Source organism: Symphodus melops (genome assembly GCF_947650265.1).
Source record: "Symphodus melops genome assembly, chromosome: 10".
Classification (NCBI taxonomy): Eukaryota; Metazoa; Chordata; class Actinopteri; order Labriformes; family Labridae; genus Symphodus; species Symphodus melops.
The window spans coordinates 10,607,745-10,668,692 of NC_136700.1; the positions used below are offsets into that span (position 1 = coordinate 10,607,745).

General features: G+C 38.1%; 1 protein-coding gene across 1 annotated transcript; it reads left to right on the forward strand.

Annotated features, from left to right (window-relative positions):
• Positions 1-20,509: 20,509 nt before the first annotated feature.
• On the forward strand, positions 20,510-58,244 carry drd2a (dopamine receptor D2a). The gene is made up of 8 exons (XM_079354342.1): positions 20,510-20,892; positions 41,597-41,901; positions 49,699-49,808; positions 52,454-52,590; positions 54,105-54,313; positions 55,697-55,783; positions 56,031-56,418; positions 56,781-58,244. Exons 2-8 carry the CDS (start codon positions 41,629-41,631, stop codon positions 56,975-56,977), a joined length of 1,401 nt encoding a protein of 466 aa, XP_079210468.1. The 5' UTR covers positions 20,510-20,892; positions 41,597-41,628; the 3' UTR covers positions 56,978-58,244.
• The last annotated feature ends 2,704 nt before the right edge of the window (positions 58,245-60,948 follow it).

Genomic DNA, 60,948 nt, shown 5'->3' on the forward strand with positions numbered 1-60,948 from the left:
TGCTGAAAGCTGAGTTCTATCTGTTTTATCATTTAAGAGTTATGATAGATGGAAGCATATTGATGAAATACAAAGTGAGAGATTATTATGCTGTTGTTTTTCCTCGTGTCTAACCTGTTAACCATGAAGCTTGATTTCTTCTTTTCATTGTTACCGCCTTATATCTGTTCCTGCAGAGGGGGTCTATCCTCTGTGTGGTAACAGTCTCTAAGGAGATTTTCCAAGCATTGAGTCAGACCAAGCTGCCCATTTCCCTTTCTTTAAGCGCCTGACAGCGGATGCACATAATATTGAATGAAGAAATTTAATCACTTCATCCACGGATAATTTTTTGTGATTTCCTTGGGCAACCTGCTAATAATTTTCAATCTCCACGCATCACCTGCTGCACACTTGGGGCTCGGTTGTGACTTTGTCAAAACACACACACACACACACACACACACACACACACACACACACACACACACACACACACACAGGCCTTTAGCTTATTAAATCATTTCTGGAATGTTCTCGCCTGAATAAGGACTTACAGGGGATGGATAAGAAATATTTTTAGATTTGCAAACAATCTGTCTTTGAGGAGTTGGATATCAAACTAGGATTTAGAGACTCGCACCAAAGATAGAGTCCAATCAAGTTTTTTCTATTAATGATGATAAATCACACAAGACTATATTACCTTATAAGACCCCCTTTTTTCCAACACAATATTGTTATGGGGCTTATTTATCAGCTAAGCCCATTTGGCAATGTAACACATGCTGTAACACAATGTTGTGTTGTTTAGGCTTTGGATGACACTCTCACAGGCACCATCTGTTTGCAAGCTGAAATTGTGCTTATCTTTGGGTTAGTCTATTAAAAGAAAATGTAAAGATTTCTGAAGTATGAAACTATTAGGTGCAAACATAACCTAATAAACCAAAAACATTTAATTGCACGCACAAAATTAACTACTCCTACAAGGTCATGCTAATGATATATGAATAATCGACATAACCAGAACTCAATTTAATCTAACTGACTCACACATTCTCCAAAGTCAAAGCTTATTATGGAAACAGAAACCTGAAGGCACAAACACATGCTTTTCGCATATCCAGGTGTTTAATTGCACGTGCACAACTTAGCATATCCTCCTGACAACCTTTCCACTCGTATAAAACATAATCATGCCTTAAACAATGCAAAGACAGTCTCATCAAATTATATCAACCTTGCCTTTACGGCGTTGTTATCGTACCCCTGTGGTGTCATTGGCACTAAGGACAGCAAAGAGGTGGAGGTGTTTGACAAACAGAGAGCTGCACCTGAATACAGAATGAGACACCGTACCCTTCATTGGCTGTTGTGTAATCCATCAAACTTCATTTGTAACAGAAGGGGTCCATCCGCTATTTCACCTCCTGTCATGTGCAGAAAATATTTACTGAGCACATGCAGTATCTTACTATAGCCCTCTTTTCGTTTCATAAAGATGTGCGATATCTATGGCGCTGTTTTCGTCATACCTCTAATGCCTTTTCTTATCTCTTCTATATGTCTCTGTTTTGATTGTTGTCTAAATCCAGTGCAGCAAAATATATAGCTGCAGGAGGTCTCAAAGGAGATGTAGAATCAACAATATATGGAGGACTGCTAATGTCAGTTATAATGTCAGTATTGTCATTTCAGACACGTGTTTCAACAATACCTCTGTTCAACTACTGTGTGCATTCAGAAGCACATGGGTTTGTTTTTCTCAATAGCTTTAGCCAAATGTTACATCTGATAGGAGAAGTTGGTTTTATCTGAAATGATTTTTCCCAGGAAGAGGATTTTTCCTCAACAGCCTTTGTGTTGTCTTCGTTGTTGTGTTCAATTGCACAGTAGCATTTGTACAATACAAACAAGATATAGTAAATCCAAAGTCCCTTTTCAACTCCTAATCAAAACTGAATTCATGAATTAAACAGAACCCTTCACCGTATACCTAAACCTTTCCTCCCTCCCACCCATCTCTTCCATCCATCATCCACATCCTCTGTTTCATTCATCCGCATTTCAAACAAGAGCCATCTTTGATTAGCAAGACAAAGGAGGGAGCCTTAAATAAAAAGACCATTTACAAGTCAGACTGGGGAGCGAGGCAGTGACTGTGGCAGTGGCCCTGCTTTCCAGTCTGTGATGAGAGGATGGAGCTGGCCTGTAGCACAATGACGTTGCAGCTCTATTGTTAGTGAAATGAACACCTGGCTGCCGGAGAAGTGCTAAATCACTGCTGTGTGTGTTTAGCCACACCTGAGGCCCTCCACACAGAGTGTAACAAAGCAGAACATTGCATTGCAGGTTGGCTGAATTCAAAGGTAAATGTGATTGAGAGATGCAGGATTTTTATCGGATTAGTCAAATAAATAAAAAGGCTGATGGTCCATTGAGGAAACAATATTGCAGCTTGCTTAAATGCTGTAATATTGTTTCCATAAAGAAAAAAAAACTGACCTAACCTGAAAAAAAATGGAAGAGAGGGAAATAAGACTGCTCAAGATTGTTATTTTGTTTTACTAAAACAACAGCAAACATTAATGTTCAGTACTTCTCAGTTGCTCTCAGTTTGACCCTATGCCATTCTTTTCTGAAATATATCCTATTTGTCTGTGTACAGGCTTTTGCCCCGTTCTTGTTCCGACTGTCCTGTGGTTCTGGTTCGCTTGTCCCGTTTCTTAGATCACAAAACTCTGGTTTGGCTTGCTTGCCAAATGTCTTTATTATTTACATATAGGCATGTATTATGTATTCACTCAATGTAAAACCACAAAATCAAAAAAAAGGTTGTTATTTATTTGTGTTGAGAAATGTTGATACTGTATGGGGACAAAGAGAAAACAACGTTTAAAACACTGCCAGCTAGACCCTTGTCAAGCTTGTTGCTTTATTACTGTTATTTTGTGCTGTGGCCAAAGCTGTAGTCGGCTGATATCATTTTTGACGTGTTTAGGGAGAGCCCCACTTGGTTTGATAAATGTAACTTTACCCTCATGGTTATAGATACACACACACACACACACACACACAGACACACACACACACACACACACACACACACACACACCTACACACACACACACACACACCTACACACACACACACACACACACACACACACACACACGCACACACGCACACACACACACACACACACACACACACACACACACACTTTTCATGCAAGTATGTTTACATCCATGTCTCAGTCACTGGCCATCATTAGAAATAATATTGTGTATAATATTCTGAAATTTGCATTGTTGTTGCTGGGACACTCAATGAATTCAACTTTTCGATCCCCTCTAATGCCAGCAGGTTCAATCTGTGGAGGATAAATTTATAGATGGCTAGTGAGAAATAACAGCTGCTCCTCTCTGCTGCTATGTCATGTGAGGTTCTCCGGCTTTATTTCAGCAATAAATCCCAAGGCTGTACAGACACTCAAGTCAAAACTCCTTTCTACAAAATCTCCTGGGAACAATTAACGAATGGCGCCCATGGTTGTTTGAAGTTTTATGGACACTTTTAATCTCTTTAAGTGCCAGATTATTTCTCGTGCACGTTGGTATTATTTACATAATTCACAGCTTGGCGTATGTACTTTGATTAAGCCTTCAAGCTTATCTGGCAGAGATAAATGTAAGCAGGCGAGCTGTGACTTAACTAATAATTTGAAGCAGCAACTAATGAACGTGCAGGATCAATGCAAAACCACACAGGATAGTAAGATACTAGAGCTGGGCTTCCTGCAGCAGTAGACTACCAGTGGGAAATATTGACCTTGTACTGGCCTAGACTTTGTGGAAGGAAACAGGGACAAGTTGAACTATGGGTCATCCATATGTAGTTTTACTGAGAAATCGTAAAAAAACCAAAAAAACTAATTTGGTTAACTTGAGGGTGCACGATACAGTGTCGAAGGTTTGGGAGAAATAGACTTGGGAATGGACTGTGATGTCTTATTTCATCATAAGAAAAGAGCACAAATCATCTCTACGATGGCTGAGTGATGCTGAACTTGGCATTACAGTGCCTAGCGTTGCTTCATGCTACATGCTACAGGAGCACCTGCACGGGCACTATGGACAAGCAAAGATGTTACATTTAACATTCAGGAATGTTACATATTCAAAAGGGATTATTACTTTAAAAGCATTTCATTAGATTTGGAGAAACGTTCTTTATCCTCTCCCCCCTGCACCCCCCTAAAAAAGATTTTGCCACAATAAGTTTAGTTTTGTACGAGTTATAAGCAGAACATTGATAATCACCCACGTTATGTCTTTAAGGCATGTTTCAATTTTCCTAAACTGGTTTCTCCTAGCTTTACCGATAGGCAAATATGTGAATCATCGATATTACAACAAACATTTTTTGAGGGGTTTTCTGGTTATATTACCCGGACAAAGTATTCAGACTTGGAATCATGCATCAACACAATCCATTCCCAGGAGCCCCCATTGGACTGACTAACCTACTGAATAACTATACTACCATAGGAGCCTCCAAGACCTGATACAAATACTTACTTGGAGGCTGTGAACAAAGTAGAATGTGTAGATTGTTTATGATAAAATATGCTGGATCCAATATTAAGACAAACTGAAAGGTGTAGAGAGGAAAACAGACTGCATCATTACCAGGACTCTCTCCAGACAAAACGTACTATATTTCCCTAACAGCACCTTTCTTTTGCACCTCTCAGCAGTGTAGATCAAATTTACATCCCCTTGTGAATTTGATCTACACTACACCATAAAAATCACTTAGCCCAGTAAATTTGATCTAGGCTGAATTGGATTGGGTTACGTGTTGTGTTACAGTGGAAACCACTAAAAAAAAGGGGTTTAATTGAATACTGGAATAGACCTTGACTGAAGCGAGGCTTTCCAACAGTAGACAAATTGCTTCTCAGCAGCTGTCCACAGCCAATTAACCCACAGACACTTGCAAATACGAGTTTTGTGCTTTCACAGGCAGCTGAGAATGACATGAAAGCATGTTTCACTTGTCTTTAAATGTTGATGGAAAATAATACAGAATTAACTACTTTTAGAAATGTAAAATTTTTAAAAAAAAAAGCATTATCTGATAAAATTAAGAACTGGTCAGAAATTTTGCAGCAGCAGCTTCAGGTGTGCAGCTAGGTAATCAGCATGAAAGAATATTATCTTTATGTCCTCCTCACCTTGACTCAAGGTGAAATCACTACACAAGGCGTAAATGTCTTGGCTTTAAAAAGAAAAAAAAAAGATTTCATATCCCTGAGGTCTGCTAATGGTGCAGATAAGTATTTCTTTGCTCAGTGACTGTGACTGAACTATACACAGGGTGAAAGAAACAGTATATGCATAGGATAATTGAGTTTTCTCGGTATTGTAGTTGTATTCCTGCCTTCTGGTTCAGTTTTCTTCAGACACAATAGTTTTCTTGTAAAAAGATGCAGTAATTGAGGGAGGTGTAAACATGCACACACACATAGGCACACACGTAACCACTACATGACACATATTTCTCCTACAGATAATGTATTTCCAAAGGAAGAAAACAAATTATAAGATAGTTTTTCTTGTTTCAATCTTGTCGTAACAGGCAGAATGAATATATTAGTCTCCCTAGTCTCATAATAAATTGTGTTTTCGCTCTTCACTTAGAGAACCACAGGATAAACCCAGAGTTTCAAAGCAGAAACAGTAGAAACAAGTGAATGTCTCCAAATGAAATACTTCATCAAATCAGCAGTAACATTTAAGACATCACAAATTTACACTCAAGAAGATATTGTACTGTACTATATGTTTGTCTTTGTGGAGCTATATGACCATCCCTGAGTAAACTATCAATTGTAGCTATTTGTATTTTAGTTTATTCTATTCTATCTATGTGTGCTTTTTAACACAAACCATGACAAAAAAATCCAGTAGAACTATTGGTTGGTCTTTTAAAACCATTAGTAAAAATAATAACAATAATAATATATCTTATTTAAAGGCGTCTTTCAAAGCCCTCAAGTTCACCTTACAAAGCAGAGATAACATACAATAGTAAGAATATATCAGTAAAATTATCAGTAAAAAGGCAATTTTACAGTGTATGTAATCATTTGTGAGAAGGGATGAAGACTGATCAGACTGTTTAAAAAGATGTGTTTTATGGGATTTAAAAATGTGTTTTATGGGATTTAAAAACAGAGAGTGAGTTAACAAAGCTTTCACCCTGACTGAACCCCTCACTGTGACTGTTTGCATCTATCTTTCAGTAACACTCTTGAAACATTTTACATCCCCTCAGTATGGTGTTGAAACATCATCAGCATGGGAAATTACTGCTTCCAGGGTTATTAATCGTACAATGGTTCTTGCAAACACATGCTTATGCTTAATTGAAAAATGAGTTTTGTGGCAATTCTGGGAAGCTTGAAATTAACAAATGTCATAATTAGTATGGAAATTAAATACAGACAGAATTTTGATCAAAATGCTCAAGGTTTTCAGATGTACATGACAGAAGGGGCTGGACACAAAGCAGGCAGGGCTTGGTGAGAAGGATCAAAGCTCGCCAGCCATGCTCTTAATGGACCTGTCTGAACAGCTCTGCAGAATTACGAGTGGGGGATGGTGGAATTCTCAATTTTTGGAAAACTAGACTGAGCAGTGGTGGAGCCGTGCACGGGTTCAAAATTGTTGAAGCCCAACAGGGATAAGTGATGAGGGGGTAGGGTGATGTTTGTCATTCTTCTGTTGCCAAGCAACATAAATCCAGGTGCCGATGAGCAATGCGTCTCACCTCTAACACCAGCTGCTTTAGTGGGACCATTCAAACGCCTGCATGATGAACTGCAGTTGTGCAAAAAAATAATAATAATAACACAACAACATGTCACTGGCTTCACAGAATGGGATGCATGTGACTTCATGTGTTGGTTAACTTGCTAAATCTCTCTCTCAGTAGAAACTGCTGTACACCCTCTCTTGAGAAATACACTCCAGGTAGGAAGAATATATATTTCAAATAATTCCAAATATGGAAATATCTTTTCCATGAATATATTAGTTATTTGACTTATGAAGATGAACATCCACAGTTGCGATACGAACAAGCAGCAGCTCAACTCCAAATTCCTGCCAGGTTTCCTAACTTCTTCTCCTATTTCTAAGGCTGAGCTCAGCTACTCTCAACACATTTCGGCTGCTGTGTCTCATTTGTTTGGTCACTACTGACTAGTGCATATTCTCTTTTGAGTTAACTAGCTAGTTCAAGTCGCCTCATTACTCATTCAGTGGTAAGCAAACAGTAAACTTTATTTTAACAAGTGTAAAATAAGTGACTATTTTACTACTCAGTCAATGACAAACTCATGAACTCTGTTATCGATGAAGCGTTTTGAGTGTGCTAGTGCACGAAAGATGTAGAGATCGAGCAGAAAAACCAAGAGGCATGCTTGGTTTATCAAATGTGTACCCCGTGGCAGACATTGATTAAAGTTTTTACATATTCTTGTTTCTTTTCTAAAGGGACATTAATTAATAATTTCAGTCAGGACCTATAGACGATTTCAACCAAATTCTTAAAAAATCTATTTGGAGAAAATTACTAACCCTGACTTTAAGAACTTGTCTTTCTGACACCCAATGTTAAGTCTGAAACTACATTTTAGCTTGACTTTTAATCTCAATCCATTTCAAGAAACTAATGTGGGCGATTTAAATTAATGAACAACTTCAGGTCTTTATTGTAACTACATCACATATCTCTATAACTATTCCCACTCACACAAAAAATGCTACTATGAATTAAAAGTAACAGTGTGTTACATGTTGTGTCTTCACAACATGAGCTCATTAGCTGAAGAACTTGTGGGATACTGTACTGAGAGTTCTAATGAGCTGTGCATATAAAAAGAAGGTATATCTGAAGTATACCTGCTGATTAAATGTCCCCAAGTAATCTGCTCTTCCCTGCATGTGAAATAGGTCATTGTTCCGTCTTTGTTTTTCTAAAGTCTGTTTACTCTGAAAACAACACTTTTTTCTCAGTTCAGTTTCTGCATTTGCTACGATGGCTGAACAGCAGCAATATATCCAGCTCTATTTATCTTGTCTGTAGACGTTCCTGTGCTGATCATTTGCTGTAATTAATACTGTGAGTGAATGACTGCACGTTGCCCTTGAATTCAAACCACACACTGAAACATGAATTGATTGTGATAGTTGTGAAGGTCCCGCTGATTGACAGTCAATAACACATCACGTAGTAAGGACTTCTGTCACCAGTCATAACAGCAGACGCAGAACAGAATTTGCACACACACACACACACACACACACACACACCTACACACCTACACACACACACACACACACACACACACATTCAAACACAAAAACTTTTTGAATCAAGTCCCCCACCCCACCCTGACACACGCACACACAGACACACACGTGCCAATCCACGTGTACTATCAGAGTTGGATAGAAAAATTCCCTGCAGATCTGCAAGGCCACACTTCTATCTGCTGTACCTTTTGCTCAGAATGCATTACTAAATATTTTAAAGTGACAACTTGCCCCGGTTTACACATTAAACTAGCTGCAAAGACACATAACACAAGGCTGTTTGCATGTATGACCAACGAGAATAGAGAAGAACACTTATGGTATGAAGAACCAAAGAAGCATCTTGGTATTTTAACGGAGAAAACGACTGAATAAAATTGCATGTTAAAATCCAAAGCATTTTTGTTCCCTGCAGCTCTGACACAGCGGGATACTTAAGATCTTCCCTTTGTGGTGTCATTTCATATTATTCATGGCCTCCCCTACAGCCTCCATATGTGCCTCGTTTTCATTCCTCCCTTGGCCCCCCATCTTTTTTATCTTGCTCCCTCTCTTCTCCTCCAACCTCTCTGTGTCCTCTTTCTGAATCCTTCTCCCATACTCTCCTGCCTCATGGCGTTTGTATCGCAGCATCTGAGTTGTGGCTGTTCAATGTTGTTGTGCATCTGTCGAAAGGGGCACTAAAGATTCATTAACACACAAGCTGCATACGGATTCATACACACACGTACAGGAAACTGATTTTCAGACACAAGTAGAACGACTTTTAATAGGATCCTATAGTGGGTTCTCTCAATGGTTGGGCTGATTTCTGTGCACATTAAACTTCACTTTACAAGAAAAGTGCTGATTTGTGAAGTTTCAATACAGTTAACACCCAATGAAAGTGCACCTCTGCCAAAGTGGGACAAAGAAGGGAGGAATAGGGGAAGATGAGTTAACACCAAAAGGTGACTTTCTTATCCAGAATGACAGTAGCAGTGGAGGTACATGATAAAATGAGAGAGAAAGATTACAGCAAATACAAGAGAGAGGGAGAGAGTGAGAAAAAGGGACACAGCATGACAGTTTTGAAGTTGACGGGCTCCATGGACAAATAGAAAGAGAACATGGGTTGCCTGAGGATGCTTGTTGAGAGTTAGAGGAGACAGCGCTCGGAAAAACCCACACACTCTGGGCAAGGAGACCCTCTCGTCTTGTCCAGGCGCCTTGTGCAAATACAAGGCACATCTTAGCATTTTGGGGGAATTAATAATTCTAAATATGCACACAGTTGTGTTGTGATGCAACATGTCCAAGCCTGGTTATGAAAGAAATCCAGCTGAAAAAAGAAGAAGCTATTTTGTATTGTAAGCAGGTAAGTCAAAACCAACGTATGCAGCCATTATACCGTCATGAAAAATCAATGCGTAGCCTTTTGACACTGCCTGTGCATGCTTCAGTTACACTCCCTGTGATGGAGGTGGAATGTGCTGGTTTAATTGTCTATGAGAGACAGTGTTTTAGACATGCTTCATTTCTCCATCTTTCAAGCAAGTCTTGTTTGCTGACAAATTCGAAGAGGCCTGTGCTCCCAGGCCTTTCCCTTCATTATTTATTCCTGGAGAACTGCAGAATGAGACCGGTTTTGGTCACACTGCATGGTTTTGATAATTGCAGGCATTAATTAAAACATTTTCTCAAATAACATCCTGCATAAAGCTCCACTGTGACCTTCACTACCAAATAAAATATTTGGCTCGAGCGTTGGATCCATTTTTAACTAATTACAGAAGGGCACTGCGGTCAGGCAGAGAGATCTGACAGTCAGTGGGTCTGCTCATCAGTAAAGGGCAGAGACCCGTCGTGTGGAAAATAAATAGCAATCAAACAGGTAGAAAAGAACTACCAGGCACTTATGAACAAGTGTTTGTTTTTATATACTGAAGTTGCTTGAAAATGTTGATATTCATATTAATGACAGAGGATTATATAACTGATAAGAAAAATTCCGATTCCTGCAATACTATTAATGCATACAACACGGGCAGAAACAGATATTAAAACATAGAGGATTAACAAGAATTGAGTCAATTTATTATGAGAGCACGTGGCATTTGATTGAAATATCAAATGTGCAAGGAAGAGCACAAAATACTGAAAACCTATTAAAAGAAAACACATTTCCCTTTTAAGTTCATTTCTCAACATTTCGTTGCTGGGTCAGACTGTGACTATGTTCAAATGCACACCATTTTCTTATAAAAGTCCATATTCTGGTTAATGTGAGGATAAAGGTATTTACATGCTGTACAGAGTGCGGAGCTACAGGAATATTCCCGTTTACATGTTAATCAGCATATTCTGAAAAAACTGTAGTAGTATTAGCACCATGACTAGGGTGTAGACAAGTAGCACATTCAGGAGCATATACTCTGACTAACGCGTTTACATTACCCAAATATTCCAATGGTCTTAATTGAGTTTTTAATAATCAGAAAATGAGCTTAATCAGGTTATGACAATTGGAATAAGGTGTTTACATGCAATCAGAATATTGTCATTATTCCGATTGATACAGGAATATGGTGTGCATGTAAACATAGTTACTGTTTTGATTTACCCCTGACTCGGTCAGTACAACAGCAGTACATGCAACAAAAAAACAGGTGAAAGCAATTCCAATCTAATACCCCACTTGTTGAAAGCAACGGTGAAGGATTGATATTTAACATTTAATGGTTAGAACGGTTGAAACTACTACAATAACTACTTAAGTGTACTTCACAATATTCAAGGCCAGCCTGCATGCGCACATTTTCAGCCAGTAGTTATCCTGTTTCAGATGTCTACCTAAAGGTGCGATCCGGCATTCGAGATTGACATCAATGAAAAAAAGGTCATTAATGCAACAAGTGGATTGGCAACGCTTGCCATCTTTTGTTGTGGTGTTAAGGCTGATTCTACTCATCTGATAAATTAAGTTGGCACACTGTGAAAGCACATCTCTTTGATCTGCACTCAGGTATCCATCTCTCAAACATTAAACCCGGCCACCTTCTTCTCCAGGTAAAGTGACCGAGCACCAAATGGCCCAATTTCTCATGTTGCCATTTAATCCAGCACAGGAAGTGCCAGATGCTCACTACAGCTCTTTGATGAATTTTGCTTTACTTTTCACAGTCTCGTGGAGGGAGCGTAAATGTTTGACCTGGATGAAGCCGGATTATTCTCTCATTATTTCCAACTATTTCAAGTTTGACCCAGATCATTAGCAGGCTTGGAAGAACCAAACTCTGCCGACAACCGAAGTGTCATGATTGATGACCAGCTAACATAAAAAGGTTCACGTGACCTCGATCGCCCAGTCTTGTCAATTTGCCCTGCACAGCATAAGGAAGATCAGACTTTACTGTACATGTCAGAGCATGCAACACTGCACCTAGTGCAGGATATCACACAATGGAAATCCCAAATCACTTGCCTGGTCTTCTTACATGCACAATCAAACCTTGACAGATGTTCCAAAATGCAGCAGCACAACTGGTCTTCACCCTATACCTAAAACAACACGACACTCCACTGTTCATGTCCTTCCCCTGCCTCCAAGTTACTGCTGGCATCAAATTAAAAAACCTGCTACTCGCTTACAGGAGAGAGACAAAAACTGCTCCTCCTTACCTCAACTCTCTTATCCAGCTGTACACTCCCTCCTGCCCACCATACGTGGTAGGGCTGATCATGATGATGATATTGATATTGATGACAACCGTGACTTTAAGGATGTTATTGACGCTGATTGCATTTCTCATGAGAAGCTGTCACTGATGTTGATGAGGATGATGATGTATTTGAATAAAATAACAAACTGCTCTGACTCTGTGCCTGTCAACACCTGATCAGACTTCAAGCTGTTTGTTAACACTTCAAAGGTTATTTCCCATTGGACAAAAAAAGCGTCAGCTTTTGTTTTGTAGAATCGTATAATTGACGACAGTAACCTTTGCTCTTCCATCCTCTCTACTTCTGAAAAACTGAACTTTGGTACCGTTCAGGTGTTGTGCTTAGTTATGTGCGGAAAATACCAGCAGCCCACTTTCCAGCTGCTCAGGAGGTTGTGCTGCTGTCATGTTGTTAAAGGCAACTGAAACATCTTCCACTCCTCTATCTTCGGTTTTGAATTACCTTTCAGGGAGATGTTTTGACATCCTTTGATGGAAAAGCAGAGTCTCGTAGAGCTGGTTAATTAGTTTTGGCTTCATGACCCGAGCTAAGCCTTCTTCATCCCAAATAATCAATATTTTTCTCTCCAAGCGAACCACAAAAACTATGAATGCCTGCCAGCCGCAGTTTTGAGAATGCTCGTATCTCGTTTCCATTGATAATAATGCATCTTTGTGCTCAAAAACATGCAACATCTGAAGGCCTCTTAAGATGAACTAAAATATCTGTCCCTCTTGGACTTTTCTTGTTTTCTCGCCATCTTTGCTCATTCCCCTCTTCTCTCCTGCCTCTCGCTCAGGCGGAAACCTCCACACTCTGGCTAATGATCACATCATTGACTCACTTCTCTGTATTCACTGGCTTCCAATTACAGTGGAGATTTGGCTTTTTTTTAAAATAAAGATCCTCATCCTCCTGCTACTGGGGGCACTTCAGCTCCGCTTCAGCCTTCATTACCTGAGGTTCTCTGTCCGCACGCTAGTCTTTCTGTCCTATCTGTCCCTTCGTCATGTTGTCTATTTTTTTTAATCAAACAAAACTTCTTCCCAAAACTATAAACCTTGATCTAAACTTTTGCCCCCTTAATCAAGCATAGACTCCGACACACAAAGTTTTGGTTCAAGTAGTTGGCTACAAAAGACGTATTTCCTCATGCAGAACACAAGAGAAACAACTTTTTTTGAATTAGCTGTTTTCTACAAACAAGAATGATGGCTCATCCCACTGAACAGGTTTACTGCTGTGATGTGCTGAAAAATAGTGCACATCGGAATACTAAAAAACATGGCCACAGCTGGGGAAGGAGAAATTACAAAGACTACACAAGTCCTTTAGTTGGAATCTTTGTAGCTTCATCATTGTTGTCAGGCCTTTATGTTGCATTGCATTTAATTGCATATACTGGCTTATATCCACATTTCCCACAGCCCCTGCAGCTGATCCAAAAGGCTCTTTCAGGTAGAGCATTGAAAATAATGAGTCAATGCTCTCAATAGCATGGAGACAGTGATCACTTGCGAGGCGGAACACTATAGGGGTTAGAAACATTTACATTCAATTCTCAATGTTTCAATTACATTCAATTCTCAATGAGTGTAGGCATTTTTCCCGTAAAATAGTATGACTGACAGACACTCTCTTAATAATTCCCACAGAAACTCATTCATTTCCCATTCTGAGTGATAGGCATGTTACTTCCATGGGTCTCAGGGTCATATCTTTCTTGATAATTCAAAAAGCTTTCGCTTTACATTTGTGAAAACTGAACGCTGAAGCTGTGTTTTTCCAACCACATTAATCCAATAGAGATCAAAGAAAAAGACAAACACTGCATGTAAAAATACGTGCACATACTTTACTTTCTTATGCCCCTTCCTTTCACATAGACACCACTCATTGCAGGGTGTTGTCCCAGGTGCGTGTTTTTGTTTGTGATCATGTGTGTGTGTGTGTGTGTGCATGCATGTGATCTTTAATAGAACTAGAGACATAAGGCTTTGCGACTCTGGGAAATCAAAACTGCAAGTCTATCTCACATCCCAGATGTTCAGACAAAGATATCAGAGAAAAGGTGAGACCCTGGCTGTTTTCTATGTTTTATTTGTTTATGTGTGGGAAGCACAAGCATGTGGACAAGTTGCGGTATGGTAATTAGGACGACTTCTGTCATTTTTTACATACTTTGCTGTCATATTATTATTTCAGTACATCATTGTGTTGACCAGTAAAAAATAATATTTTCAAAATTTGAAGATGTATAATCGACTAATACCATTATCTGTGTATTAGGGAAGAAGATGCTTAGCGCATTATAAATATCTTCAATCAGGAGAGACACTGACAATACATTTAAATGAACATGTTATATCTTGTTCATGTTCTCTGTTTTTTTTTTTTTTTTTTTTACAATAATTCAAATACAATAGTTCAGATGTCACTGTCACTGAGGTCTCAAAGAGCACATTAATCTTTAAATTCCCATTAACGCTTTGCTGATGTAAGAATTGTAAAAATTAATAAATTACCTGTATCTCGACATAAAATTTAAAGAGGGAAACCTCAATGATTTTTTAGATTGTTTTGCATGAGGAGCACTGGATGCTTGAGTTTCCTACCTTTAAATGGTCCACTGGGTTGAGTTTTTCCAACTGTTTCTAAGCTTGAGCTCCATGTTGTACAAACAGTCATGAGTGGGGTACAGTATAAAACTGAAAAAGGAAAATGAAACAAATGCCTTGCTCATTAACATGACAGCTACTTCCCTTTGGTCATTTCTTTTTAAAGTTGTAGCTGGCATGATGGTGTTGATTTTATCCTCAGAGATAATAAGGGGATGTGGAGTGAAAGGTACCTGAAAGTTATGATATGATTTGACAGGCATCCCTCTGTTTAATGTGGCTCACATGAAGCTGATTAAACCCCTAGTGAGGTATTTGAAAGAAACCAGCGATTCAATCAGCACACATGCAGCAAATAAAGTCAGTCACATGCCTCAGCACTGCTGTCATTAAAAGCAATATGCTGTGAGGAGGTTGAATTGTTTATGTCCTGCAGATCTTTTGTTCATGGCTCTACTTTGATCTGCTGTATATCTGCTGAACAGGCTGTCTGTTCTATCTTGGAGTTCAACAATCATAAAACCTTATTTATATTGCCATATAGCTTCAATAAATGTTTTCTTCAATGTTCTCCTGAATTATGTCATGTATGCATTCAATAGATAACTCTCTATCTGACTTAGTTAATACTGATTTTATTTCATGAGCTACAAAAAGCAAACAACAACATCCACATGACAAGTGACTATTTCCATACTGTTATTTTAGTACATGAAACTTCTGTGTGGGATAGGTGTCAGATGAGGTGATCAACAGCACACGGGCGGGGGTTTGCTAAATGATAGATTTTACTGTTAAATAAAGCAGTCAAATATTGATTTTGTTTTTCAAAAATGGTTACTTACATAAGTACAGGACAAAGTCAGCAAGATTTGAGACATACCACACTGATTTCTAAAAAATATACGAAAATAAAAAGTATTTTTCACTTTTTCAAAAAAATCTGAAATTGTTTTGGGCTTAATCAAAAAAGCCGGTTAGCCTCAGGATTGTACATAATTGTTCCAAATTTACCATGAGAGAAGCTTTGACATTACATCAGTCAGCAATCAGTTCCAAGCAGAGGGAACAGTATACATGAAAGCATCTTCACAAATTCATTGCAGGCAAACATTCTTTGTACTCAGTCACGGCGGCCATAAGGCTAACAAGCTTGTTTGTGAGTGCAAAGGCAACTCCGCAGTGCCCCATCATACTGTCCACATGCTGCTTGGCCTGGCAGCTTCAGCAACGAGTGACCTTGAAGCGTCACAATTACCAGACTGCTTTCTGTTCTCTCCTCAATGTCTCTGGTCTAACAAATAGACAATCTGCATCTCATTCTCCTCGTGGACAAACACTCACCGTCTGGCCATTTTGAAGCAATGCAACCAGGAGTGATAAGATTGTAAAATTCCCATTATAAATAATTTAGCTAACAGCTCTTTCTCTTCTTACACTTACATTTCATTCAGGACATCTCTCCTCATTTCTCACACAGTCCCCCTACCTGCCTGGCTGTAGTATCAGATGAAAAGCAACAATGAATGTAGATGGAAAGTTGCCATGGCTGCTGTTAAGCTGCACTCTGTAATGAGTTCCATCTCACGCTGCACAGAGACGGTACAATTAAGCAGGGTTATGAAATAAACATAAATGCTGCCTCCAGAAAGCAACTGCTTCTTCCTTGTGCTGACATTTGTTCCATCTTTCCTCCATGCCCACAGATGCATAACTCCTCTGCAAGAGCAATAAGCCAGCAAGTTAAATTAGTAACTGTGACATCAAAGGAAGAAAAGTTAAGGAGCACTCTCCATTACTTCTGTGTATTACTACGCGTGTGTGTGTGTGTGTGTGTGTGTGTGTGTGTGTGTGTCTGTGGGTGTGTGTGTGTGTGTGTGCATGAGAGAGAGAGAGTGTTCATAAAGTAAGAACATGTTTAACTTTTGTTACATAATAGCAGAGGGTCACCTACAGTAAGTAGGTAGGAATAATCCTCTGTCGACTATAGATGTCTGCACAAAATTCATTTCAGTCATTTTGAACCAGAGCTGTTAAACAAAAAAAAGGCTAACGAACCAACAATGTCATCCTAAAACCCCAATATTGTTCCTCCGCTTTAATTAAGGCTTACTATAAGCCACAGATTAAGACATCTAAAACATTAGTATAGATTTGGTGTGCTCATTGTGGCAGACTCAAAGCAAACTTCAGAGCCCATGTTTGTCCAAATGCAGGACAATGTCAATAGTGAACCATGTGGCTCTCTGATTGGTTTGAAAACATTTTTTTAGATAAATAAATAGCTGTGTAGCCCGAGGAAAAGCTTTTTGACAGAAGAAGAATGGCTTACAGTGAGAAAATAGAGAATATTTGCAGCCTTACAGTATCCTTCAAATAAATAACTTCTCGAGGAGGAAATGGAACTGCTCGTACAGCTCTCATATCAGGATATCTCTTCTTCTCTTTCCCTCTCTCTAACTTTTTCAGCTCTCTCCTTAACTCCCCTCTGTGGTACTTTTGCTGTCACCATCATCTTCCAGCTGTGTAATGTGTCAGGTTGTAGAGAAAGTTCCAGCAGGGAAATGAGCATCAGTGTCAAGAATAGACTGTGACACATGCCTGTGTGTCGCTATAGTGGTAAAGTCGAATGAATTATAGGGTGAGGTCATCTTTAAAGCAAGACTACTAGTGATGAATGCATAATGGCAACTCACTTGATAGACTGCTCTCAAAATGATGGTAAAATGACTCAGGTGATTGCCTTAAACTGTAAAATAATAGTTAAAGCCCTAAGTTGGAAAATGTCTATTAGGGAAAAAATGATAGTACAATCAGGACAAAGGCGTGAATGTTATGAGGAGAACAGATGTGTCAAAACAAAACTGTGACATTATTTCTAACATATCACACCAGTAGACTATTTAAACTGATGAATATGAATGAATGAATAATCAGCTCTTTTGGTTTTGTATTTCAGTCAGTTGGAGTTCATTTGTAACCATTGTGTAAAGTCATTCAACCAGCTGTTAGTTATTTATGACCCAATCTGCTGATTATTTTTGTAATCAACAGATTAGTGTTCTCTATGTGAAAACAAGTAAGACATGACAAGACAAAAGCACCCAGTGAAACTAAAAAATCAATTTGTAAATCCAAAAGGAAAACCAGGTAATTTTCACACTGAACAGGAAATGATTGGCATTATTGCTTTGAAAACATACTCAAATGGTGATCGAAAGCTTTTGCAGACTAATATTCTGTGGCTGAGTAAAAGGCAATGGTTTCACTTCAACTGTCTTATACAAAATGTTTGGGTTTTCTGGTGTATCAATCTCTCTCAATGAAAGTACAGCGGAGAGGATGTCAAAAGGATGGATGAAATGTATGTGTGCTGCATGTGGTCATGTATTGTCAGTGAAAAGAAAAAAAGGCTGGGTCTCTAATGTGTCACACAAGGGTGCTCCTTCCTGCCAGGTCTGTGCTTTCCCCGGCTCACCTCAAGTCTACATCCGCTCTCTGGCGGTGACTCTGTGACTTTGCCCATTTGAGAGAGGAGCATGTGTGTGTCTTGAATCTACAATCTGTCTCCCCTAGTCGAGCTCAAGATGAGGCTAAAACTGAATGCCAATTACCCAGCTACCCTCTGACATTCAGATTATTAGCAGTATTGTGGATTTGTGCACTGAGAGAAATCCTGGGTGGATTGTGGAACATTTGATGAACATCCCATGGCTTCATATGAAATAACATATGAACTTAACACTGTCATCTGCGTGGCTGTGATTTATTTAGCATTCTGCCAACATCTACTCATCAGCTCAAGCTAATAGAGGCCATATCAGGCGATACCAGACTGCATCCTTATGGCAGTCATCAGTTCGATGTGTTTGAGCCTACCTTAACAAGCAAGAGGACTGTACATGTTCATGTGCACTGTATGCCTACAAGCATCTATCCATGTTGATGTGTGTAACAGAGGGAAAGTTTAAAGTCAGATTTGGCCATCTGCTGTAAATAAATACCTCCAGACAAGCACAGAAAGTAAGAAGAAAGTAAGAAAAAGAACAGCAAATCCTGGTGAATAATACATGCATCCTGTTTCATTAATTATCTCATAAAGGAAATTTCATTGTTATTCATAATTCGCGTCAATTGTGGATGTTGTATCATGGTTTTTCTTGATGTATGTTTTTCTTTGAATTTGCCAACTTTCTATTTTCTTATTTCCTACATATCCCAGAAAGCCTCTGGTAGCTTTGGAGGACACATCATGACTTGATGTATCCAGCTGGATTTGACAGAAAACAGTAATATCATAAGGTAATAATAGTGGCTTTAGAAGACTAAAGAAAACATGATAAATATTGCAGTTGTGTGGCAGTGGTGGGGCTTAGGGGTGCAGAGATGTCATCCTGCTCTGTTGAATTTCTCTATTATTGGTTGCTGAATTTGATTTCCTGTTCTATTCTTTACACAAGACAAACAGTATTTTAATTATCTAATTCTCTCCAAATATCAGAAGAAATAAACCAAGTGCAGAAATGTTTGACCTGGTAATCTGTTGTGGATTATACATTTAGATGCTTTACTTCAAGAAGTGACTATAATGTCAATCATATTCAGTCTTTTAGGTAAATGCAGCAGAACAATAACAAGAAATTCTCATCACATAAGTGTTACAAATCATCTCTTATGAGGTATTTTCTCTGAAATATTTGAATGAAATGTTAAAATGCAATTTGAGAATTCCTCTTTGTTGTCTCCCAAAGCATCTATCAATATCCTTATTTGTCTCCGTACCTACAGTATTATCACAGTGCTTCACCACATTGTAACAGGTACTCGTCGGACTGTGCTGTGTTGGACCATGCATTTGCCAGGTCGTAAACAACTGTGCTTTTTCTGACACATTTCACCAATACCAGACCTTATTCCCTTTTCACACATCTGCAATGTACACTCTATTTTCCAAGGCAACAAGTTCAAAATAGGGTCCTGTCCAAGCTGCTCTTCTCCTTGTTTTTATTTTGTTTTCAAGCACAGATTCTATATTATTTGTGTTGGATGCATCTCAGGATTGTGCACTGTGCAGGTCTAAATCAATCTAACTTATGTGATGAGAAGTTGTTACGTTGTTTCTCAGTGTTTGTCCTTGGAGTAGGACTACTGAAACAACAAGTTTTCTGTTTTTTCCAACTAGTTAATTGCATTCACAAAGGATCCCTTGAGTACATTGGTTCCTGATTGGATGGCGAGGATGAGAGCCATCATAGTTCTGTCTCTGGCCCCCTGTAGTTCCTAGAGGACCGAGATAAAAACTTATTACATAAACATAATCTTTTCAATGGAGAAAGAACATTAGGTGGATAAAAACGTTCATTTATTTATTTATTTAATATAAATAGGATATTAAACTTAAAGTAATATCCCCCACCACAATTCACTTTTTTGCTTATCTTGGCACTTTTGCTTATCTTGGCACCTGTGTCTTGTACGAAAGCGCTTGATCATGACACTCCTTTACATAACAACATGAATGTGTGCTACTTTATCAGACACTACTTCTTATTTAAATCTTATGCAGCCTTTTATCAAAAGAAAAAAACATACTGTTAATTTGATCCACACATGTGAACATCATCTCCTTTGTGGTAAGTAGGCTAACTCAGTATTATAGGTGCAGTATAGAAAAACAAGTTGATATAAGGTCTCAACCATTCCAGTAACACTATAGGAAACATACGTTCCTTGAAGCGTTTAAGCAGCTGTAACCCCGCCTTGAATCTCCTCACTTCTTTGCAGTCGCCGCGCTCCTGCCTCCGTCAGTGCTGAAGGTAACTCCGTGCGTAAAGCTCCTCAACACCAAACGGACACAGAGCAAATTCAACCTCTGCTTCACTATTCTGAAGAAATCAAACTGGACAAATTTGTCCCTTCAGGGTTTCGTCTAACAACCGGGAAACAATTAATGATTCAAAGCTAAGATTTTTTTTTTTTTGTCTGTGAAAGAGAGAGTTTTTTCCCTCTCTAATGCAGTTATTTTCTTAACAGTCTGTACAGATGCTTCGCACCCGAGCAACTGCACCGCTTCGATTCATTTCATGTAAATAAACAATGTAAGAAGCAAATGAAGTACACTGTGGCAGATCACTTTGGACGCTCTTGGATTTAACAGCCGCTACCTGTCAAAACAAAGATTCAGTCAAACTTATGGCGTGAAGGTAAGACAATTATTGTTTCTATCGGGTGTTGTGCAGAAAACAAGATGAGACAAAAGGACTGTGTACACCCAATCTGTTTAAAGCCCTGTATGTTGTGCTGAGGTGTGTGTGCACAGCGTAACTGATAGGTGGGCCAGTCCAGTCTATTTAATGAGCGATCCAGGTGTGATGTAAAGTGATTTATTGGCTGTGTTTCCTGAGCTATTAACTTTTAAGGTGAATGTGCTGCGGCTGTGGGCTGACTATTTAAGTTGCTTCACCCTCCTCTAAATGTGTGGAACACTAAGAGTCGGACTGTGTGAATGAGTGCGTGCCTTAGCGCACGAACCTCCATGTGTCTCATGGAAAACAGGGAAGATTTGTGTTCATGTCGAATGTTTACACACTATTGATCCAGACTGCTCTTCGATGTAAAACAACTAAAAGCAAACATTTACTCTACGATGCTGACGAGTCTGAGGAAGTGTGCTGTGCATAGTGTGATTCTTGAGCCGTGGCAGTGTGCCTGTGTCAAGCTGTTTCTCCCAACCCACGGAGCGCTGATTTTAGATCTGTCTGTGCTTTCCAGTTTGTTATTAGTTCCTTGTTCTCCAGTGGCAGCGTGTGCTTCACACCGATCTGCGTGCAGGACAAGTGGAGGCTGTTTCTGGATGCACAGCCCTGTCTTCAATGCTTTATCAATTTAAAAGCATCTTCATATGGTTGGCTAATTTTGAGATTTGTTTTTTTAACCTGTTTGGCTCAGGCATTAATATGTGCGCATTAGTGATCAACGATGCTTGTATTTTTGTGGGCTATAAGTACCCCTCCCCCCTTTCACTCTTGGACAGTTTAAAGTGAAATCATTATGAATTTTTTAGTATTCCCTTTTTCTGTTTTTCTACTGTGCTTGCCTTGATATCCAGCTATGCCTTTTTTAAAGTCAGTAAATGCCAGTGACTGTACAGTAAACGTATAATATTCACAGTCTATAGTAAATACAGTCAAGTAAAATAAAGGCACAAAAAGGGAAACATAGGCTATTTGTAAGACTTTTTAAAAAAAAAACCCAACCCACTCCTTAACATTAATTACCAAACACAAAAGCTGCATTGGCATTTTTTAGCAGCTCTTTTGTAAGTCAACAGAGATTGAAAACATATGCCTGTTTTCTAAATATCAGCACTTTCAAAAAAAAAGAAAAAGAAAAAAAAAAGACATTGTCAGGTTTTATTTGACAAGTTAATTGATTATGGCAGCGCTTTCTGGGTAGAAATGAGGATAAAAAGCTTCATTAAAACACAACAGTAGCAGCTAATCCTGAAAGACTGAAATTTTAAGATACATTTCAAGATATCTGCTGATACTGGGTTTATTGGCTGACCAGCCAGTGACAGTCTAGAGACATATTGTTCATCCATATGGATTGTACAGCTTCCTGTCGCTGATCTGTCACACCTCGTCAGGAAGAATACAGCCTCACAAAGCTCCCTGATGCAGTGCTTGTCAACTCCAGCTGTTTGACACAGACAGCTTTATTGAATCAAATCTCCAGGACGCCCCCAGACAAAGCGGATTTTTCTCTCAGCGTGGGTTTCTTGAAATAACTCAAAAAGAGACAACACTAACAAGGATTCCAGAGCATGCTTTGTGCTGATCTGAAAGTGCTCCACTTTGTTCAAGATTAGTTAACATGAGAATTATTGACTTAAAGGTGCATTTTAAACAGGATAAGGTACATTATTAGCTCAGTAATCACAGGGTTTGAGGCCAAATCACTTAATACAGCTGGTCACTCAGTGGTGACATTTTGATTAAACACAGCTCCCACGAGAGATGACAGGGATTCAACAAAAACAAGAGGATGTAACTGCCCGTGCTTATTAAATTCAGTTGCAAACCGAAGCAAATGTTTGTTGACGTGGCTTCGGTGCCCAAATTTGATCCAGTCTATAAAATTCCAACCTCATTCATTACACAGAAAGCCATATAAGTTCCCAACCAAGTAGAACAACGGGAGCTTTTAATCAATAAAATAATATCCTCCCATCAAAGGAAATGTCATTTTAGATCCGTATTTGTTTCAGACGAAAATATGGAATTTGTTGATTATGTGTTAACATTTTGGTTATTATGTTTTTAGACACCTAAACTAATTAGTTAAATGAAGAGACAATAAGGGGTGATTGGTTAAACCTCCTGTGAGAATTGTTTTATCATTGAATTTAAACAGACTAATAAACACTGATTCCAATATGAGCTACAAAGGCTAACAAGACCATCAGGATCAAATCTGTATATGTATATATATAAAATACAGTACTGTAGTTATTTTCAGTGTCTGTAACAGGGCCGGTGAAGTCATTAGTAATAATTTAAACATGTTGTGTCGGTTGTGATACTTTTGACAGGCAGAAGAATTTGTCTGCCATATACATTTTTTCTTGTGTATGTACAGGACAAGATCAAGCAAAGATATGGGACATATCCATCTGTCCAAGATTAGCAAAAAATAGGAAGTTCCTCATAAAAGCTTTAAATAACAATGTTTGTTAGTTAGTAGACAGCTACTTTGCATTTGTTACCTTGGATACGTTCATGTAAGATACCCATGAACAAAACTGATGCTTTGTAAAGGGATAGTATGTTATGTAATGTTTTATTTCACTATTTAATCACACTGCATAAACCACTGAAATATTATTGATGTTGAATATGCCACAGATAAACATCAGGTCATTTTTTGTCTGCAGACCAAAAGACCAATAGTGTCACGCAAGTGTATCACTATTGTAAGTAAGGATAGGATAGGACAGGATAGGATAGGTGAGAGCTTTATTGTCATTGTAACAAGTACAGGTACAGGTAAAAGTACAACGAAATCTCACTTTGCTGGGAGTGCACTGATCTTCTGCGACTGTGCGGCGCAGACACTAGTTTCTTCCCTAACATCTTGAAAATGGGGGATTTTAGGGGAGGGGTGGTGGTGGTTAGGTGTGCGGTGGGATGGGGGCATAAGCCAAAGACATATAGCTCAGGGGAAGCATTGTTTGGACCAGTAAAAACAGCAAGCCAGAGAAATGAACACCGGAGCTACAGTGACCTTTGCGTGTGGTTCTGTCAGAAACAAAAGTGAGCTAAAATCAAATATAAATAGTTTACCCTTTCAGCTGAAGCTAAAAAAAAAATACCTAAAGTGCAAAATGGCCTGCAAGTCATAGACAGTGTAAATAAAGATCCATCTAATTAGCAATTGTATTATGGTTTATCTTTGAAGAATTTTGTGGGCAGTCCACTCGCTCAAAACATCAGAACAGCTCCTCCAGTATGCCATACAGTAAGTCTATGTGGTCACAGCCCCACTGCTTTTTTGACGAGTAAATCATTTAATTGTATTGGATCTGCGTGAATGTGTCCTGGCCTACATTTGCTCTCTCTTTCTCCTGAAACCCATTCCCCTGCATGTCAAATATGTCAGCACCCAAGAGATCGGCAGCATCACTGAAAGGGTGGAGCCAATTAGGTCTAGAAGCCAATAGGAGATCCATCAAGATATGTTCATGCTCCAAGTTACAGTTATATGCTGACAAAGTTATGTCAGATGGCTGGTCTGTCTGTACATTAATGGTGTGCTCATGTCACATATTGATCCATGTGGTATATACAGTAGCTGTAGTATTATACATGTTGCAGGAGAACCCTAACTGAATTTTTGTTGAATTAGCACGGCTGTATCTGTTGTTATGTTCTTGAGTGCTCGTTATTTGCTGTAACACTTTAGTTAAAGGAGCAATCTCTAAGATCCTACTGACATAAAATTATATTATCAGACATTAAGGAAACATGACATGTTGAAGTGCAGGCTTCTCTGACAACACTATTAGGATCAATATGTCCTCGTCCTCCAGTAAGTTTTGATTCTTGTCTGGATGGGTCCGTTATTGGTTTAACAAGAGAAGTTTGGAAGTTTTAAGGCAACCCCACACGGCTGTTTTGGACGCCCCTTGGTTTGCCAGATATGAGATGTGACTGCAAATAACAGCAAACCAACAGGTGTAAGCTACATGACCAAAAACATGGTAAAATTGGGATAAATATTGGAAATGCTTTTAAAACATGGAGAAAGATTAGAATGCAAAACAGTTTTAAGACTGATGCAGATCCATGGATCCAGAGCTAACTAAACAATGAAGCTTTCGTGTCCTCCACATGGCAACTCACCTGCACATCCTTTAAAGTGTTAGTTGTGTAAACAGTATCATATTCTTTCGTTAGACAGTGTGAGAGTGATTTTGTTTCTATTACAAGCATAACAAATTCATTTTACACACATATTGCTCTCCTGAATGCATCATTGAAAAACTATTAATTGGACAAGAAGCCCTTTGGTTTTGGTCAGTAAAAGCTTGAGCAACAGGTAGTCAAAATGCAGGCTACGTATAAAGAATGTTGAACAATCTGACAACTCCTCTTTTCAGCAGCAATCCCCTGAGAGGTATTGAAATATGTGCTAAAGATAGATTACACAGTTTTAGGCAATTTGTTGTATAATGTTGTACAGTATTTGTGCATATAGACACAAGTGCAAAATGAATCTTGTGGGACAATCCCATAAGCTCACGAAACTATCAGAGGTCAATGGATTCAATTGAAAACATTTCTTGCAGGCCAGAGAGTCTTTGAAGAGTGAACAAGTCCAGGATCACTGGGATGGTGGACAATGCGCTGCAGCTGACAGTCACTATTAGAAGTGAAGCAAAGAAACAAGGATTAATAGCAAAAGAAGAAAGAGAGAGCGGATTTTCCCAGGAGAAAAAGGAAATTTCCTCCCAATTATCTGGCTGTGGTATCTTAGGTCTGGAACAGGATGTGAATGTGTAGTTCAGTCAAGAGTGTCGATCTGTGGACTATAAATTAACAGCAATACTTGTAGATCATTCAAACTCTACACACATAGAGCCTGACACACATACACACACAAAAAACTCACACACATACGAAAACACACAAATTAAGGCACACAAGATATGGAAAAAGTAAAGTACTGATCAATATAAAGCTCTTCTTGCTGCCATTGATTCTCACACAAACATGAAAAGGTTAAAATCACATGAAAAGGATGATGATTTGTTCATCATTTTCAATAAATTATTTCAAAATCTTAGTCAAGTGCCAAATAAATCTGCAGTCTAACTACAGTACATAGCCTTTTAGTGGCAGCATCCATGACATTTCCCTCAAGAGTCAGGGAGTCCTTTGTTCAACAAAGCAAGCATAGATCCTTCTGTCTATATGACCTTTTTCTCTTAGCTTTGATAAATTACTATCCAATCAGATGCTACAAAGCCTACAAACAGCTTTGAACTCATCAGCAGAATTCAATCACCTCCAACTGATAACAACACTTAACAAGATGCTCAATTATTTGTGTTCAGATATTAGAGGAAATTCGAAAGTGAGAAATTAGAGACCCCATTAACTGTTGTTTTTTTATTCTAACATTGAATCAATCTCTCCAGGTTCTGTAAATGGTTGTTAATGGAGATGAAGTTTACAACAAAGGCTTTGTTTTTACAGCCCGTTCAGCTATGTTCACCTTGTTACTCACTGATGGATGCAACCCAAAAAAATGAAAGGCTACCTTTGCAAGTTGATCATCCCAGATACACAAACAGTACACTCCCTGTCCAGCATGAAACTTTAGAGAAATAAAAGGAGATGTATACTGTTGAAGAAGGTATTTGACCACTGGATATCTTGGGATGAGCAGGGATTTGTTGATTGATTGACTTAACGGAAGATTTGACATATCTAATTTATTTCCAGACAGCATTGAATGTAAATGTCATTTGAAGTAAATCATGCTATACTGGAAGTAAAGCTTGTGTTGTGAATAGAGCCAACAAATAAGAACATTAAAAACTACCAGCAGCCTCTGCCTCACACTCTAATATATTCTTCTCCCAACATTGCACTTTGTGATGCAATTTTCTTTGTTCACAGCATGACTAGCATCGCTATTACACAATACAAGCCAATCCAAAATGTAGCTTGTAATTCTTTCAGGCAACCAAAGAGTTCAAATGATGACACTGGTTGCCTGGTTGTCAAGAGCAATGAAAAGTGGCAACAACTGCAGATATATTTCATACACTCTTTACAATTTGCATGCAAAGAGATGACCTAAAAAACTTCAAACTCTAGTTTGTCAGGTGGCACTAAAAACATGTCTCCAGCAGGACGCTTATGGTGCTTTAAGTCTGTGATAAGAAGTTGTTATGTAATTTTTCAAATTATCCTCAGCTCTTTTTAAAGGTGACTACTATACAACTCTGTGTAGTTTCTCTGTTGTCATTAGCAACCACTTTGTGCCATGCTGTGTAACATGTTTGCAGTTTTTTGAAACTCAAGCCCTAATGTGATTTGTTAACTAGGAGGCACAGCTACATTAATTTTAACAAGATGGGCATATTGTCTTGACCTTTAGTAGCGTTAAGCATGCAAGAGCTGCCATGCTTCCTCTGTTGTCAGACAATTCTCTGTATACATTTCGAAAAAAGCAATACTACAAAGCTCCTAACTAATGCAATTAATCTGCTGATGAGTGCACCTTGAGTGTCTAACCATCATTTCAGTCACTATGGGACTGCAGGATTGTGAACTCCCTGAGATGACTTGCAGAGTCAGCTCTGGCATGAATCGGGTAAAAGACACCCTGACGTCAACTTTTCAAACAAACCAAGTAACATTTGCTCAGTGTAGGACTGTAGGTTTGTGAACTCCCTGAGATGACTGTGCAATAAGCTCAGGCATGGATCAGGTGTAAGAAAGCCTGACCTTAACTCTTTTTTGTTTTGTTTTTTTAATAATTAAAAAGCGACCGAGCAGTTTCAGACAGGCACAGTAAGGCCTGCCTCTTAATTTACCTGAGGCTTACTTTCTCGGGCAGGCAAGGCGTGCCAGGGAAAAGCAGGTGCAGAGCCATGTGTGCACCTGCATCCATTCCTATGTGTGTGTGTTTCAGGGTTAGTAATGGAAAAGCAGCCGGTGTGTGTATTTGTCTGTGTGTAGACTATTCACCCTCACAAGAGACAAGTCTGGTTGTTAGGTTGGAGCTTCCCTAGGACCTAATGAGGTCGATGGAGGCTTGTTACCAACCTCCCCTTTCCTCTCCTTGCAGTGGGCCAGTCCTTTACCAATTTTACTCCAATGGCTTGATTTGAGAAGGTAATGGCTGAACTCATCACCACAGTAACCTTTATGTCTTATCCATAACCCTGATGCGTATAGGTTGAATTCATACCCCAAGGTCTTTTTCTCTTAGTTGATGCTACAAAAGTGCTTTATATTTGGCCCCTTGTGTCCTTCTATTCCCGTCTCTAAATGTCACTTGTCTTGGTGCTTCTTGGATGGTTTTCAATGTTGTATTTGTTTATTTTTGTTAACCCCCTTCTGACAGCTGCATATTGGACTCTGAACACAATTTCCATGTAAACAGGTTATTGCACGTCAATCCAATAAATGACTGAGTGGTCCCTATGTTGTGTTTTTTTAAATTAAGTTGGGAAGCAGTATTAAAATAGGAAGCTGCTTTTTTTCCTTTTATTTTCTATATTTTGCTGTTTGGAAATAGAAAATACAATCATACAGTATGTAAGCTGCAAGTGAGATTAAGCTATCAACACACAAATCTTTGACTACTGTATCAAAAGATGTCATTTAAACACCAACAGAATTGGAAATACATTCCCATTCATTATGGAGAGTCCACAACAAAATGTTAATAACATATAGAGGTTATTCAGTTCTTAATAATCATCTACCATCTTTATTCTTTAACTATTTACTGTCTTTATCAGCAACTGGATTGAATGTACCTTTATATGTAAAGGCTGCAGAGAGAAGGGAGTATAATTGCAACACCACGATAATGACATAGTAATTGGTACTCTGAATGAGAAGGTTTATTTTTAGCAAAAGTCATAGCAGTTACCACCTACACAGCCAGTCTGCAAAAAAAACGGGCTTTACAATTTAATAACTTGCCTCCTTATGTATTCAGCAACAAATGGGGGAAAATTTTCCAGGTAGGGAATTTGCAAGATAGTCACTGACTTCACCAACATTGAAGATTTCGACCTGGTATCTAAGAGGACTGGGCGGATAGAAAACTAATTAGGATGAAGGCTATCGCAGGGTGGGATCAAACACTTTGACAGTATTGATGTGCTAGTACTAGCTTGAGGTTTGCTTTCTATTTGGATAAGCGAAGACTGAGAATCAGGAAAGGATTAAGGGTAGTACAATAATCCTAATTGTACCATTAAAAATGTGCCTAAAACCATCTGTGAAAAACAATTAGGCGTTCATGATTTGGATAATCAATGTGGGAAAGACAATTACTTGGGCATTACCCAACCAAATTTGATTTATGAATACATTATTAAAGAGACAAATGTTAAACAATGCCTGAGAATGTAGAAGGAACATGGAGAAAATAGAGCAAAACAACAATAATGGAATGGATTGCATCTTGAATAGTAAAGAGGACATCTTATCATGTAGTATGTTTCTGTTGGTGTAATGATCCGTTGCTCATGTTTCTGTGGACATTTTTTTCTGTCTTTGACAGAGTTTATCAATCACATTTCAGGCCTCTGGGACAGTGATTCAATGCAACCAAATTGTATATTTAATGGAGCTTCTTGTGAGGTTTATTGCAAGGTTTAATAAACTGACACCTGCATAGCTGACGCATGATTGGATAATATTAGAACTGCACAAAGAATAGGCCTGTTATTACTTTCCCCTCTGTCTAATGCCAGTTCAATCAGGAGAGACAATACGTGATATTAAGAAAATTATTTATTACATTGAATAAAATGAAAATGTGACTTGACAGAAAATCTTTTGGTGCTTGACTCTATGGGGTGGATGATCAGTTTTGGAGAATGATGTTCTGAACGTCATTTGGATAGATGATGATTCTGCTGGTGAAGATAGCAATGATGGGGAGGAGCAGAGGCACACGAACACCGGCATGAAGGAACGAGGGCAGAGAAAGAATCATATTTAAAAGGGGAGCTGAACGATGAAAGGCTGGAAATGGAGGAGAAACGCTGTGCCATTGGTTTGATGAGGTCCGCTGACAGGACAGCTTATTAACTCAAAGACAGTCCAAACTGACAGCTTGAGTATGACAGTGGAAATATGATAGCATGCAAAAGAGATAGAGAAAGAGAAAAAATGTAATGTTATCAGAGATTTAACAGTTTGGAAATCAGTGCCAGTAAAAGGCAGCAATAAAAAAGTTGGGCATTTTAGAATTTCCTCATAGTGTACAGTAGTCGTAGCAAGAATGCAACTCTTGATACAGTTGTGAAAGAGTCAGTCGTCTCTCAAGCGGGTCATGGTGGGGGCTTCGATCACCAGCTCTTGCAGCCACATGTCCGATGTGTACTTGGGCAAGCCACTTGACCTCACATTGCCCCTGCTGCTTTTTCAGTTGTATGAATGTTTGTGAATAGGACTAGTTTCTTCTGATGATACTCTTTGCCATCACTATCTGAAGCGATGTGAATGGGGAGGTGTGACCTGCGGAGTCACACCTACAGAAGAGCAAAACAACACTAATAATAAAAATGAGTTTGGAGTCATGCTTATTTGGCTTCAACCAAACTGAATGCCTTTTTTTAATTAAGATAAGATAATATAACACTTTCTTGTCTGTTTGTACGGAAATGTGTATTTCATTACAAGCTCTGAAATCCTCGCATTCAGTCAGATCACATCATACTCAAAAGACAGAAAGTAAAAATACCATTGGTTCCATTAAAAATCCCAGCTCAGCAGTGATGTAGATCATAGATATACGTAAACTACTTAATGTCATCATAATTAATTATACCATACTTTGCAAAATGTCATCTGTAGCATGGTAGCTTGTAACCTAATCCACAAGTATAAGTTTACAACAACAAAAAACAATCCTGTTTATGCTTTTGTAGATGTTTGTATCAGGCATTTAAAAAAAATACAACAAAAAAAACCAAACTGTATCCTCTTGGAATGACCCATTTATCTGATGAAAAGCAGACGGCAGCAAAACCCTACTTGGAAAAACCTTACGGGATAAGAGACCAACACTCTCACTTGTGCTTCTTATCTGCTTCGTCTTCTTTCTTTTTTTTTTGTTGGTCAGGCAAGACAAGCCGTGACACTACTGTGGAAATCCAGGATATCCAGATAATGCCTCCTGCTTTCATAGATCAGTGCTGGTGTCACCTGGGAATAAAGGCTGAAGGATTGTGGGTAGAAAGTGAGGTCAGGCTATATAAGGATTATCCAGGACAGGTCAACTGCTCACAGCACTGAGGTCACCTGGTATGCTCCGGCACTATTTAACCTATTTAATGATGATAGATGGATACACTATAGCTGTTGCTCTGTTTTCTTTATAAAAAAGTCAAGAACCTTTTTTAAATATGAGGTTTATGTAACGATAACAAAACTGAATAATTGTGTCCAAAATTTGATTAATCACACTAAATGTGTTATTAATTTCCCTTGTAATGAGGTTATAAATGCATTTATTAATCATGTTTAGTCAGTATAAAGGCTAACTTGGCCCAGGAATAGCATTTTCTTCGAAAACTGGCCAATATGAGTGCCATGAGCCCATTAGCTGACCATCAGAGAATAAATATGAAGTAGTAGGATCCTATTTTACCTCCCAGTCCAGTGAGTACCATTAAAATGAAAGAGCCACATTTACATATTTACGGGTGGGTACTTACGCAGTCTATGGCATTGAAGAGGAAGTAAAGGCTAGAATTATCATGCAGCATAAACAAGTCGTTTCCCCCCTGGTTGTATTTGGTGCACTGAGCTTATAAGAAAATGATTTTGGTTTGAAGTACCTCAGTTCTGGACACGTCAATAAAATAAATCAATGTTTTCATCCAACACTGAGTAAGACAGCAAACAGACATGTTCTTAATGCGTGTAAGTGTTGCACATTAGAGACATTTTGTATTTATTCTCTTTTATGTCTTAAGAGGTTATAAGACATTATTTTTAATCATCTATAGTGTTCTTTTCAAACGTGTTTGCTGAGCAGTATTGATTGTTTGATAATATAGCGGTGTAATAGTTGAGTCTGATAGCTTCTTAAGACAGTTTATCTTTACAAATGTTAACAATGTGTGTAGCAAAGGCTGCCCTTTTTCATAGCTGCCCTTTTTGGTCATTGAGGTTAAATAAGTTCCTGTTGTTTTATAACAGAAGGTCATTGTGTGAAATAAACTTCATCACAGGAGAGGTCTGCCTTAATAGACTATGACTATGTAAACCAGCCAAATCTCTGCAACATTTCCATCGCTCAAGAAAAAAGACTTCATGAACTATCAAAAACAATTACACATCAACATAGTGGGCATATGATCACATGTATTTGTGTGCTCGTAAATGTGTTCTCACAGTTTTACCTATTGTTGGATTGTATACATATGCTAGTTATGTGGTGTATGTTAATTGTTTAACCACAGAATCTTTTGCATCAAACTTTGGCCAGAGGAGTTTGACATCATGTGATCGGTCCGGTAAAGTGTGTGTTTTTGTGTGTGTGTGTTTTGCCCAGTGCTTCAGAACTTGTTCACTTTGCTACCTGGCATGAAAGGTTACTTCCGTTTCTATCTATAATTTGGGGATTTTGAACCCTTAAATCACAGTTGTGTCATTTGGTCACATTTTTTTGAACCAGCAGCGTAATGACTTTTGTTCTTATTTACTTTTAGCACAATGCCCAGCAGCTTCTGGGCTCAAAAGACAAGAGTGGATTGCAAAAGCACTGACAGGTGTCAGGCACTTCTTATTGTGGCCCAGAGGAGTCGAAAACAATAGACACATTTTGAAAGGGGTTGAGAAAATGATAGCTAAACACTGGAGAGCTTCAAATGACCAGACATCATAACATACATTAAAATAATATGTGGGGACATTGTTTGGTTGTTTTTAGCATTGTCTTCTTTTTAAAGGGAATTTATAAGTAGAAATGTTTGTTTGAGAACAGAAAGAAGAAATTGAGAGGTGGCTTATTAGAACAGGAAATCACAGCACCAGACAAATAATTACAGAGAAACAGGTATTGATTAGCAATACAGTTAAACCTTTGCAGAAATGAGATGGCCAATTTCAGCTGTGATTGAGTCAACCTTCTGTGTATTATCAACATGTTTTTTGTTTTCACCCGTTCAGCTGTTTGTTGTAAAATACATGTTAAATGTTGTTTAATTACAATTAAGGGTTTTCTGCTGATCTTGCAATATAGGGAACATTAGTGTTTTTTTAGTTCATCTTGGAAAGAAAACAAAAAAATGAGTCATTGACTTCAGCAACAATGAAAAAAAAATTCAAGAAGCACCATCATCAGGGGAAGAAGTCATACCTGTCAGGAAAGGGGGACGTGGGACACAGGTGAAGAATGATAATTTATAGAAGTTATAGAGTGTAGAAACTTTTTTTTTGTAGAGCCAAAACAAAGTTAATGCCCCTGAAATTATAGAACTCAACCACTGCTCCAAAGCAGCTGACTCATCACCAACACCAAACTGCCCGGGAGACCCATAAAACACTTAACAAAAGCAAAGGCTACCAGGGAGGCCTTAACAGATTAACAAAAGAGGATGGGGTATAACAACAAAACTACCCCAAGTTTTTCACTGAGAGACAAGCAATGCAAAACAAACAAACACAACAGTCTTTCTGTTTATGCACACATGGAACAATTAGAGAAACCACAGGGACAACCTCTCACTAACTCTGAAGGTTAGCTAATGAGTCAGCACAGAGTACTGAGGTCCAAGAGTATGTATAAGCTCCCTACACCTGCTCTTATTCAAGGTCAATCAGTCACAAACACCTGACTGTGTACCGAGGTGATTCCTTGATCAGTATCAGCGAGAAGCTAGAGAGAGTGACCTCACAATACTGCATTCTATACAGTATGCTATATATATTGTTTTGGATCAAAAACCTAATGAGGTAGCTAACAATGAACTCAATTTGACAACTCATTACCTAACATTGAAACCGTTAACTCTTTTCTGTCTTCATAAAATATCCTACAAAGTAACTAAGGAAAGTGATATAAACAGGCATATGTAATTCACTCAAATTGGACCAACTACTGCAGCAAACCAAAGTTAACATATATCGAGTTTCACAATTGACAAAATGACACCAGCTTGGGTGGAGGGCCAAATATCCAGAAACCCCCTGTGTTAGATTTTTTACTTCCTGGCCAGTTGTCTATTTTAATATCTTCAGTACAAAGCACATCTCTGGGCTTTGATTCTAAATTGTAACCTGGGGATGTAATTGATATCCCTGGAATATTTATATTCAGCTCAAAATCCAACTTGAACTTGTCTCAGCCTGGTGTTTGATCAGTGTAGACAGAGTTCTATCAAAGAGTGACAGGCAAAACTCAGTGATGCATCGGTTTCATCCAAGGTAACAGCCTCTGATCTTTCCAGGATATTGCACCCCCTAGATCACCGTATTGTCAATAATTTGAAGTATTTGAAGATTTTATCTCTGACTTTTTTGTTATTCTGGTGAAATTTAAATGTAAATCCTTAGGTATTTTAATATTAAATTAATTGAGGCCTGGAACTTGATTTCTCTTGGGATTACTTGTTTGAACCCACTCATCTTTGATAGTTTTTTATCTGATTGCCCAGACTTTCATAAGATGCATTAGACTGGCCTTGTCATGAAAGGGCCTATGTATTTACATCTCACCACATCAGTCCATCATCGTTTCCATCACTTTATGAGTTATTAACTGGGGTAGTTTGCTTTCATGTGTTAACAGGAAGAGTGAAACTGTGCAATCAGTGACACATATAGAAAAGTAAAATCTCAGGTATTCTCTGTTCTTATACAACTTTAACTTCCCTTTTAAAAAAAGTGTGTTTGTGATCGTTGATACTTTGCAGTCTGCATACTATAGTATGGATTAAGTGTGGCATTTGACATCGTAGATTCCAGAGGTTTATGGCCTGGGCCTCATGTAGTTTGTCTTAATGTTTTTGTGAGTGTTTGCCACAGAGACACTTAATTTAAATGTGAGAAATGGCGTACTTCAGGGTTATGTTCACAGACCCCTTCCATTATGTTTTTATATATTACACAAATTAGCCATATAATAAGCTTTAATAGAACATTTAACAATGCTCAGTTTTATAGATCTGTGGCTAGATGATGTACCAAATAATTATAACGGGCTTTCTTGTTTGGGGTGTAAACTGGATAGTACTTATTTTCTTGATCGTAAGCTCTGAAATTGTTCTCATAACTTATAAAGTTTCTCTCTCCACAGCTGTTATTTCTGTAAAACGCTTTTTTGGGTCAAAAGCCAACAATCTTGGCTTTATAATACTTCCCTCCTGTTTGATTGGCAAATGCAGGGACTTCTCAAGCATCATAGCTCCTGTCTTCTTGACCCTAATTTAAATGTTTGTATATTTCAGACTTATCACTGTTCTGTCGCGTGTTGGTAATTAAGGTCTTTATAGTGTCCATCGCTGAGTCTATCAAATTCTATATTTAAATAAACATTTGACCATAAAGCCACCATTACAACTGTTTTCACAAAAGAATCCATGTTTCATGACAGCCCCATAAAACACCTTTTACCTCTGACAATAAAAGATTAGTAAATAGTTTTTTATTTACTTTTCGAACCAAAAGTCAGTCATGAAGGAAGTTCCTATGAGTATTTACTCAGTATCCATGTTGGAACAAACAAGTACAAAACTATACATTTGCACAATTGTTCATTAATCTCTTAAAACCCAATACTTAATATTTTAGCTATCAGAATGCAACACTCAGTTCAATCCCCAGAGTTTAAAAGAACCCTAGCTCTCTGCTGCCAAATCTAAATTTAAAACTCGTCACCATTCCCATGTGTTGTATGAAGACAACGCTTAGTCTCTGCAAATTTATCAATCTTAGGATTTCTGCAAGTTTTTTTTTTCTTCTTCTAGATAATAATTTTGCAGACTTTTCTGAAAATTATACCCTCTTTCATACTTTGTGTTTGTGGTCCCCAAGATACATGAGCATCTACGTAAGCTGTGTGCCTACACTTCATTCTCTCATTCTTATTCTCCCCCTCCTTGGCCTCTCTTTTCATTCTGGCTTCTCTGTGTTAGACCAGCATCTGTCATGGGACCTTGCGCACTCCCCTAGCTGCCAGTGTCTTCTTCAAGATGTTTTGGATCTGGATCTTCCATCTTCAGGAATTCAGTCTTGTTGTGTCGCTCTTTCTTTGGACCCTGTGTGTTTGCTTCCTTATATCTAGCTTTGCAAATTGTTTTCCTGAGCTTTTATTTGTGTATGTTTGCATTGTGTGTCCTTCAAGGAGCCTCCATGGACATGGAGATTGGTCAAGATTCTCATGGATCCCTTTCCATTATGTTTACGACCATTTGTTTTTCTTCTCACCATGCTTGACCTTAAAGTCCATATCGATTCTTTATCTTTTTTACTGAGGAGGGAGACTTTAGTCTGCTGTAGATGTTTTCAGCTTCCTGTGATGATTCAAGCTGGCTTTGAGGTATTATCTTAAAGAGACTTTTTTGTAAGGGTTTTAGTGAATATTTAACAATGTATTATTTAATCCTCACAATGAACTCTAAGCTGTGTGCCGGTAATTCTAAACTCCTCAGCTCCCCACCCGTGGTGTTTCAAGCAGAAACTACAGTGACTGCTGAATCAAGCACCATGGGGGGCAGACGATAAATTTAACTTCTCCAGAGTCTAAAGCCTTATTTGTGTAATGAATTATCAGTGGGTACTACTACAGTATGTGCCACTGTCTGTTTTTGTCATTGAATGTCCAACAGCCTCAATACATTTTACATCACACTTTTTTTTTTAGTTGTTTTGCTAATAGTTTTGGTACAGATCCTATCGCCATGGTCATTACTAAGAAAATTTGTCTGATATGCTTGGCAAATTCCAAGCTAGAAAAAAAGTAATTCATTAACACAACAAAGTTTTTTTTATTATTTATAACCTTTATTTAACCAGGAAGAGAAACTCATTGAGATTAAAAATCTCTTTTTCAAGAGTGTCCTGGACATGACAAGCAGAAACACAAAAACAGAGTTTCAGACAGACAACGAGCAGCCAAACATAGAAATACAAAAATACATCAAAGTGTCGTCAAACTTCAGATGGAGGGAGTAATTCTAAGCTTTTTTAACAAAACCAAAAACAACGCATGACCCCCACTGTCCTGAGGAGCCCCACCACTGAGAGGCATGGCCTTTAACAAAATTTACCAAACTAGATTCACCGCCAACTTGTTTAAAAACAGCTCACATACAAGATATTGAACAGAAATTAAGGTAAGATTGTTCAGCAAGAGGTTCCTAACAGAACACTTAATCATAACAATAATAAGATAACAACCATAAGACGATACAGCACAGGAGTGGAAAATATATGAACAAAAATATCATATCGAAATCATAAGGGATTAAAGGAACTAAAACAATAATTTTCTCTTTTAAAAATTGCGGCCCCTGGCCCTTGGTCATGGGAAGGTCTGGTTGGTACAAATATTGAAAAAGCAGAGGGGGAATTTTTTGGCAAAACCTCCCCAATTACCAAGGTGCATGAATAGTGAAAGGCTTGAAGAGGTCAAAAAGCTCCAGCAACACTTGGCCTACCCTGATTTAAGGCCACAAGCTGACGCGTTGGTGGCCTTAAATAACTGTAATAATAGCAAGTGTTGCTGGTACAACAATTGAAAAACTACATTAAAAAATGTCAGTGATTTAAAGAGGAGGACAGGTCAAAAAGACATAAGAGACATTTTAACAACTTAGCCAGGAAGAAAACTATAATGACTAGCACAGAGAGGGAGGTTGGCGGGTTTTAAGCATTAGCAAATCCTACTGAATGAGGTGAAAAAGTGTTTTGGAAATGGAGATACAAGTAAATAAGAACTGAAAAATGTAGAAGATTATAGAAATAAGAGTATGTTATTGAATAGGTTACTGGCTAACATTTAATCATTCTGCAGGTATCCCTTGTTTGAGATCCTGAATTTGTTATTGGTCATTGGCCTTAATCCCTTGGAGCAGGACATAATAATTATCATCATTATCATCAGATCCAGGTCACAGCCTGGTGATCTAGTTTAAACACTATTGGAGATTGTGAATGCAGCAGAAAGAGAGCAGAGGGTTGTTTTTATACAGTAAGCTAGCACCAGCTATCAGGCCAGCAGCAAGAGCAGTCTCAAGCACTGTAAGTAAGGATGTAGAGTGGACAAATAAATAAGATTAGACAGCACAGGGCATCTGCAGGGTACACACACAGACTGATGCCCCCGAGCAATTCTTACTCATCTTACCAGGAGTTCTCCTTCCTCACCAACTCCCTCTCTCCCTTTATTTATTCTCTCACAGCTTCTCTCCAAATGTGGCTTCTCCATGTAGAGATGCTTTGATGTGCCCCTCCTCTGGTGACTTTTCTTAATTTAGCTGTCTGCTAAAGTGTGCTACATGTTACTAACAATGTGTGCACATGCAATACGGACATAACAGTAATCCAAAGTTTATTTAAATCACGTTGTTTATGTCCTTAAGTTACGTAGCTCATTTTGCATAAATAGTTGCCAAGTGGCCTTTTTTTGCAAAGATTTATTTTAGGGCTTTTTATGCCTTTATTTAGTGACCGGAGAGATAGAGTCAGAAATCACTGAGAGAGAGAGTGGGTAATGACATGCTGGAAAGGAGCAAGAGGTCAGATTTGAACCCGGGCTTTCTGCTTGGAGGACTATAGCCTCTGTTCATGGGTCACACGCTTTAACCACTTTGCTAGCAACACCCCTAGTATGCCCTTTTTTAACATTCACAGTCGTTGCTGCTACAAGTGCACAATCCTTTGTTAAGGATAAATAATCTCATCAACGCAGTGACATTCAAATGTACTGTAGGTGTGATGTACCCAACCCTATTAAAGAGTTCACCATTTTTCTAAGTGAGTGTCCTTCGAATGGAAACGTGTCCTGAAGAAGTCTAAGGTCTTGAAAACCGACAGTGGTTATGACGGCTTTGGATTTTTTTCTTTCTTTTAAACAGGCTCTCGTTAGGCATTAAAGGGCATGACAGAATCTCTAAAGAATTTGCCTTTACAAGTCAACAGTTATATAGTGAATTAACATGAATGAGATAAAAACACAGTCAAAGAGCTCTATTGTAAGGATGTGACTGCAATATGCTGGGAAAGATACTGAGTAGTCTCATTTATTTTCAAACCATGCAGGTACTGCCGAAGGAACTTACAATAAAACATTGCCAACATGTCAGGCTTGGTAAAGTGATTACTTGGATATCTTTGCCTTTTTTACCGTGAGCCAAAACAAAAGACAGGATGTTATGCAACAATTGAACTATGCATAGCTACACCAGGACTTAACAGGTTACATTCAGATTGTTTCCATGTCATCCCATATGCACTTTTACAGGTGAAGTCAATGTATGTGGCAATAGTCAAATAATTATGAAAAGGTTTCCTTTGGATGCACTTTCCAGTACATAACTCTCTCTGTGTTTTCATAGACAAAACTGTTTTCTTGCTATGATGAGCGTTGTAACAAAAAGAAATACTTGAGTGGATCTTCATCTCAGCCTACTGAAACTTTTTTTTAATATAATAATAGCAGTATAGAAATATATCAGTAGATAGTAGTTTTTAGCCACATCTCAAAGTGGAAATTGCCGATGGAGTCAATCATTTAAAACTTCATAATGTTCATGAAGGTATATGAGTGCTTCTCAATGTCAAAGATAATTAACATTAAACTTGTATAATATGATCTCTTGTTATATCAACGTTTTCACGATACAGTATATGACCAAATTTTGCACGAATACATGTAAAGGCAGGAGATAATTAGTCATAAGAAAAACGATATGGTATAGTTAGAAAGACAGAAATGATCCTGAGAAACATTTGCAAGCGTGAGACAATTATCATTAGGTCAAGGAAATTATATCAGTTGCTGAGATGAAAAGAGAGTACGATGCAGCTCGGGATTTGAAATAGATTCCTTTCAGGCTTGATCAGCCAGTAAGGCTTTGAAACCAATTAAGATAAGAGTGAAACAGGAGGAGAGAGTGAAAATTGGGACAGGAAAGTGGAGGAGGAGAAACATTCTGTTGAAAAGGAAAATATTGGGAAGGATTTAATGTTGTCAGCGTCATTGCAACCAAACAGAGATATTATGAAACATAAATGGATAACTAACTCTATGCTTTAAATGTGACACGAGAACATCCAGACCAGTGAACTGTATATGTAAATACTAACAAGTAGAATATATGATGAACTGACTTCATTGTTAAAATTAAGTATTTTTTTCATCCTTATTGTATGTCACTAATGAACGAGGATAAACACTAATCATTGTCATAAAAAAAGATGCATTTAATTTTGTGTGATGGTGTGTTTGTTTAGAACACATAGCTTCACTATTTACAGTATTTGCATTACAAATACAAACACATTTGACACCTTAAATAGCTTTATTGTTTTCGTCTATTCTGTCCAGTTGTATTGCGGGGAAACATAACGTGCCCATTTGGTTATTGCATCATGCTCTACTAGTATGCATGCATGGATGCATGTATGCACTCACAAGCACAACTGGAATACCTGCCAACTGCAGAAGGCCATAAGACAAATGTGTGGTGAACGCAACACAAACTTTTCCACCGATCGGCTGTTGGTGGAAGTAATGGGCCAAGAAATGCAGCAGAGCACCAACAAAAAAAAGAAATCAACAGAAAAAAACAGGGAATGAGAAAGCAGCTACAAAATGGAAACTGTCATGCGAACAATACTGGTTTAAACATATTTGAAAATGTATTTTGTATGTTTTGACTTTTCTTTTACCAAAATCTAATTTTAGCATGTGTTATATGTATAATGTGATGTTGGTGTGAGGCACAATCAGAACACTTGACCAAAAAAAACACTTTGGGGAAAATTTCAGTTTTCCTTCTCTCTTTTGTTGCACCTCTTTTATCAAAAATAGAGAATAAAATGAAAAGCACATACCTGCAGATGAATATTTTGAAAGGGTGTCTACTTGTAGTGTGTTTTATTTAAAAACTTTTAGAAAGCTGATAAAGTAAAACTTTCTGTTCTTAACTATGTTTTGTTCTGGTTTAAATCTAACCGATTTAAAAGTTTTATCTCTGAAAAAAACGCCACAATAGGTTGTGACGGCAGCACACGTCACGATTTAAAATAGTTTTATACACAAGGCAACTTGCCTCTACATGAAGAAATTGAGTTTCTGCCAGATCTCTAACTGAACCACTTAGTCTTCATATCCCCCCTTAAGTTCATCCAAGATGTTTACGTTTTAATATTGTTTAATGTGATGGAAATGTGGTAGATGCTTTATACATCATGTTCTACACATTAGGACGCAGCTGTAATTTTAAAATGGACCCGTGATTGGGTGCAGCAGGGTTTACTTGATAAATAAACGAGTTGCCTCAGTAGTGCAATTATTGCAGCAATACTGCTTGTACCGAAACATTACAGCTTTTTTCACCATTAACTGTTTCTTGAACATCTAAATGAAAATAAGTGCACTAAAAATTCACTTGTCTCTCTGTGTGGTTTGCAGGGCCCACTCCTGGCCTGTGTCACTCCCAGCTAATGGATGTCTTTACCCAGTATGCCTACAATGACAGTTTCTTCGAAAATGGAACATTCAATGAAACAGATAAGGAACAGAAGCACCCGTACAATTACTACGCCATGCTGCTCACCTTGCTCATCTTCGTCATTGTCTTCGGCAACGTGCTGGTGTGCATTGCTGTGTCTAGAGAGAAGGCTCTGCAGACCACCACCAACTACCTGATTGTCAGCCTGGCAGTCGCTGACCTCCTGGTGGCTACGCTGGTCATGCCCTGGGTTGTCTATTTGGAGGTAGGAAAGCAGAGATACACACACAGACACAAACACACATGTACTGTATACTCTTACTTTGAGGGACTAAGGAGAGGGGAAAAGAACATTCCTCTTCAGCTATACTTCTTTTATGTAGTCATATACAATAAAGGTTTTGATGATTGCATCAAACAGGTACAAAACAATTCCTGTTTTTTCTAGAGTGCATTGAACAAGACCTATTGATCTCCATTGCATTTCTGCATTTGATAGTGTTACAATTAGGACTTTAATTGACTTTTCAGTAGTTTAACCATTGATTACAAAACCCTGAAAAATCAAATATCAGATATCTCGATGCACAAGTAACTGAAGGCAATTGGTTGTGACATACCTAATTGAATAGATAAAATAAGGTTGTTTATATATATATATATACTGTATATATATATATATATATATATATATATATATATATATATATGTATATATATATATATATATATAAACAACCTTATTTCTATTTTTGGATGTTTTATTCCATGTTATAATTCCCCTTCCCTCCAGAATAATGACCTTTAAAAAATAACAAAGGTGAAATACATTTCAATCTGCACTGTTTTTCAGATTTGACAAATGTTTAAGCAAGAATAATATATGATAATATATAACATATAGTAATATAGCCATGTGAATGAGGCAAAATAGACAGGCACTACATAAGATGACTCAGCAAAGTCTGGGGTCCTTTACTTCTGCTCACGGATCGCATAGCTCAGTGTTTCCCAAACTTTTTTTTCTGGTGACCCGTTTTTTTTTAATGATAAACCATTGCGACCCAATTCACGGGTTAGATAACAACCGGCGACTTCTCTTGTGAGAGAAGTGAATTTGTCCATAAATTAACATCCCTGACCATTTTCATCACCATTTCTGTATTACCTATTATATATATTGTCTTAACTACTAACAGTGTGTTTGTTCCGAGTTGTCTTCAGACCATGCTTTCTTGATAAAGTTTTAACAAGCTAAAGCTGGCAAATTTAACTTGCTTCTGTGCTTTTCTCCCTAACCGTAGACCCACTGTAGATCAGGAACTTGTATACAGCTATTAAGTAATCGATATTTCAATCAAGCTAAACATTACAACTATTATTCATGAGACAAAATCACAGAGCTATAAAACACAGATGGAAAAAAAGGTCTGAGTTAGACACGCTGGCTGCATTTTCAGCAGGTCAGAGGCTCAAGGTGAAACAGAGGTGGCGGCTTAAATGTTCACATAAGCATTGTAAATATCAGTCCTGCAGTGCTTAAAGGGCTGTAATGTAGCAGCAGCATGTAACAACATCAAAATGTCAGACCTGTCTGGTTGGAGGTCAGACAGTTATGAATAATTCTTCCTAATTTTTGGGATAAAAACATTTTTTTTGCCATCACTGCTGTGTTGGATAATGCAGACTTGCTTTTTAAAATGCAGTTATGACACACGGACACAGCTAAAATGTGAGACTAGACTCAGGTCCAGCATAAATATCATCTCCAATCTTCCAAATCACTTGTGAGCAGGATGTGGGCTATCTTTCAGAAAACTCTCTCTTCTCTATCTCTGGACTGTTGCTTCTTTCTTCTCTCTCTTTACGGGCCCTGGGGTTATTTCTGGCCATCAAGCTTTAGGTCACGCTGTGTGATGTAGAGAAAGGCAATCTAAGAGGGACTCTAATCCTCCTGTGTCTCTCAGTGAGTCATGATGATTATCACTCTGATCAGATTACAGAGTATAAATCCATAGGATGTCATGGTCTTTGCCTGTTTCCATGCATGTTTGTTTTCACATTCAGAGGCCATGGGAAAAGTTTTAATTACATAGCACTATTTAACTCACACAGTTGGCTTCACACACACAGGCATACAAACAAATAAACACTCAAAAAGATCAATCACAACATAACCAAAGGCTATAAGTACTCAGAGGATGAGAGCTAAAACAGCAAAGATATAATCACATGTCAAGTGGGAATGGATAGAAGGCTTGTATTTGATAATCAATGTGGATAAAGGCTGCAATATGTACCCAGGAAGTTGGACATTTTACTGTGGGTGAGATCATGCAATACCTTGTATGTAACTAATAGGATCTTATAGTTGATTCTGAACTTAAAAGGAAGTCAGTAAAGGGATGCAAAACGGTGATATGGTCAAGGAGCAGTGCTAATAATCTGGCAGCTGCATTTAACTGCAATATAGGGACGACTAGCTGAAGCACAAGCAGAGGGAACAGCACTGAGCTGTGGATAAACACTGCAACATTTGGAAAAACTGTGTTGCAACAATTATTGTCTCCTATGAACAGAAAATCTAATATTTAGGGATATGTTGGTCAAAGGTAGTAGTAGTAGATGTGAAGCTGGACAGTATGGGAGTTAACCCCGACATCATCAGGTGGAAACGTAACTTCCTTTTTGATAAGCAACAGTTAATATTCATTGGCCAACCATCATCAGTTATCATCACTCCCACTGGGGTACCACAAGGGCGCATCTTCTGTCCTTTCTTATTTGCTTTAAATACCATGACTGTTATAGTCATCAGAATAATGGAAAACTAATTCAATATGCAGATGATGATGCTCTGTGTGGATTTGTAACATGACAACGTGACCAGAGCTAAGATGGACCAGCTGGTGTTCTGATAATTCATAGATTGGTGAAACCTAAACAATTATTTTTGGTCTTAGAAGACATTCACCTCTCACCCATATAAATATGAACGGAAGCTGTTCAAACTGTAAAGGGAAAGAGTATTTTGGCTTAATTGCTGATGTCAAAATAACATACTATGTTGAATTTGTTTTAAACAAAAGTTTCACTGAAAGAGTACTGATCTTTGTCTATTCAGTATCGGGAGAGAGTGTTGTCTGTACAAAAACTGTGATGCAATTGGAAAAGGTTGTTGAACTAGGTAGCGAGATAGTTGGAAAACCAATGTGGATTATTTCTTGCTTCACCAACTATACAGTCATAGGCGGTGCCAGGGAGGGGTTAGGGGGTGCTGTAGATACCCCTACGAAAGCCATAGTCACTATATAGCAATAGCAATATGTGAATTCTATAATTTATTATTTGTATACAACATAACAAACATATTCAGTCAATTTCAAGATAAAAACACAATTTACAGACTCTGGATTGTATTTTTCATTACTTTATCAACATTACGTAAAAACAGGCACCAAATGAACAACAAATCGTCATCAGAAAGACAAAGGAACATGTTTTCATGTGTATCCGTGTGATCTTGTAGTTCTCCTGTGATGTGTGTAGGCTACAGCTGATCATGGGTGAGCTGCTCCAGAAACGGAGTATGTGTGAATGGGGGGCAGAGCGCAGTTGTATGTATCGTTAGCAAAAGGGAAACATTAACGTCCACGTGTGACTTAGAGACTCAATTCAAACATGGAAACTCAATCAAAACCTGGAATCGACGAACATAATATGGCTAATAAAGGTGATGATGAGGTGAGATAGGCTTGTGAACATATATTCTTAAGGCTAAATGTCTAGCCCTGTTTTTACCACATAATGTGTGCATGTGTGTGTCTCTGGGCCTCGCGAACGTAGCGGTAGAACTTGAACTGGTAACTAGCATTGGGAACATGAAATCTTAAAGCACCCTCTCTGAAAAGTTGAGCAACCCTATTGCACCAACAGAAAAAAAAAATCTGGCACCTCCATTGCATACAGTACACACTGAATTTAGCCAATAAGATGACAGCAGACCCACTGAACCCACTTTGATCTGAGAATGAACTCTTGACCTCAGATTGTAGGCACAGAATGGGGGTTAGAACTAATTGAGGGAATACGTCTTTTTACCATGCAGCTTTCAGCTGCTCAACGAGCTCTGAAGATACAGTAAGAACTCTGAACGTTTTTGAACTTGCCACTTGAGACCCCTTGCATTCTACAAATCAAGTGATGCTTTCATGATGTATTTCAATTTAAAGTCGAGCTGAGTTTAAGTTTAGTCAGTTTTATAAGAAGTATTTGCCTTTCGTAGGATTTATAAGAGGGAATTGAGTGACACTGACTCTTGGATGGAGCTTAACAAGTTAATTTACTATGGAGGTTATTGGGTTTTGCAGAGAAACACATTTTGTGTATTATCAACATAAAGTGAAATGATATGTCACAAAAGCCACTGAGGAGATGTGATTTTCAATATTGTATATGACCTAAATATGAATCAATGGAATAGCCTGATTGAGAGAGTTATAGGCATTAGTCAGGTGAAGAAATTTGAGAAAGGAATATTGACTTTTATCTGCATGCATCAGAATGTGTGACGTAATCTGACAATATGTGGATACCGAACACAACATGAGAGTATTCCAATGTCATTGTGGTTAAAGTATACCTCTTTTGTTACCATTAGCATAAATTATAACATTAGGGTTTGTTTATCTATAATCTATGCAACCTGCGTTTCAGAAATATTTACTTGCTGTCTCTGTTGTGGGAATCTGGGCAAACACAGCAGGAGCCCACATCAAAGCCCCTCTTGTTTGAATGTTAATCAGCCACATATCAAAGCTCCCAACATAGCTGAAAAATGCTCAATAGAATATGAATTGTGATATTGTTACAAAGAAAGCTAGTCCCTGATGGTTTAAACTGTTTTAATTGATCAGGTGTGTACGTTTGGCAAAGAGCCACTCAGCAGGTTTTTAGAGTTTGACAGCTATGTTTTCAGTTTCTGACAAAGGCAAGACTTAAAGGGGAAAAATCCACTTTTACATTAAGCAACCTATGTGTTTATCAACCCACACAGTTGGAAATAAATCCATCAAGTTTGTGGTCTGTATGTCTTACCACACAGAAAAATGGTGTTTCAAATTTTCTCAGTTTGTGACATCACAAGTTGGATTCTCCCCTTCCCTCCCCTGGTATCTCCACCCATGGACTCCACCTCCAGCCTAGAGCAAAACTTGCACAGCTCCATCATTTTTATTATCTCTACAGAGAAGTGATTTCTACCAGGAAAACTCATGGGGGGTCATTGCATTTAAAGAGACACTCTAAAATGGAGCGTTCTGAGAGAGCTGGTTTCTACAGGGTCACACACCTCCTCTGGTGTTTGATTCATGTCATATTTGGACCAAAGCACAGCACAGATGTTTCATTTAAACCATAGGGACTTTTTGAAAAGGTGAAAAGGGGGATAATATGTCCTCTTTAAATCTCCTTTCCTTATTTGTTTAGAAGATATTTAATCCCAAAGCACCAATACCAACAATTTGAGTAGAGCCCATTTATTAGAAACAAAGTACTGGCTATTTGTCAAAGTCAAAATATATTCCCCAGCGAGTGTTTGGAGTGGAATATTTTACAGATTTTGGCATGGTCCGCTTAGGCTGTCAAGCCTGCAGTTAATGTGGAGCGGGATAAACGGAGGCAGCAGCAATTGGAGAGGTTGGAAACCCTTCAAGATGAGTCCAAGAAAGAACAAGGACTGATAGTATTACTGATTGTCTGATTATACCTTTCTGAGGCTTGGACCAGCCAGCTTAAAACAAATTCTGTGTTAAGTGAAAATGTGTTATTCTGTTTTGAAGCAAACTCCAATCACAGAATGTGGATGTGACTCACTTTCTCCTGTTGTTAATGTATTTGTATTAACTACAATGAGGGCTTAGCCCCAAAGTGTGGGAGGGCCATTCAGCATGCCCTTTATTATTAAATACTGGATTAACGTTAATTAACTCAGTGCTTGCTTTCTGCCATGTGTGAGTAATTTCACAATCCTATGGTGGTGAAATTATGCATGACTTCAGGTCCACGGTTTATTTAAAACCGGGATAAATAAAAATGTGCAGTTTTAGTCTTCTTTTTGTTCTTGGGGCGTGGGTAGAGATATTCTTCCCGTTTTTAAACACGATTTACACTGTAGGTACCTTCTTACCACATGATTTGCATGTTCACTGTTCAATAATTGTGCAATGTCTGGCCTCTAAAGACAGTGATCAATAAACGTGCAAAAGTGCAAGTTAGACTTGAAACAAAGCTGTAAACATTAAACACGTGTATAATGTTGTGAAACAGTTGACCGTTTCATAAGCTTGAGCCATCAAGAGAAATGTTTCTAACATTATGTAGTTGCAAAAATTACATGTAACCTCTCCAAAGACTTAAAAAAACAGTTCTCCCTCCTGTGTTTTTGGTTGAACCAATTGATGTTCCTTTTTATCTTATGAGATAAAAAGAGATACATGCCTCTTTAGGTTGCCTAAACAGATATGCATCTCTTTCAGCATCCCTTCCATAATGTTGTCACACCCTTAAAATAACAATCTGAGCCAGTTTTGTAGCTGCTGGCTGACATACAATTCTATCACCTCAGATTGTTTATTTTCTACCAATTACTCATTTTTACCCCCGTAACAGATTCATTTTAAATCAGGATTGTGAATGACTCTGTTTGAGTTTTCCATCTATTATTGCATTAAGAAAGTCTAACTTTGAATTTAAAGTGTTTCATTGCTGCCTTATTTAAAGTGACATCCTAAATTGCACTCTTTAATCTATTTTGTCAGTTTCCCAACCCCTATTACTGCATTTTCAATTTCCCTTCACCTTACCTTTGGAAAATTAAATGAGGATGCTGATGCATTATAATTTAGGATTTGCTATGCACAAATGCACAGTGTGAAGAATAAATTAAGTTTGAGTGGGTCGGGAAAGTGTGTATCCTGCAGTGAACATTTCACAGAAGGTGTCCTTTTTTTAGCGTTTGTTTTAATCCATGCTACATGATGCTGTTAAAAAAGCCATAAGGATCTGTTACGGCTTTCAACTCCTGTGAGGCTTTTAAATTTGTTATGAACTGAAGCACCAATGAGTAGGCCTATGTAAAAAGGTTGTGTTGGTGGAGCTTGTTTTATAAAAGAAGTAAGTGAATGAGAGAAACAAAGATTGTATCAAGATTCTGGAAATAAAAATGTCATGATCAAAAGGTTGAACGTTTTGAAAAAGAGGACGGGTTAGAATGGGGGAAGGGCACTCATTAGGCTGTCAGATCATTCTGCATCCCTGCTAGTGTTGCAGACACCAACATACAGCTTTTTGAACTGGCACTTGATTTTATTAAGACACGGCCTGGAGGCAAAGGTTAATCATCCACAGAGGAGTAGGAGTTACCCCCTGACACACACATCTCTCGTACCCTTCTCTGAGCGGTGAAAGGAAGCAGGCGGGGTGGGTGGCATCCGCCTGTACAGATGTGTTGGAAAATCATTGGTGATGTTAGGTCCATTGAGGGGGTCTGTTCATGTAACAGAAGTATGAATACAAATAGGTTTCGATCAGCTCCTTAATTAGACCTGCTGACCTGGATGAATGTGAGAGAATTATTATTTAACTGGGTTTCCGATAAAGCTTTTAAAACATTCTGTCGGGATTGAGTCATGCAGTCAGATGACCTGCAATAGCAGGTGTAACAATCACTTTTTTGTCACACCCTCTTAGTGAGTCATAGCCTTAGTTGTATTATGAACCTTTTTATTTTCTCCACCTGTTTAGACTCTCTCTCTCTCTCTCTCTCTCTCTCTCTCTCTCTCTCTCTCTCTCTCTCTCTCTCTCTCTCTCTCTCTCTCTCTATTTCTCAGTCTCTGTCTGTCTCAGTTACCTCTGTGTGGAAATAATATGAAAAACATACAAGGAGACTCGACTGTCAGGCTTGCCTTTTGTTGTAGAAGAAAAACACATAATTTTCTGTCATGCACAGTGGCTTTGTACTGTTTCCTGTAAACTGCCATTTGTTGATGTTTTTCTCTTCTAGGTAGTGGGAGAGTGGCGCTTTAGCAAGATCCATTGTGACATCTTTGTCACTCTGGATGTGATGATGTGCACGGCCAGCATCCTTAATCTGTGTGCCATCAGCATTGATCGGTGAGTTTGTCTCTGCAAAGATTGTTTAGACCTGCTTCACATGCTTCCTGCATTGATTTTTTTGCTGAAATGTTTAACCTTTTAAATAACAAAGAAATGCTACCTCTAGTAGATCAACAGAGTCCATACTGTATATCTGTATACAGACTAAATGCCATATCCAGACATAGATTTCACAAAACCTTTGTTTTCATGTAAATTAATCTTTTAGTGTACACATCAGATTGTCCAGGAAATCAAATTGTAGCAAATTAGGAACACATGATTTTAGAGATGTGAAAGCAAAAATGTGGACTTCTGCCCTATGAAAACATTTTCAGCCATGGCTCTTTATCGCTGACACACATAATTCTTTAACACATAATAGCAACTATTTAGGTGAAGTCTGGCCCAAAAAAGTGTGTGTGTGTGTGTGTGTGTGTGTATATATGTATATATATATATATATATATATATATATATATATATATATATATATATATATATACACACACACACATACATACATACAGTACATATACATACAAACATACATACAGTACATATACACACACACATATACATATATCATTTATTTTATTTTTTTCCCCCTACAAAATCCATTCTATTAATATGATTTATAGTGCAGCTGTATTTTCATTTTATATCTATGTGTGACATAGTCACCATGGGGGACATTGACACATTAGCAACTGTAATTAAAGTATAATGGTTAGAATGCAAATGTATTATATGCAGAGAAAAGCTTATTAGTCTTCATGATCCCATGATAGTTGACTCTTTGTGTGTTTTACAAATGAGTGTTGCAAGCGGAGAGGAATAGTATTAAAAATTAACCTTTGAATGTCATTTATCGTGCTCTTCCTGTCAACTCTTAATACAACTCTCAACACAAATCAAAGAAATGATGAGTGTAACAGAATCAAGAATTACTTTCTTGGTGGTGTATTTCAGGGTACAAGCTGATTCGTTCAGTTCAGATAAGAGACACATTTCCACCCTCAGGCTGTATTGTATAATATGTACATCAAAGGATTGTTTCTTCATCTTCACCAAAGAGGAGAAAAGGGGGTGATCGCATTAAGGGCCGTTTTGCAAATCTCTGTGAATGAACTCAGGTTGCACTTACACTCATGTGACTAAATGTACTTTTTTTTGGAACACAGGCCAGAATATGAGGCAGTTGATCATCTTTTGTTCAAAAGATGAAAAATAAAAATAGCAATACGAGTTTGGTGGTTTTAGAACAATAACCATTCTAACAAGCTACACAAAGCCTCGTCATAGCAGAAGGCTAATGGGCCTTAAAAACTGTGTTTGTGTGGGAGGTGATATGAATACACTCATGCCAATAAGTAGAACTCTAAACTGTGAAGACATTTATAATTTCAGACCAAATTCTCATCATCAATCTCATCAGGCAGTCGTTAATATTTTAAGAAAGAGCACTTTGCACATTATTTAAGAGACAAATAATCATGCAAAATATCTTTGGGTATCTTGCGTCTTTTATCTTTTATGTTGACTCAGTATCTCTGAATGTTATGTTTGCATGCAAATTCTGTGAGACAAAAAATGCTGTGTATTCTGTTGTATGACACACTGTAGCTTTGAGGCCTGACTTCATGTCTTTATTACATTGTCTTTCTCATAAAACATTCACAAAGGGCAACTTAGGAACAGATGGTTGTTTGAATACTTGTTAAGCAGCTTGCACTGTTCTTTCCCTCTCTTTGTTGGTTCTTTGCATCATCATCACCAACTATTTGTCAAAGAGTAACTCTAGCGTTCGTGTGTTGAGTTTACTTCACAGAGTGTTGCTGTAAAGACATGTAGATCAACATTGGGGCCTTTGTGGCTTGAATGTGTGTGCATTTCACTTAAAAATAGATCAAATAGAGCTGTTTCATTCTTCGTGTTATCTGAACCTCATTTTTATTCAATTCAAAAATATAAGAAAAAGAAGTGTGTGTGTGTGTGGGTGGGTGGGGGAGGGGGTTGCCTTGCATTACCACTGTGTATTATAATAAATGAATAAATGATATAGCACAACGAAAATGGCAGGTATGACATTATAATAATAAGTAACATAATGTGATAAAAATGTAAATGTCCATAAAAAAAAAGACAAGGACCTGAGACATAGACACATGGGAATACATCAGGGAGGAAATCCAGACTTCAACTGACCCAGAAACAGGGAGAAGCCCCAAAGACTAAAACCACTGGGAGGGTGAGAGTAACGAAGCACATGCGAGACAAATGAGGCACAGGTGGAAACAATCAGGGTGGGGCCAGCAGTCATACAGGCAAGGAAACACACAAGGAAGCAAAGCATGACAGGGGAGCAACAAAGTAAAACAGGAAATGATTACTGAACAACAAAATGTGGGAAATACTGTATATAACAACGGAACTTTTAAATGATAATATAAGGATATTGTAGACTTCCCTTGTTGAGTAGAAGCATATCTTGGTATCTCTTGTTGTTGTAAGTGGTCACAGAAGGAGAACCGTCTTATCAAACACAAATGATTTCAAACCATGCAATCATTTTACAGTCTTTTTTTAATTCTTTCTTCGATTTCTATAGAGCGTCATCGATTCCTGAGTTGAAACTAAAGTGGATTCCCTTTCCTTTACAGCTACACAGCAGTTGCGATGCCAATGTTGTACAACACCCGTTACAGTTCCAGAAGACGGGTTACAGTTATGATCTCAGTGGTGTGGGTGCTGTCTTTCGCCATATCGTGTCCCCTGTTGTTTGGCCTAAATAATACAGGTAAGAGAGAATATAATACAGATTGGCTGTATGGTTTTGGTACAGAAATATTCTGCATATTGTCTGCCTTAATGGGTAAAGCAGCTGTAGCGTTGTAGTGTATTATTCATGTCTACTCCCATTGTAAAGAAGAGTGGAGTATGCAGGACAATACAGTAAACAAGTACATTGTGAACAGCCTTGCTTTCACAGAACATGGGCTTTGGGGGGATTACAGTTGAAGCAGTTCCTCATTGAGAGCTTTTTCAGTGTTTCGCTAACCAGCTCCTGTGACCGTCATCCTGTAACTTTGAAGCTCCGCTCATCCCTCTGAGTGCCTTGATGTGATGTCGATTCTACCTCAGACAGTTATATTTGTGAGCCACAAAAAAGCTTTTAAGTGAGAGATGACAGCGGGTCTAGCCAGGCTAAGCAAATAGAAAATATTAAAGGAGAGACGACAACAGGATTGGCTGAAAGTTGAGCAATAGATAATTATTTAGTATAAGTTAAGAAATGTATTTTAGTCAATTAATGAATGAATCAATCAATTTGTATCTGTATAACATAATTTGTTACCTCAAGACACTTTACAAAAAAAGCAGATCTAGTCTCTGTTATATTTTTTACAGAGACCCAACATAAATCGACATTGAGCAAGCACAAAATGTTTCTATAATTTTGAAGTCATGGGTAGAATCTTTCAGTTAATATAAAGGGTCATATTGATTGATTTTTATTTTTTAGACTTTTATTGTCCTTATCATTATGAATAAACTGAATTCCAAAAGGAAAATTTGGGCAAACTTAATGGGCAATCCATTCTCCTACCTGGACCTGCAACCACCCTTTATTTTGAACATATAATAATGACACAATGTACACAGTGACACTTGTAATCCTTCCTGTTGGCAGCAATTGTGGCATAATCTAGCTTGTCTGAAGTGTCTGAGATTAACTTTTTGTTTGACAGAAAGGCAGGTTCTTTCCAAAGACTTTAACCTCAATGTGAGCGTGTTCTGGTCTGAGTTGAGTTAAAAAGTCAGAGAAGTAGCTAGACTAAGTTTGAAAAGAGAATCAAAGAAAAAAAAAAAAAAAAAGCTAACATACTGTTCAGGGAGTCAAAAAATTGTGCGACACAATCTCTACATTTGGCTTTTGATAAAAGCCTCATGGCAGCATACCGGACCATCAAAATGGCAGGGTAGACTGTGATTGATGGAGAAATATTGATCGCAAAAGGTCTAGGCTTTGGAGGAATGTGGGAGTGATGTTGGGGGAGAAAACTGGTGCAAGACCTCCTAGTTCTGTAAGTGGCATGAAGAAATGTTCAGTTTTGGAAGAATTTTCAAAGATTGAAAACGTCTTACCTTCAGGTGCCAGTTCCAGCCAATTATTCTATTTTTAATGCAGAAAGTTTTCCAGTAGTCCCACTGACATGCAAACAACAAAACTACCCCAACAAAAAAGAAACAGTAAGATGTAACATAAAGACATGTGAACCCCCCCCCCCCCCCTTGTGCTTATCTTCACAGCCACTCGAGATGAGTCCCTATGTGTTATCGCAAACCCGGCCTTTGTGGTGTACTCCTCCATTGTGTCCTTCTATGTCCCCTTTATCATCACTCTTCTGGTTTATGTGCAAATTTACGTGGTCCTGAGGAAGCGCAGGAAACGTGTCAACACCAAGCCAAAGCAGCGTGTATGCCAGGCTGCTGACCCTGATGTGGCCACTTCTCTGAAGGTGAGATGTTATGGTTTACAGCTTACACTTTATGGCTTCAATGTGAAACTGAGATTGATTTACACGTTTATTAAACTAAAGCCCTTTGTAGCAAGGTGTGTTTTTTAACCATTGTAAAAAACACAACAGAACATATGACATGTCCCTTCAAGCTGACTTGTTTCTTTATGAAACTGCAATCAATCATTTTTCATTTTTTCAACCCAATTATACATACAGGGTTTAATGGACAGGCCTTTTAGTACATAACATTCCACGAAGGAAAAACAGACAATAAGGTAATGGATTTTTTTTTGAAAAACAAAACAATGGAGAGCAGATATTAAAAAGCCTATACACCTATAGCAAAGCATTACAAATGTTTTTCTACCCATGTATGTAAATGAAACTGCTGGTTTCAGTTAATCTTATTGTTACATTTACTGGCACATTTAGAGTCAAAAACCGTCATGCAGCCTTTATAACCATGGCCCCCTAATGACCTTTTGCTATTCTGGTTATTGATTTTACTGACACTGTAAAACTCAATGGGCCCTGCACAGGAAGTCAAGTAATGTTTTTGATCCACTGCACTACATTACTCTTGTTTGTGCATTTACAGCAACATTTGTGTGTTGTATCTGTGTGTGTGTGTGTGTGTGTGTGTGTGTGTGTGTGTGTGTGTGTTGAATGAGGTCAGGGAATACATTTATAACAAACACTGTTTAAGGAAAAAAAAGACCACATATAACTCTAAAATGTCATGATCCATGAAATTGTTACACGAGCTTCACACATGATTAAAAATCTTGGATGAGATATGATCAATTTAGGGAAATAATCTCAGCTCTCACACTGTTGTTTTATAGACTTGTGGCTGCAATGAAGTTGTGCGTCAGATTCTTGCGAAACAGCAGGTTCCATGCGGCCTCATTAGACATGGTCAGCAGGGGGACTTGTTCTTAGATCACATTTTGTCTGCTGTGCTTTGATTATGTACTTTCTTCTTGCCTTTTTTAACAACTTTCTTTCAGGCTTTTTCAGTTATAGAGACAAAGGTTAACATACATACACAAACATGTCAATTCCAATGAATAAAATGCCACCACCATGAGATTTCTTCTTTACACACTCAATAAAGAGAGATCACACTCTGGTATTTGTGTCATTAGAGCTGTTTGGAGTATGGCTTATCTTTTTTAACTGATGTAGAGATAGAAGCCCCCGAATCCATCTCCTGAAGGCCTGGCAATTTGTTAGAATTTCAATTCATTAAAATCATCCTTTGAGTTATAAGGCCACAAAATGTTATTGCTCTCTTTTGTGTATTAGTGGTACATATTTCTGGGGGTGTGACTCCAAAGAGTACTTTCTTCTTGTCTGACGGAGCTGTTTTCATTTCAGGATAAATGCACTCATCCAGAGGACATAAGGTTGTGCACCATGATTGTTAAAACAAATGGGAGTTTTCCTGTCAAGAAGAAGAAAGTGGTAAGTGCAATTTCTCTTTTCCTGTTTTGTTTGTTATTAGCCTTTACAGTTAGGTTTTGAAAACATTTGCTTTTCATATTTCGGAATAAAACAGGATTAAAAAGTCACTTTTCTGCTCCTAAAAGCGTGGCACGCCTAAATTGAAGCCTCAAGTCCTGTTTTTTATTTTTTTCAATGCCACCCATTGTGTACTCCTGAAACCTGGCCTTTAAATTAGTCTTTCCTTTCTCCTCCTGACTTTGTTCAGATTTTCATCAAAGATGGAGTGCATGAAGGGGAAGATCTGGAGCTGGATGAGCTGAACAACAGCAGTTGCTGCCAAAACCAGAAGCAGCAGCCTCAGCGTGCTCTCGGAGACACTCCAGCCACCAGCCACCAACTACTGATGCCCAATAAAGCCAATGCCAGCCCCACATCGTCTCCTCCCACTCCCCCTGAGGAGAGCCAGAAAGCAGAAAAAAATGGAGATCCTAGCAGGGAGGCCATAAGGGATCCTACACCTGTCGTGACAAAAGCCTTTCAGACACAGGCTTTACCTAACGGCAAGACCCAAACGTCTGTTAGGAGCATGAGCAAGAGGAAGATCTCTCAGCAGAAGGAGAAGAAGGCCACGCAGATGTTAGCCATCGTCCTGGGTAGGTTTCCACAATGTAACACATGAAATATATATCAATATTCATCAAAAAATATCACAGCATCAAACATGGATCATCTTTCAAATTAGAGCTAATATTTTGTTCCACTCAATTGTACAACAAACTTATCTTGTAACACTAACTCAAAAAAAAGTTTCTTTGAGTTTCCTGTCAAAGTGTTTTGGTAAGGCCGTAAAACAGAGCCTGAAACATCAATGTCTGTGATGCAATGACAAGAAATCTTGTTCGTATTTCAGTCAAAAAATCCTTGTCAAATTCTCAACATTAAGGTGTTAAATATGATTATCTTCTTTACTGTGCTTTCATATTTTCTAATATGTCTGTTTCTTGTAAATCCCCAGGTGTATTCATCATATGCTGGCTGCCATTTTTCATAACACACATCCTGAACACCCACTGCACAAAATGCAAGGTCCCCGCTGAGATGTATAATGCTTTCACTTGGCTGGGCTACGTGAATAGTGCTGTAAATCCCATCATATACACCACTTTTAATGTAGAATTCAGAAAGGCGTTTATTAAGATCTTGCACTGCTAAACTGCATCATCAGTCGGCTCAGACTGAGGGAGGAGCGATAGATAAATGAATCTCTTCTGGCAAATACCTCATCCTGTTAAGGAAAAAAAACGCACCATAGAGGGAAGCAGCTTTCTAAAGTTGTGAAGCTGAGTGACTGAAAAAAAAGACAGGGTCTTATGAAAAAGACGTGCTGGCTCTCAATGTGAACCGTTTGTGGAGTAACTGTTCTCCAAATCGCTGAATGTAAAACAAGAAATGTCTGTAACAATGAGCTGTTTCATGAAGAAAAGTTGTAACATTGTTTGATAAAAATCATTGTGCTTGTCACATAAGGGGCCATCTGTGTATACCACACACATACAAATTGCTATTTATTGTGTGTGTACTTTATGTTTAGATGATGGATATTTTTTTGCAAATCTTATAGCTAACAAGTCAGTGTTCATTGCAGTGTTAAATCTGATATGTGAGCTCTTATTCTGAAAAACCTATCAAGGACTGGAATGTGTGTTACAAAGACAATTATATGTGGCCATGCCAATATCCACATATGTACAATTTTATAAATTGAAAACCTATATTATTGTAGTAAATTATTTATTATTATTATTTGCTGTACATAGTTTTCTCTATACATAAACTTTGATTATATGCCTGAAATCGAAATGTGATGCATGTTACACTTCTCTACTTGACTTCTCAAGAAATGTATGTTTAATAAAATGACAAAAGATGTCCAATAAATAAAGTAATGAGATACTATGAGGTATCACATGGTAATCAGTGTTTGCAGTGTATAATAATACACATGTGAATGGGTGAGATATTTCCAGGTCTAGTTTGAAGTTTCTGTGATGTTGTTTACTGCCACTAACCCTCTGCAGTGGAGTTCTTTTGCAGCAAACTAATGATCTGTGGATTCCACAACTTCCAGCGAAAACCATGTGGATGTGAGTGACCCCTGAAGAAGTTCCCTGAGGTCTTTTGTAAGAAAGAGTGAGACAAACTTGGCAAAACTGAAACAATACTTGGAGAAGTGCATCAATGCGTTTTGTTTTTTGTATCTATTTTTGCGGCGGACAAATCTTGCACAAGTTTTCGTTCAACAATAAAGACATTACAAAACAAAAATATGTTAATATTTTGCTGATTACCAGCCATATAGTACTATAGTCACTAAAGAAGATCATTCACTCTATCATTGTGAAGTCCTACATTCAACTGCAGTCAAGAAAAATAAAGTCTTTTGAAAAATATATACAGTGTTTTGTTTTATGGCTGCTATTTTGTCGGTCTTAATTTACAATGTGTTTGTTGGTCACAATAATAGTTTGTGAAATGATTTTTACAGATTACGAAATGCCCCTTAAAATAACATTTGCTTCATGTATTTAGAATACAAGAAGCCTTTGTTTAGTAGTTTATTTTTCATCATGTACTGGGTTATCAGAGTGACTTATGTGTTTATTAATCGTCTTTGGAATGACAATTCTACCTTTAGTTAGGTCATGATTTTTTGAAGTCGTTTTAAAAGTTACGTCTGTGTTGGCTTCCAATACTGCCTACTCGTTCTGCTTTTAATACACAGAAACAATACCAGAACCAATTAGGCCCGAAAAATCAGCTATGGTACAGTATGGGGTAAAATGGCAATTATTATTTTTTTCAGACAAAAGCAATCTAGCATTGCAACATTTTCTGGATAAAAACAACATCTGTATCACAGAGAGCAAACATACAGGGTAAGAACCCGCAGCAGCAGCAGCAGCAACAACAACAACAACAACAACAACAACAACATGATAAAGACGTTCTTGTAATGCTGTTTATAATCAGTGACTCTAACCCTGGTGCAAAAGGTAACAGAAAGAAAAGTTCTTGCCCCTCAAAGCAATTTATCACTCCTGACTGAGGGTAGTCTCAGGAAATGTTCAGTTCACCTGTCGTTGTTTTGAAGCGAAATAAGGTAACTTGTTTATCAATGATGAATGGATGTGGCAGGACCTAGAATCCTTTGTGCATGTGTATCTTTCAGCCTATGTGTGTGTTGCTGTACATGATTATCAGAGTGTAAAAACAGAATTTCCCCCTGTGAATATATATTTTGTTTCAATGAAAAGCACATCCTGGTTCACATTCAAATGTCCTATATTTGTTGGACCCCAACAACATCCTGATGCGTAATTTCTTGCTTTTTTGCGTAATCATGTCTTTCTAACATGCTATGAGCTCGGCAGTATTCTGTACAATCGCCACCAAGTGTCATTGACTTCATTAAAATTTGTTGTTCGACCTAGCTAAAAATTTCAACGACCATACTTAACCAAATAGGAGGCAGAGGAGGGCCCTTGTAGTTTTTATTCCAAGGATACGTGCTAACATGCATATAAGGGAAGAACATGAGTCTGCAGTGTTATTAGTTTTCATGCTAAGCTAACTGTGGACTGTGATCAATCTGAATGGTACAGATATTAAAATGACATTGATTATCTTAGCCAATAAAAAAAGTGTAATTCCAACAATTCCTTGGAAAAAGAATTTGATTTCAGATTGCATTGAAAAATATCGATTTTGTAATACCAAGCACTCAATAGCAGCTACTTTTCCTTCACTGGTGTTCTGTAATACTTGCCATTAAAAATGTACAGGCAATGAAAGATGTTGTTCATTCCTAATTGCTACATAGACTTTTCCATCCTCATTTAATTTTGTTCTCCTCCTTTTGGACCAAAGTAGCATCAGGAAAAAGATTGTGTTTTATCAGTTTAGAGTCCCCCTAGGCAGCAGCTGAATGATGTGATATACCTGGTGACTGAGCTTTATGGACTTCCACTGATTCCTACGACATTTAGATCCTATTTGCCCCAAGCAAACACTATTAAAGCAAAGACTTTCGGGAAGAGCCCGGACATATTTTTTTTTTTTAGGGTTAGGGTTTTTTTTTTTTTTCCATGACAAGGGAAAAACTGTTATTTATTTAACACAGCCAATACCATCTGAGTGGCGTCATACTGTATATAACTAGTATAGATGCTCCAAAAGGGACAGCAGGTACTGTCTTTAATATTTATCTGTAAAAAGCACATTATGTTGTGGAATACAGTCAGATCCTATTCTCTCATCCTGGTTTATAAGTCTGTTTTCCTGGCACACATCCTTGTGGACTCTCTGCTATTTATGGATCTCCTATAGACCTGCATGACATGTGTATGTATGATATTCCCATTATAAAATCCCCAGGGGGAGTTCCCCATACCGACATACAAGACCAGCACCAATCATGTTTGACAAGTACTGTGTGCTGGCATCCCTCCTATCTATGTAATAGCTACTGAATCATTTTAATTAGCAGCTGCTTTTGTTAAAAATTGTGCAAGTTTTTTCATTCATTCGTCAGTTACCCTTAATCAATCAAATGGTGCATTCTTGACGATAGTTTAATTTTTAAAGACTAATTGTGCTCTATTTTTTTTTTACGTTTGATGCTTTGGATAATCTTGTGAATGAATACCCTTGGAATACTTTTTGGATTTTGAATTATAAACAAGTGGCTGTCATTGAAAATGATCTGAGTGTTGAATAAAAGATTTGTTCACAAGATATTTGATAACAGAATTGCATAAGAAAAGGGGGAATTAGGCGCTGTGTAGTGTTTAGTTGAATGTGAAAATCACAGATGTAGATAAGGACCACACATTTACTAGCATGTTAAGTGGTTATCCTCCACAATGCTAATGCAGTCTTTTTGCACGCATTCATTCATGTGTACTCAGTCTATTAACAGCTGTGGTTTTGATCCCTCTTTCATCACGGGTGCTGCGAGGTGGCTCTGTGTGTCTGATTAAATTTCTGATTACACCAGGGGAGCTCTCTGAACGCTGTCCAGCACTCCCTACTACACCGTCACTCCTCCTGATCTCCCCAGGCCATCAATTCAAGCAACACTGATATACTGAAACCCTGATCTGCAAAACAGGAAGCCTCTCTGA

Bases quoted from the DNA above. Each gene is read 5' to 3' on its own strand.
- drd2a (XM_079354342.1), top strand. From the start codon at position 41,629: ATGGATGTCTTTACCCAGTATGCCTACAATGACAGTTTCTTCGAAAAT. The intron at 52,591-54,104 runs GTAAGAGAGAAT...TTATCTTCACAG, and splicing joins GTTTGGCCTAAATAATACAG to CCACTCGAGATGAGTCCCTA. The intron at 55,784-56,030 runs GTAAGTGCAATT...GACTTTGTTCAG, and splicing joins CTGTCAAGAAGAAGAAAGTG to ATTTTCATCAAAGATGGAGT.